The 72,089-nt window shown below is 38.4% G+C and overlaps 2 protein-coding genes and 4 long non-coding RNA genes across 10 annotated transcripts; 3 read left to right on the top strand and 3 right to left on the bottom strand.

Moving 5' to 3' along the window:
• The first annotated feature begins 35,652 nt into the window (after positions 1 to 35,652).
• Positions 35,653 to 40,307, top strand: LOC118491243. The gene is made up of 7 exons (XR_004890934.1): positions 35,653 to 35,994; positions 37,371 to 37,553; positions 37,944 to 38,143; positions 38,371 to 38,442; positions 38,550 to 38,622; positions 39,210 to 39,467; positions 40,052 to 40,307. It is a non-coding gene; the product is annotated as an uncharacterized LOC118491243 (long non-coding RNA).
• Positions 40,308 to 43,173: 2,866 nt separating this feature from the next.
• Positions 43,174 to 45,775, bottom strand: LOC110938182. Of its 4 annotated transcripts, XR_002591243.2 has the most exons (6): positions 45,105 to 45,747; positions 44,557 to 44,746; positions 43,801 to 44,415; positions 43,649 to 43,721; positions 43,492 to 43,552; positions 43,174 to 43,396 (listed from the first exon to the last, which is right to left on the bottom strand). XR_002591243.2 is itself a non-coding variant. In XM_035988829.1 (5 exons), the coding sequence occupies exons 2-5, from the start codon at positions 43,962 to 43,964 to the stop codon at positions 43,332 to 43,334; spliced, it is 372 nt and encodes a 123-aa protein (XP_035844722.1). In that variant the 5' UTR covers positions 43,965 to 44,415; positions 44,557 to 45,771; the 3' UTR covers positions 43,174 to 43,331. The 4 variants fall into 4 exon arrangements, 3 of the variants coding, with proteins under 3 accessions (XP_035844722.1, XP_022036340.1, XP_035844723.1); XM_035988829.1 differs by having other exon boundaries at positions 43,649 to 43,730; positions 44,557 to 45,771; XM_022180648.2 differs by having other exon boundaries at positions 43,649 to 43,730; positions 43,801 to 44,746; positions 45,105 to 45,764.
• Positions 45,776 to 46,068: 293 nt separating this feature from the next.
• Positions 46,069 to 47,126, bottom strand: LOC110934230. Its single transcript, XM_022177411.1, has 2 exons — positions 46,865 to 47,126; positions 46,069 to 46,748 (listed from the first exon to the last, which is right to left on the bottom strand). The coding sequence occupies exons 1-2, from the start codon at positions 47,124 to 47,126 to the stop codon at positions 46,069 to 46,071; spliced, it is 942 nt and encodes a 313-aa protein (XP_022033103.1).
• Positions 47,127 to 47,392: 266 nt separating this feature from the next.
• On the bottom strand, positions 47,393 to 50,779 carry LOC118491242. 2 transcript variants are annotated; one of them, XR_004890933.1, is made up of 5 exons: positions 50,486 to 50,779; positions 49,424 to 49,459; positions 48,724 to 48,792; positions 47,836 to 47,988; positions 47,393 to 47,721 (listed from the first exon to the last, which is right to left on the bottom strand). It is a non-coding gene; the product is annotated as an uncharacterized LOC118491242 (long non-coding RNA). The 2 variants fall into 2 exon arrangements; XR_004890932.1 differs by having other exon boundaries at positions 47,836 to 48,792.
• A 3,602-nt stretch (positions 50,780 to 54,381) lies between these two features.
• On the top strand, positions 54,382 to 56,711 carry LOC110935350. Its single transcript, XR_002589061.2, has 2 exons — positions 54,382 to 54,480; positions 56,528 to 56,711. It is a non-coding gene; the product is annotated as an uncharacterized LOC110935350 (long non-coding RNA).
• A 4,150-nt stretch (positions 56,712 to 60,861) lies between these two features.
• On the top strand, positions 60,862 to 63,490 carry LOC110935349. Its single transcript, XR_002589060.2, has 3 exons — positions 60,862 to 60,995; positions 62,140 to 62,215; positions 63,279 to 63,490. It is a non-coding gene; the product is annotated as an uncharacterized LOC110935349 (long non-coding RNA).
• Positions 63,491 to 72,089: the final 8,599 nt, after the last annotated feature.

The following is a 72,089-nucleotide window of genomic DNA, read 5'->3' as shown; positions in this document are numbered from 1 at the left end:
GACATCATTGGCGCCGGCGGCGGTGGCTGATACTGCTGTGGCTGTGGAGGCTGCGGCTGCTGGTATCCCTGTGGTGGGAATCCAAAAGCTGGTGGTCCCGTAGCCCAGGGACCTCCAAAAGTACTCTCCTGATTGAGAGGGTTGTAGCCTGAAGCTAGCCAGTAGGGATCTCCCGTATAATCATAACCGGGAGGAAAAGTCGGCTCAAACGGGTTGAACTGCGCTGCGCTAGCATACGCAGGAATGGGCTCTCCAAAGTTCTGCGGCGGTAGTGGCGCAATAGTCGCAGAAGTAACCTCTGAGACGGGATGCTGAGACTCTCCCGTCTCTGACTCCTCGTGGAGCGGCGAGTAGCGGCCGCTACCAGAAATCGAGGGGTGGCAATGCGAATCCCTCCTCGCGTAGACATACGCGCGTTCCTCCTTGGCCTCTGAGGCGGAGGAGGCAAAACCGGTGGTGGTGGTGGCGACGGAGTAATCACGTCGCGCCAAAAGGCCTCAGATGGGTCCTGCTGCAAAGGCGGCTGCTGAAGCTGCAACTGCTGAGAGTGGTGCTGCGAGTGCACGGGAGAACCGTGATAAGACTGGTGCATGGGAGAGTTGTGCTGGCTGGGGGTGTAATACCAATCATGTTGCCTGAACCTCTCCTCATAGCTATCAACACCATTAAATGGTGATCCCCTGTATGGTGACCCATCCGATATCTCAATGGGATGGTTAGGCGTGCCGGACGGTGGCAGGGAAGGGTCAGTGTCTTCGTCGACCTCCATCTCGTTACCACCCGAGAAGTGGTCTTCAGGTCCTAGTGGGTTATGACCCACTGGTTCATCCAAGTAAGCATCAGGGTTGTATAGGCCCTGATAAGCTGGTGCTGGGTAGTGGTGAGGTGACTGGTGTAATGGAATGAAAGATCCATGGGAGTCATGGGGCCCATTTTCAGAGTGGGGCCCAAATGAGTGGGGATGGGATGGCGAAGTGCTCAAAGATACCGAGTGCCTGGCTGGCTCGGCGAATGATCTCCAAAGATCATGGGCTGCAGTGTTGTGCGAAGCTGATGGGGCTCGCCTGTGTGAGGGTCCTGCCTCGTGGTCATGTGATGTGGCGAATCCTCCTCGTCCTCGCATACGTGGCGGCATGATGAACCTGTCAAAAATTAAACAAGTTGCACAACAAAATATATAAGACAAAGCTAATAATAAAAATAAAGATAAAATAAACGAAATGTCGAACATTTCCTAAGTTCTTTGTCTAGACTCGAAAATCGAGGATTGTGCAATTGTGTAACTGAGATTAAACACAAAGGACTAGTGTTTAATTCACTCAGCGTTGGCTCTGATACCAACCTGTCACACCCCGATTTCCACGTGTCACCGGTGGGCCCGGTGTGGGGTACAGTGACGTAGTTGGCATCGTCATAGACAAACAACACAATATAATAATGCACAGCGGAAGCAGAATAGATACATTTCAACTTTAATTAAAATGACATAATAAACATCATAAGTAGTTGAAACGGATCCACAGGCGGATCAAATAAAAATGAGAATAAATTGTTCAACAGTTATTTGTCGTTCGAGCTTGCGAGACTATAGTGGACGCTCTTAGGAAACAGCCAGCCTATTTCGTATAGTACCTGCACTTAACCTTTTGGGAAAAATACGTCAGTTTACACTGGTAAATACAAATCGACTGACTCATTTTGAAAATGATTGAAAATTGATTTAAATGCACAAGGCATAAATATTTTTATTAACTTGGGATATTTATGCAATATAAACTTGTGAACGATTTACATGTACCCGTACTTATGGTGGCCCGGGATCTGCTGTCCGGGCTAAAGATTAAATGACACACCACATTAAAGAGTTATACACGCCGGGTGTACGCCTACACCCCGTGCTCTGGTCGTGGCCATCTCGTAAGATAATGCCAAGGATATCCGGGACACGGTCAATAACCCCCAAAGCCTAAAGTAAGACAAGACTGTTTAAACGAGTCGCACAAGCTATTCAAGACTGTACACCCATAAGGTGCAGGACTTGTGCGCCCGATCAAGCGGTATTTTAAATACCGTACCCCAAGCCCGTATAGGGAAAATAAGTCAAAATGTATTTACCTGAGCAAGTATAAGTCACAAACGGTAAGTGTAGGTAGCTTTTACTGGGCCTCCTAATCTGGAACAAAGGTTTATAATTAACCTATTAGATTTCTAACGGGTCTTTTATTTAAGCCTAAGCTTTGACCGGTTAGTTTTAAGGACGATACGGTACAAGCGCACGGTTAAGCGAAAGACCGGATAGAATGTGATTTAGACCCGACAAGTTTGAATACTTGTATAATATGGGTATGCTAAATACATTCTGGATTTTGAGTTAAAAATGATAACGTTTGACCCGTTTCGGTCAATCTACGCACACTAGTTACGCAAACCGAACCGAACGCTAAAAGGGCGTTACGTGTAGCCAAAAGAGTCAAATGCAAGTTTCCTGATATAATATGCTTTAAATATGATATAATATCAGTAAGTTATGTTCTATATTGCCCGGAATAATTTTAAACTCAATTTATGCCTTATAAGGGCATTTTGGTCATTTAAAAGATTATAAAAGAGTTAAATTAGAAATCTGAGTTTCGGGTCTGGTTTATACAGTAAATATACTTCATTTAACATATTATAACAGTAGGGTATGACCCTTATACCAAACTCACCATTTAAAATCAAACTATGCACCGTAGGGGTATTTTAGTAATTTCACAAGGGCTAAAACTGCCAAAACTGGAAACCTGAGTTCATATACTTATACTTACTGTTATTATATGAAAATATACCAATTACATCAGTAGGTATAAGTTTTATATGTTTAAAATGAGTATAACGCTTACTATGCGTTAAAAACGCTTAAAATACGATTTAACGCCGTTTCCGGGTTTTCAAAATAAATCTGGGATTTTTATATTTCCAGAATACTTAAAATAATTTATCTAACATATAAAATCAGTAGGAAAAGGTTTCGGGTCAAAAGAATGCATAAAACTCATTTTATGGCTTAAACGGTCAAAACCGACATAAACCGAAATAACTAAGCGATCTAAGATACGATCAGCCAAAAATTAAATAAAAATCATCAAAAATCCCAAAATATTATATAACATCAGTGGGTAAAAAGTTTTGTATCAAAACGTGGCCTGAAATGGGTTATATGCGAAATGTGCCGTTTATGTAACTTAAGAACATATTTTTACGCTAATGGCCATAACTCAAAATCTGGACCACCAACTGATCCGAAATTTTCGGTGCAAGTTTATATATTAGAAATAAAGATTTCTACTCTTTCACTTTTCCAAAATTCACGTTTTATATCAAAAAGGGCAAAATAGTCAACTTTTAAGCATAATCGGAAACATGCAAATGAATTGGCTAAGTATAGACTCAAGCAACAAAATTTTCCAGAGAGTTTTACCAAAATAAAAATAGTCAAAAATACTCTCCAATACAGATCTCAAACATGCATGTACGAATCCGAATCGATAGCCTACGAAATAGTCGTTTTACAAGACTTTCGGCTCCGATTCGTATTTATACTAAAGATTGTCGATTTTATTATGATAGAACATATTCTTACATGTATTACAAGTTATTTATGATGATCAAACAGATTGCATGTCCTTTACATTACCATTCAAGCTTATTTTTGCAAAAACAACTTCTGTTGACTTTTTAGAAACAAGTTTGACTCGACAATTAGCATGCATATAGTGGGAATCAGAGATTACCCTTTTGAGGGTTTGTTTCCCACATAAATACCAACATATATGTGGTTTCAATTTGAGAAATGACTGAGTAAAACTCGTTTAATCAGAAAGTCAAAGTATAAGAACAACAGTTTGACTTTTAGCAATTAATCAAAGCAAGAACGAATTTGAGGATGATATGAAAGATTACCAAGGTCCTAATGAAGCCTAGCAACCACTTGGAGTCGGCCTTGATGTCCAGAAATGCTCCAGAAAGTCTTGAGAGCTTTTGCAAATTTGGGAGTTCTTGTTTACAACACAAGTGTTTAGTAAAATGAGCTTTTGATCTGATTTAAGGAGAAATTCAGAGGTTGTGGGTAGCTCACTGTAGTCATAGGCATGCATGGATGTTTATTGGAGCTCAAGAGAGGTGAAAACAGCTGGAATGCACACAAATTCGGACCCAAATCGCTGCTGTTCGCGAAAACCGGAGCTGGGCGCTGGGTCGCGACCCGCGTAAGGCCTCAGGCGGGCGCCTGGGGTCTGCAGTTCCAAACTTCGCCCATTTGTTGCAGTTTTGGTCCCTGTACTTCGGTTACGACGATTTGGTTATTTATCTTGACTCGTAAACTCTCGAATCTGGTTTTTAAGAACCTTGGGACATTTACCAACATGGTAATGTCCTCGGATAACTTTGCGCTCAACCGAAAAGCCATGAAATTCGACGTTGACGCTTTTAGTCCCTCAAGTACGGTTTTGGCCATAACTTTCTCATACGTTATCGAAACTTCACGAAATTTTTACCACACGTTCTAGTGAGTATATTTTAGCATTATAAAGCTTCGGGTCTGCCAAAAGTTCACTCAGAGGTATAATTTCAACATGTTGACACTTTTGGCCCCTATAGTTTGTAATTCCTCACTTTTGGGCATTTTCCGCTTCGTATGATCCATGAACCACCCGTTTAAGGTTATAAACATTATGTAGGGTTATCATAGAGTCTATTTATCCATTGTTGACACTTTGGACCCTTATGTTCCATAGTTTTCACCGTTTGTCACTTTTAGTCCCTCTAAAGTTTGTTTTCACATACCGGAACCTTATGACACGTGTCAAGACATTATTGGACGAAATTTTTCGAGGTGTTACAATTAATTATCCCAAGTTATAAAAGTTTGTGCCTCGTGCATTCAAATCAATTTTATTAAACTTTTTAAAAGTGTCGGTTGAATGTATTTACCAGTGTAAACTGACGTATTTTCCTCAAAAAGATTAAATGCAGGTTCTACACGAAATAGGCTGGCCACTCCTTAGCATCGTTAGAGTCTCGCAAGCCTGGATGCCACTATCTGTTGAACATTATTTCCTAATTTATTTTTGATCCCCTGTGGATTATTTCGACTACTTGTGATACTTGGATATTACATTTGATGGTTGAAATATATCTATCTTTATGCTTCCGCTGTGCATTTAAATATTATGTGGTTTGACTATATTGTTGCCAACTACGTCACGGTAATCCCCCACCGGGCCCACCGGTGAAACTGTGGAAATCGGGGTGTGACAGGTTGGTATCAGAGCCAACGTTGAGTGAATTAAACACTATCCTTATGTGTTTAATCTTAATGACACAATTGCACATACTCGAGTCTAGACAAGAACATAGGACGAATTCTAATTGTTGTTCTAGTTGTCCTTTATTGTTTATTGTTGATTTAAAGTTGTTTAAGCAGGAAATATGCCACCAACAATTAGAAGAGGAGGAAGAGGCAAAGGGCCGATCACTACTCACAATGATCACGAGGCCGAACCTTCACACATGCGAGCTCCTTCCAGCACAAGGAGTGAAGAACCTCAGAGGCGTAGGAGGAATCTCTTTGAGCCCGCTAGACGGTCTACCTCGCACAGTTCGACACCTTCGTACCGTCACTCTTTCGGACCGAATTCGAAGAACGAGCCCAGTAACCCTCAACCTTCGTTCATACTTCTCCAGCGTTTTGTTTCACACCGTTCCTATGACGACCCCACTCCTTTCTTCCAAGGCCAGTTTAACCCGGCAGACTATGTTCAAGAACCAGTGGGTTTTAACCCTCTAGGACCAGAGGACCATTTCTCCGAGGACAATGCGATGGATATGGACGAGGACACGGATCCCATCGAACCTGCAAGAGGTACCCCCAACCATCCAATCGAGATCTCTGATGGGTCATCCTTCCACGGAACACCTTATCAGGGTCCCGACAGTTATCAGGCAAGGATCAACCAGTGCGAGTGGTACTTTACACCCTCTCACCATTCATCACCTCACCAGCAGCAGGATCCTTTCGAGGATTCGCGTTTCGTGGCAGTTACGCCACCGCCTCCACCGTCACCAGTTCAACAAGCAACTCCGGATCCGCCAAGGCGTAGGAGATCAGGCGCGCGGATATCCGCACGAAGAGGGGATTTTCATTTCAGCACCCCTCGACACTCCACTAGCAGTCATTTTCCGCCACTGCCAGAAGACCCATAGATGGGTGGACCTTCGATTCACCCAGCAGAGGTGAATTCTGCACCAGTTGCACCACCTCCGCCACCATTTTGGTTATGATAACCCGATACCTGCGTACGCCGGTTCCACAGCGTACAACCCGTTTGAGCAACCAGCTCACACTCACTACAACTATATGGGTGGTGACCCATACATAGAAGCGGCGGCAAATTACCACGCCCTTCATCCTGAAGCACCTTATGAAACACCTTGGGGAATGGGATACTTAACTCATGGGTATCCAATGCCCGTTAGAACTCCGGCTTAGCACTTATCGCAGCAGCCGCGTTTTTCCCCACCAGAACAGGAAGAAATCCTCCACCGTTTGAACAGAGTGGAACGAGACTTTGAGCAAGAGCGTAAGAACAATCGTGGATTCTTTAAGGGCCTAGCAAACCTGTTAAAAGGGAAGAAGAAGCGAGATCATTAGTCTCTATATGTACTACTGTATTTCCTATTTTAATCAAGTCCCTGTATGGACATTTATTTGTCTTAGTCCCTGCGTGGACATTTATTGTGTGTTTAGTCCCTGCGTGGACTTGCCTTTCAGTCCCTGTGCGGACATCTATCCTAGTATTTGGTCCCTGCGAGGACTTGTTTTCTGTATAACCTCTGCGTAGGTATTTCGTCTTTAAAAGTCCCGTTTAGGGCAGTGTGTAACTTTTTATATATGTTGGAATGTTAAGTTTACAAATTTCAACTCCGTCATTATATGCATAGTTATATGAAATAAATAAATCAAAAATCATTCCTTTTAAATTAATCTGCCTACCAGTTATTAAATAAAGAATCTTAATGGTGAAACCTAGCCTGGTGTCATTATAAGACCCGGCCAAGATGGTAAGACCTGATTAAAAGATTCAGATTCTGGTTAACCTCTGTAAACATGTTAACCCTCCTGGCAGACGTGATTCGTTAGAATCACACGTGTCATTCTACACAAGGATCCTTCTAAGGATTCCAAAACCTAAAGTAATGATTTATAAATCATGGGTTTAAATCATCAAGTAAGATGATCAATTATCAAGCATCCATTAGCGATGTAGTGCCTACGGGCTATACTCATTGTCATATAAGACAAAAGACAGTTGTAGTCTATGACTCCCTGTCAGAAAGGTAAGGATCTATGTCCAAACCTGCATGCCTTGATTCTCTGAAATCCTGGCTTATAATATAAAAATGTCCCTGTGACTAGGCTTCTGTGCCACTAACAATATTATTTGTAATTAGGATAAGTATATTAAAATCATAAATAAATGTGAGTAGCAAATTAACCAGATATGGTCTATGTTTACCATGGTTGATGAATTACCCAATAAGGGTAATTCCATAATAAACTCCCGAATAAGACTTCTGTTATTATCTTTTGTAGCAGATCAAGATTTCAATGGCTGACTCGGACGAAAATAACAGTCATCCAAACGCGAATGAGAATGATAACGCCCAAGTTAATATAACGGGTGCTGAATTAAAAGCATTAGTAGACAACGCTGTTAAAGAGGCCTTAGAGCGGCAGTATAAAGAATATAGCGAGTCTCGAAGTAGGACCCGATCTGCACCACACTCTAAACCAAGAACCCATTCTGAATCTCATAGCAAACCGCCCTCTAAGCCTAAGAAAGATGATGATCAACACTCATCAAATGAGAATAGTGCCCGTCCTAAGAAAATAGTGTTCGATGATGCACCTCGCGCCAAGGGTTGCACATATAAGTATTTTGTTTCCTGCAAGCCCCGAGATTTTACTGGGGAAAAAGGCGCTGTGGATTGCATGACCTGGCTGGACGAAATGGACATTGTTGTGGACATTAGTGGTTGTGCTGAGAGGGATGTGGTGAAGTTTGTATCCCAGTCATTTAAGGGTGAAGCCCTAGCGTGGTGGAGGTCATTTGTTCAAGCCTCAGGAAAGGTTGCTTTGTACAGCATGTCATGGGAGCAATTTGTTGCTCTCATCAAAGAAAACTACTGCCCTCAACACGAGGTCGAGAAGATAGAATCTGATTTCCTATCTCTGGTCATGAAGAACTTGGATTGCCAGGCATATCTTAGAAGTTTCAACACCCTATCCAGATTGGTTCCGTACCTTGTGACCCCGGAACCCAAACGGATTGCGCGTTTCATTGGGGGTCTGGCCCTAGAAATCAAAGCTAGTGTGAAGGCCTCACGGCCCGCTACATTTAGATCAGTAGCAGATATATCTCTATCTCTCACACTGGATGCAGTGAGACAGAGATCATTGAGAAATGTTGACACTGAGAAAAGGAAACGTGAAGATGATAATTCACGTCGGTCGAGCAAGAAGCACAGGGGGAACCGCGACCACAAGAAGGGGTCTGAGACCAAGAAGAATGACCAATAGTCGGGCGATAAGCCCAAGTGCAAGGTTTGCAATAAGCACCACTTCGGGAGGTGCAGGCATGAACAGAAATCCCAGCCGAAGGCGTGTGGGATTTGCAAGTCCTCTGAGCATAGGACCCTTGAGTGCAAGAAACAAAAGGATGCAACTTGTTATAGTTGCAATGAAAAAGGGCACATCAAGACTAACTGCCCAAAGCTGGTGAAGAAGGCTGAAGAAGGGAAAAAGACCAATGCCAGGGTCTTTCAGATGAATGTTCAAGAGGCTATCCAGAACGACAACGTCATAACCGGTACGTTTCTCATTAATGATGTCTTCGCAAGAGTATTATTTGATTCTGGAGCAGATAAATCCTTTGTGGATAGTAAGTTTTGTGAGTTGTTAAAATTGCCTGTGAAAGCCTTGAGTGTGAATTATGAGGTAGAGTTAGCATATGGGACTATGGAAACAGTCTCAGCTGTGTTAGATGGATGTGTCATATCCATTAGGAACCACTCATTTCCTTTATCCCTGTTACCCTTTAAACTAGCTGGTTTCGACATAGTGTTGGGTATGGATTGGTTATCGCATAACCAAGCTCAGATTGTGTGCAACAAGAAACAAGTGGTAATCAAGACTCCGTCTGGAGAACCACTTACCATTCAGGGAGATACTCGGCATGGATTGCATGCGCAAGTGTCTATGCCAAAAGGCATCCAGATGTTTGAAGAAGGGATGTGTCATCTATATGGCACAGGTGACCATTGGTGAGGAGAAACCCAAGATTGAAGACATCCCAGTCATCTCTGACTACCCTGAAGTTTTCCCGGAAGAACTGCCTGGATTGCCACCAGATAGGCAAGTGGAATTCAGTATCGACATCATTCCAGGAGCAGCGCCTATTGCAAGAGCGCCTTATAGATTGGCACCGACAGAAATGAAAGAATTGAGAACGCAGCTAGATGATCTGCTAGCCAAAGGTTTCGTTAGACCCAGTTCATCTCCATGGGGAGCACCAATCTTGTTCGTCAAGAAGAAAGATGGTTCGATGCGTCTATGAATCGACTACCGTGAGCTTAATAAGGTTACTATCAAGAATAAGTACCCTTTGCCCAGGATCGACGATCTGTTCGATCAGTTGCAAGGAGCAAGCTACTTTTCCAAGATTGATCTAAGGTCAGGCTACCATCAATTGAAAGTCAAGAACGAAGATGTGCACAAGACTGCATTTAGGACTCGTTATGGTCATTTCGAGTTCCTAGTGATGCCTTTTGGGCTCACTAATGCACCTGCCGCATTCATGGATCTCATGAATCGCGTTTGTAAGCCTTATTTGGATAAATTTGTCATTGTCTTCATCGATGACATTCTCATCTACTCAAAAAGTTAAGCTGACCACGAGAAGCATCTTCGATGTATTCTTAAACTGCTTCATCAAGAAAAGCTTTATGCCAAATTCTCTAAATGTGAGTTTTGGCTACGAGAAGTTCAATTCCTTGGACATGTAGTCAGTGAGCGTGGTATCCAGGTGGATCCCGCCAAGGTTGAAGCCGTCATGAATTGGCAGGAGCCAAAGACGCCTACGGAGATTCGCAGTTTCCTAGGTCTAGCAGGATACTACAGACGCTTCATCGAAAACTTCTCAAGAATTGCAACACCCCTAACTTCTTTAACTAGAAAGAATATAAAGTTCAATTGGGGCCCTAAGCAGCAAGAAGCTTTTGATATTCTTAAACAAAAGCTAAGCAATGCTCCTGTGTTGACATTGCCGGACGGAATGGAAGAATTTGTAGTATACTGTGATGCATCACACACCGGGATGGGATGTGTGCTTATGCAGAAAGGCAAGGTCATTGCCTATGCTTCACGACAGTTAAAAGTGCATGAAAAGAATTACACCACCCATGACTTGGAGTTGGGTGCCGTTGTATTTGCACTAAAGCTATGGAGGCACTATTTGTATGGCATTAAATTCGTGATCTATTCCGATCACAAGAGCCTCCAGCACCTGTTCAATCAGAAAGATTTGAATATGAGGCAGCGACGTTGGATGGAAACTCTGAACGATTATGACTGTGAAATTAGATACCATCCAGGCAAGGCCAACGTAGTCGCAGATGCCTTGAGCAGAAAAGAAAAAGTGAAACCAATAAGAATCAATGCCAAGAGCATTGAAATCAAGAACAGTCTGAATGAACGATTGTTAGTTGCACAGAAGGAAGCTGTGTCAGAAGCTAACTATCCTAACGAAAAGCTAGGAGTAACTGAAGAACAATTATCCTATGGCAAAGACGGAATTCTGAGATTAAATGGAAGGATATGGGTTCCTGTTTATGGAGGTCTTCGGGACGTTATCCTTCAGGAAGCCCACAGTTCCCGATATTCCGTTCATCCTGGAGCAGACAAGATGTACCAGGATTTAAAGGCAAACTTTTGGTGGATAGGCTTGAAGAAGTCTATAGCCACCTATGTAGCAAAGTGTTTGACTTGTGCGCAAGTCAAAGCTGAGCATCAAAAGCCGCCAGGCTTGCTGCAACAGCCTGAACTTCCCGAGTGGAAGTGGGAAATGGTGACAATGGATTTCATCACGAAGTTGCCAAAGACAAGGAAGGGAAACGATACGATATGGGTAATAGTTGATATACTGACTAAGTCAGCACATTTCCTACCCATTAAAGAGACTTATAGCTCTGACATGTTGGCACAATTGTACGTCGACAAGATTGTATCTCTGCACGGAGTACCCGTGGCTATTATTTCGGATAGGGATACCAGGTACACGTCACACTTTTGGAAAAGTTTCCAACAGTCTTTGGGCACGCACTTAAAATTCAGTACGGCTTACCACCCTCAGACAGACGGATAGAGTGAGCGTACAATCCAAACGTTGGAAGACATGCTTCGTGCATGTGTGATCGATTTAGGTGGTAATTGGGATAACCACCTACCATTAGTCGAGTTTTCATGTAACAATAGCTACCATACGAGCATTAAGGCTGCTCTTTTCGAAGCCTTGTATGGTAGAAAGTGTAGAACGCCCGTTTGTTGGGCGGAAGTTGGAGATGTCCAGATGACAGGACCTGAAATAATATTTGAAACGACCGACAAGATTGTCCAGATTCGTGACCGTTTGAAAGCTGCCCGAGATAGGCAGAAAAGTTACGCAGATTTGAAGCGTAAACCTTTTAACTTCGAAGTAGGTGACAAGGTGTTGTTGAAAGTATCACCCTGGAAGGGAGTGATGCGATTCGGTAAGAAAGGAAAGTTGAGCCCGAGATACATTGGACCGTTCGAAGTAATCGAACGTGTCGGATCGGTTGCCTATAAGTTAAAATTACCGGAAGAGCTCAGTGGTATCCACAATGTGTTCCACATCTGCAATCTAAAGAAGTGTTTCGCTGATGAATCGCTAGTTATACCGCATACAGATGTACACATCGATGAGAGCTTAAAGTTTGTTCAAAAACCGGTGTCGATCGAGGATCGACAGGTTAAGAAGCTTCGAAGGAAGTATATACCGATTGTAAAGGTAAAATGGGATGCCCGTAGAGGTCCCGAGTACACGTGGGAGGTAGAGTCCGCGATGAAAGAAAAGTACTCTCATTTGTTTCAATAAATCTCGAGGTCGAGATTTCTTTTAAGGGGTGAGGATGAAACACCTCGAAATTTTGCGCCCTATAAAGTAATGACACGTGTCATATGTTTGCACGTGGCAATAATTACTATAGGGGGACTAAAGTTGACAAACATAGAAAGTATGTGAATTTAAGGGTTCAGAATGTCAACAAGGGATAAATATACTTTATAGTAACCCTACATGATGCTAATACCTTCGAACGAATGAATCATGGAACGTACGGAACGAAATGTGGAAGAAAGTGAGGAATTACAAACTACAGGGGTCAAATGTGTCAACATGTTTAAGTTATACCTCTGAGTGACCCTTTGGCATACCCGAGGCTTTGTAATGGTAAATTATACTCACTACAATGCGCGATATAAATTTCATCACGTTCCGTTACAATATGAGGAGGTTATGATCAAATTCGTTTAAGAAGGGTTAAAAGCGTCAAACACTGGAAATTACGACTTTTCGGGTAATTATAAAATAACCGAGGATTAATAGGTTGGGTAAAAGTCCTGAGGCCCTTATTCGTAAATAAGATAGGCCCAAAACGCAAAGTTACCCCTTCGAAACGCCAAGAGCCGACTGTAATAATTGAAAAAGATATGAAAATCTTACAGCAGGTCTCAGGCGGGCCGCGTAAAGGTTGCAAAGGGCTTTACGCGGGCCGCGCTGACAGTGAAAGATATGGGTTCTGACAAAAGGATTCAGACGGGCCGCGTAAACCTATTTTATCACTCATATAACTTGATAATAAGTATTATAACTGGTCTAAGCTTGTTTGATCCGACCGTTTTCTGTTTTGACCCGGTTCGGAACCGAAAGTCGCAAAACTTTGGCTTTTGCTTTGACTTCAGTTCTGACCCGATTTGGTATGTTTTAGATATGCCTTAGGACTCTCTTAGGACCAGGTTACATGATGGTATAACCCTCTGTGGCTGGTCCGTTGTTTGTCCGAGTCGTTGACACATTTCCGTTATATGCTTAAAGTTGACCATAATGCCCTTTTGATCTTAAAACGAGAATTTTGGATATGTGAAAGGATAATAACCTTAGTTACTGAATTCTAAACATGTCCCTAAAATTTCATATCAATCCGAGGTCTAGAATAGGAGTTATGCTAAATAGCACAATTAAGAAAACCTTAATGATTTAACGGCGCAATTAGCATAAAGCCTATCTAAACCCAAATTTCGACACCAAACCTTCTACACCCTAATGTAAAAAAATATTTTGGGATTTTTTTAAATATTTTTAATTATTTTTAACCTGCTCATAACCTGCGGTTATGGCATTGATTCGGTAAATACCGAATCTACCCTTTTCGAACATAAAATGAGTTCTACATGGTATTTTGACACGAATTCAGTTACTACTGATTTTAAATAATAAATAAAGTATTTTGAACTTTATAACCTGTTCAGAAAACTCAGATTTCCTGTAGAACCCGGAAATCTCTTTTATAATCTATAAATTGACCAAATTACCCCTACGGGGCGTATATTGGGATTAAACTCGTTATGGGCATAATGGAAGGTATCCTACTGATACCACAACCTCTTCGGAGCATATTAACTTAGGAAATCTGTGTAGGACTCATACGGTTACCCGTTACGCCATTTACGCGTTCGGTACGGTTTATGTAACTAGTTTACATAAATTAGCCGAAACGGGTCAAACCTTGTCGTTTTTACCTCAAAATCCAGAATGTGGTTGGTTTACCCATAATATGCAAGTCTCCGAGCTTGTTGGGTCCAAACCACATTCCATTCACGGTTTTCGCCTTTCATGCGATTAAACCGTATTTATCCCTTGAAACTAACCGGTCTAAGCCTAGGCTAAATTAAAGACCCGTTAGGATTCTAATAGGTTATTATAAACCTTCGTTCCAGAATAGGAGACCAGTAAAAGATACTTGCATTTGCTTGTTGTGGTTATTACTTGCTCAGGTAAATACTTTTAACTTATTTTCCCTTATACGGGCTTGGGGTACGATATATAAAATACCGCTTGGTCGGGCAATTGACCCTAACTCATTAGTAGTTGGGTATTATCAACGTGACCCGCCTGAAAATCTGTTTTGTTTGTTTTACGCCTTTGGGAGCTTAATGACCATGTCCCGGATATCCTTGGCATCATTTTACGAAATGGCCACGACCTTGACACGCGGGTGTAGGCGTACACCCAACAATGTGTCCATATTTATAAAGGTATGACCGTTGGTTTTCCCGCCGCGGTTTTATACTATGTGGTGTGTCAATTAACCTTAAACCCGGCACGAACCGGGCGTCTGAACGCATAACGAACATGTAATTCTTTTACAAGATTAAATTTGATTAATTATCCCAAGTTATAAAAGTTTGTGCCTCGTGCATTCAAATCAATTTTATTAAACTTTTTAAAAGTGTCGGTTGAATGTATTTACCAGTGTAAACTGACGTATTTTCCTGAAAAAGATTAAATGCAGGTTCTACACGAAATAGGCTGGCCACTCCTTAGCATCGTTAGAGTCTCACAAGCCTGGATGCCACTATCTGTTGAACATTCTTTCCTAATTTATTTTTGATCCCCTGTGGATTATTTCGACTACTTGTGATACTTGGATATTACATTTGATGGTTGAAATATATCTATCTTTATGCTTCCGTTGTGCATTTAAATATTGTGTGGTTTGACTATATTGTTGCCAACTACGTCACGGTAATCCCCCACCGGGCCCACCGGTGAAACGTGTGGAAATCGGGGTGTGACAGTGGGAATATGGCTATGAAGAATAGTATGGATAAACAATCACCGGTACGGATTTTGGTGTTTTGGTAGGTTGAAAGAGGTGAATGGTCCTTGTTTTTCCATGTATCAACAATCACTTCGTTTGTAACCGTAAGGATAATGCAAATTTGTACGTAAAGATCTCTACACAAACTGTGTATGTACTTGTGCTGTAGAAACCGGTGATGAATTTGTGTATCTAAATCAGGTTCTCTGCCTTAGATCGGTCATTCCTTGTGATACATGAACGTTGTATTCTTGTCTTTCAGAAGAGTTAGTATTGAACCAAGAATACTTCAAACATTCTAAACCCTACTTGGAAACAAACCAACAAAATCCTTATACTCTTCTAGCAGAACCCGACACGTCTTCTATGATGATTCGAAACATTCACGAACCACAATGGACTCAGACTCATACTACTCACCCTCCCCTGAGGAAAAGTTTTCCCGACGACTCAAGACAAAGCAGTTGGTTTGGGTTCATATCAGCGTTGTTTATCACCCTGTGTAAGCATTGGAAGCCCGACCACTAGCAGAATCATTGCATTACATCCCCGTTGAAAACAAGTGATTAAAACGCTTCTCCTTACAACTCTCATCAAATGCCTCACCCTTCCTTTTTATTACAGTCATACGACACGTTTTTTTGTTTTTCAATCTTTGTTACTTGTTAAAGTTTTACCTAACGACTGTAAAATGTCTCGTGTGATTGACACCTTAAATCCATTAAATACTTTGGGTAAAATCTAATTTTCTTTTCATACGGGCCGTATACAGTTATACGGCCCGTATACGTTATTCGTATCCATTGTATATGACCAGGAAAATTCTTTACACATGGTGTATACGGGCCGTATACATTTATACGGCCCGTATGGAATGAAAAAAAAACTGACAAAGTCTGAAGGCACAGACTTTGTTAGTTTTATTTTATTATATACGGGCTGTATAACTGTATACGGCCCGTATACACCATGTGTAAATAAGTTTTTGCCATGTATTAATATTAGGACCCATTTAAAACTCCAAAATAACCCTAATTTGTTGACTGGTTGCCCTGTTTCACCCGGTTTCATATGATTTTTCTTTGTGTTTGAATTGGTCCGTGTTTGTATCAAGCATCAACCTGTAAATATTCACATGATTTTTCTTTGTGTTTGAAAACGTTTAGATTAAAAAAAATAGAATTCAACATTCAACATTCTATCTATGAAACGAACAAACAGATACCTTGTTGGCTTAGGGTGTCTTCGTTTAGGGTGCTTGCGAGCCTGAAGCTCATCAGGGGTCCAATCGGAGCATTCAACGAGTCCTAGCGTGAAGGAGCAATCACCGGTGATGTTGTGCTTTTTTACCTCCTCGAAAGTTTGTTTAAAAAACCAAAACCTCAGCTCCTTCTCTTCAACGGTTTTGTAGACTTTGTCACAGCGAATAGCCCATTCCTCAAAAAGAGCCTTCAGGTCATCCTTTGATATGGAGTAATCTGTGATCGAATTAGAACTAGGTTTACACTTAATAGAATCATCGAATACGTCAAGATAAGAAGGTGGTTAAGACATCGATACCTACCTCTTGTCTGACTAATCCACGATAATCCTCGCAGCAGCAGGGGAACTGGAACTGACTTCTTCCATAGCAGAAGGGCCATGATCATCGACCAAATATAGGGAGGGAGTGAGAGAGAATAGAATGGCTGGCGCTAACCCTAAAAATGGTGAAACAGGGCAACCAGTCAACAAATTAGGGTTATTTTGGAGTTTTAAATTGGGGAAAGAGATGGGTAGGTTAAAAGACATTAATGCCTTCACGTGGGCCTCACGTGACTACAATTAACTGAGAAAGTTAACTGGGTTTAGGGTAAAGGATATAACATGTTAGAATTTGTAAACATTAGGTATGATTAATGTAATTATTGAAGACAAAGGATATAATTTGCAATAATATACATACATAAAGGACGAGTTTTGTAATGAGTAAAAAGTTTCATTCTTAGTAAGTTGATAAAAAGATAGTGTAACCTTTTATTTCTATATATTTCTATGTGACGGTTTTTTTGTTTATTTTAGTTATTTATTAATGTCTAAAATAATGTATAAGATCATCCGTAGTGGGGAAAAATTTGAGCGTTTTATGTCAAAACCACCCCTTTCGGCGTTTTTTCCAAAAAAAAAAAAAACAAGAAGCGTCTTTTTTTCCACGCCCCTACTCTTTTCTTTGGCCAATAACAGCTTTTCTTCTTTTTGATTGTCCAATACCCTTTTTTTATGTTTTATTTATTTAATTTTTTACACACCTTTTAACATAATGTCCCATAATGCCCACTACACCCATTTTAAAAAAATACCCTATGATTGCTGACTGTATTGCCACATGACGTAAAACACCCAAGTATAAGGTGTCTTCCACTATGCATGGTCTAAAGTCAGTATACTTGAAAAGTTTATTATAAAAAATGATGAGCGGGCAACAACTTGATTTTGATATCCGTGTATAAAGAGGTCAAGATTACGATAAAAAAACACGCAAAATAACACTTGCAAATAAACATGCTAAAAATAGAGAGGATAAAAGGAATAAAGGTTTCCATATTTAGAAATTATTGCTATATTTAGAATAAAAAAAAGGGTAAAATAAGAGGATAAGCATATAAAACGAAATGAGCTTCCTTTTCGTAAAATACTTTATTTTTAAGTTTTTATCATATATGAAAACATGACATGTACAAAACATGATAATCATTCTATCAATTTTACTTATCATGTATGAAAACATGATATGTACAAATTACAAAACATGATAGTCATTCTATCTATTTTACTTAAGACATTTAAATTTTGGAAGTCGTTTTTACTCTTTCGGCAAGTTAACCCCATATCGTTATTCCAAGATATATTGTTAATTTCAAGTTGAAGTTGTTAAATGGGCCGTGTTTGAGGGTTTACAGATCGTGTCGTACGCTCAAGTTGACATGTTTGACATTATAATTTTGGGTATGTGTCAAATTTTGGATTCGTATAGAGTGAGGGTGTTTTTTTATTTATTTTTTATTTTTTTTAAGATACACGACCATTTTTTGTATATGAATATTATAAAATTACAAATTTACATATTTATATACGATATGTATAAACTTCATTTTAATATCATTAACTTATGACTTATGAAATTAGCATTGAAAACTAAATTCTTCAACTTGTTAAACTATAACGAAATTTGTATTGTGTTTATAACTAACTCGTTACAGGCACATTCATATTTAACTGTATAAAAGATTAAATTATCCAACTATGAACCTTAAAACATAATTTTACCACTCGAAATGCAACTTTTTTAATAATCCCACTAAACATATAAGAGAGCTTACTATCCACTCTCACCTACTCATACCAAACTAATCATCTAGCTAGCTAAACCCATGAAATGTTGTTCCATCACAACTTGGTTCATGTTGTCGTTTGAAACGCGAGCCTGGTTCTCGTTAGGGAAGTCTAGCCAGCTCTAGAAATCATCGTCCATCACAATCATCTCATCAAATACATCGCTTCTCGAGTTTACACAGATCTCTAAATAAACCAATACAAAAGAAGTTAGCAGCGTAACATATTGATCATGGGTCATGACTCACGAGTACAAACTATAAGCGTCCCCCTAACATTTAAAAAAAAACATAAGAGTTTTGGTGAAGGGTCAACAGACCCCCGAGCCCAGGTTTGAACAAGAAAAAACTCTTTGATTAAAACTGAAATTACATAAACCCTAAACAATAAGAAAACCAAATAAAATAAGCCTGGTATAAATCCTAAATCTTCCTAGTGAATGTATTAAACATAAATGTATAACATAACTCACCAATAGATGAATGATCGGGACTGGACTCCTCGAAAGCTGTCTTGTTGGTCTCTTGTGTTTCGAAATTCGATTCGAAAGTTACATTCTCGGGTTCTTCTTCGATTAGAAGATGGTCATCTACGATTTTCGCTTCACCCTTATCGGTTTTCGATGATTTGCATTGGTTCGAATGTACTTGAGAGCTTATTAAAGCTCGTGATTCACCTAAAACATCCTCTAACAAACCACTATTTTCGTGATGACATATATACGGCAAAATTGCTTTATCACCATCATTCAGTCGCGTAATCATTTGATCATTTGAAGAACATGCTGGATTGATCGGTTGAGAAGAAGATTGGATTGAAGGGAGCTCAGTTTCTACATTGCCAAACGGTTCGAGTTTTGGTATTTGAATCATGGCTAGATTGGATTGAAGGGAGCTCAGAAAAGCTCGATTAGGGAATCGGGTGTTCGAGTGAAGAATATCGAGATTTGATTGTGAGTTTTGAAGATAGAATGGTGTGTTCATCACATTATAATTTAGTTGATCAAACAACAATGAAGATGATGATAATGTAATTGTTTGATTTGGTATAGATTGGTCATGTTGTCTCCGATGGAAATCGACCGGATAGATCGGTAAACCCGCTTGTAATCGTCTTTTCAATCGCGTATGCCAGTAATTTTTTATCTCTTTATCTGTTCTTCCGGGAAGCTGAAGAACAAAACATGATATAAATCAATAAAACATAAATAAAAAATATAAATCTATGTCAGGCCACTTAGGCCTGATATACCTACATTTCTGTAGGAAAATAGAGAAATGCAGGATGTTGGTACCCTTGTACCATGTGCATCCTTAAACAAGAACTATACATACATGAAGTGTCATACGAGCCCATTTGTTGCCGAACTTGGAATGAAGCTCGATGATCCGTCGTTCTTCTTCGGGCGTAAATGCTCCTTTTTTCAAATTAGGTCGTAAATGATTCGCCCATCGTAGCCTACAACTCTTTCCGCGTCTCAACAACCCCGAATTCCGTTGAACCGCATTCCAACTCCCTTCGCCGTGTGTGTTCACATACTCCATTAACACCGCGTCCTCTTCCGACGTCCACGGCCCCTTTTTTGTCAAAATAACTGGTATCAAGAACAGAGATGCAAGATTTTATTAATTCTAAAACCCAGAACGAATCTGAAATACAATGATTTACAAAGAACTAACTCTCACAACACTTCTCACAAACAGATTATCAATATGATAATCTGTATAGACAATATACAGGAATCAACAACTGAAACGAGAATCGGTGTAATTCTCTTACAAACCCTAATCGTCTAAACAAGAGAGAGAGAAAGCACAGAGATGAAAACTGAGATGTAAAAGTGAAGTCGGTTCACAACCCCCGAGATCCTTTAATACTTATCCAGATGCAACTACATCCGGGTTATCCGGAGTCTTCGAAACAGCTCCAAGCTTCAGTTCAATATAAAAGCCCAGCTCCATTCAGTCCAATATGCAAGCCCATTTGTAGTCCAGTAGATAAGCCCAACTCACATGAAACAAAGAGAAAACAAATATTAAATAGAATTGCAATAGAAAAAAATGTATTATTTTTTACACCCCCCCCCACAATTCTATTAGTTAAACAGATCAAAAAGTTTCAATTTCTTACAAAGAACTTGATGTATTTTGACCAACACTCCTTTAGTAAATATGTCCGCAACTTGATTTGCGGACTCAATACCAACACATTTCAAAACACCTTTCGAAATCATATCTCTTAAGAAAAATAAATCCAATTCAAAATGTTTGGTCCTATCGTGAAAAACTGGATTTGCTGCTATAGACATAGCAGCATTATTATCACAATACAAGTTGATAGGTATATCAATTTTAATTTGTAACTCTCCCAACAAATTTTTCAACCAAATTAACTCACATGCAGCAGCACACATCGACCTGTATTCAGCCTCAACTGAAGACCTTGACACTGTACTTTGTTTCTTACTTTTCCACGATACTAAACAATTACCCAAGAAAATACAAAAACCTGTAACTGACTTTCGAGTAACTAGACACTTAGCCCAGTCAGAATTAGCATAACCAGACAGATTAAACGAACTACTCTTACTAAACAAAAGACCTTTTCCTGGCGCAGATTTAAGATATCTCAATAAGTGAAAAGCAAGTTTCAAATGTCCTTCAGTAGGACTATGCATAAACTGACTAAGAACATGTGCTGCATATGAGATATCAGGTCGAGTATGGGTCAAATAAATTAATTTACCTACCAACAGTTGATAACCAGTAATATTTTTTAAAGGACCAGAATTAATGTTAAGCAAATTATTAACCACATGACTTTGATCAATTGGTATATTAACAAGCTTACAACCTAACATACCGTATTCCGACAAAAGATCAGTACAATATTTCCTTTGTGATATACATATACCATCATCACAAGACAACACTTCTATGCCTAAAAAATATTGCAACACACCAAGATCTTTGATCAAAAATTTCGTTTTTAAACTTTGCTTAATATTTTCTATCTCAGTCAATGAATTACCTGTAACAACAATATCATCTACATATACAAGTAAAATAACAAAGATACCATTTTTACTTTTAATAAACAAAGAAGTATCACACTTGCTTTGTATAAAGTCAATGCTAAGTAAAACACTAACCAATTTTTCATTCCACATTCTAGGAGCTTGCTTAAGCCCATACAAAGACTTATTAAGTTTACACACTTTGGACAAATCATTAGACTGATAACCTTCAGGTAATGACATATAAACTTCTTCATTTAGATCACCATATAAAAATGCATTATTAACGTCTAATTGATACAAGTTCCAATTGTTTTGAACAGCCAATGCGATAATACATCTAACAGTTACCAGTTTAACCACAGGAGAGAAAGTTTCTTCATAATCAATTCCCTCTTTTTGGCTAAACCCTTTAGCAACAAGCCTTGCCTTAAATCTTTCTACTTCACCATTAGATTTATACTTAATTTTATAAATCCATTTACACCCTACAATACTTCTATTTTTAGGTCTGTCAACAACATCCCAAGTGTGATTTCTATGCAAAGCTTGAATTTCATCATTCATTGCAGAAACCCAGTTGGGATCTTGAACAACCTCGTTAAAGTTCTTGGGTTCAACAGCTTTAGAAAGAACAGAGGCAAAACATTTATTATCACACGTAAGTTTAGAAAAATTAACAACTCGTTCAATCCCATATTTAACCTTCCCTTCTAAAACAAAATCATTTAAATTCTTTGGTAAATTAGAAGTCCTAGAGGACCTCCTAGGAACAAGAGATGTCTCAGAACCCATTGTGTCACCCTCATAAGGAACTCGGACTTCATCTGTGATACTCACCGGTTCTGCCCTATTAGAAGACTCTCGAACCTCATCAGACTGCTGAGTACTAGTCTCAACATTAGAGGTATCAAGACTCGCTGATTGCTGAACTCCTGGTGTTCTCACATCAGTCTCACCTTGACCCCTTCTCTCATCATAGGGATCCTCCATAGTTTGAAAAGGTTTGGGCTCTGAGTTTTCATAAACGTCAAAAAAATTGAGAGCATTAATGTCTTTAGTAGGATTTGAATCATAATTGTTAAAAACAGATTGTTCCTTAAAAGGAAAGATTGTTTCATAAAACTTCACATCCCTTGAAAAAATAATAGACTTTGAATCAAAACTAAAAAGTTTATGCCCCTTTTTTTCAAGTGAATATCCTATAAAGACACATTTTTCTGCTCTACTATTCAATTTATCAGATTCATTTAAAACAGTATGAAAACACAAGCACCCAAACACTTTAAGATGATTCAAGAAGGGTTTAAACTTATAAACTAATTCATACGGTGTCTTTCCAGCAAGTACGGAGGATGGAGTCCTATTAATAAGATAGGCAACAGTTAGAACACATTCATGCCAAAACCTAACAGGTAAATTACTTTGGAATAGCTAGTAACATTCAGCAAATGCCTATGCTTTCTTTCAACAATTCCATTTTGTTGAGGAGTATAGGCACACGAAGTTTGATGAACTATTCCCAACTGACTACAAAACTGACTCATTTGATTGTTTACAAATTCCGAACCATTATCGCTTCTAAAACATTTCACTGTTTGTTTAAATTGAGTTTTGAGAATGTTAACAAAATGTCTTATATTAACAAAAACTTCAGTTTTATCTTTCATAAGACAAACCCAGACAGCTCGGGAATAGTCATCAACAATAGTCAAGAAATACTTGTGACCTTCCCTACTAGCAACCCTATAAGGACCCCATACATCTAAGTGAACCAGCTCTCCCAACTGATAACTCTTATGTTCACTCAAAGGAAAGGGTTCCCTATGCTGCTTAGCCCTATGACATACATCACAAGGGCCATGATCAACCTCAGTTGAAATGTTTAAAGTATCTTTAAACATTTTAATAGCTTGATCAGCAGGGTGTCCTAATCTAGAGTGCCACAGCTTATACACAGAAGCATTAAAGATAGACAGATTAGACACAACAGCATTACCACACATATATAAACCTTGAAGTTGGTTACCAATCACCAGGATTTTCCCTGTTAACAAGTCCTGTACATAACACTTATGTTCATCAAATCCAACAAACAACTTATTATCCCTGGCTAACTTATGTACAGAAATTAGGTTAACACTATATTCAGTGTCACACCCCCAAAATCCCACACGCGGAGTACCACCGCTTGGGAGCGTGACATGACCAGGATCAAGCCATCAATCATATCAAACATAGCATTTAGTAATAATAAAAGTAATTAAGGTAGTTCATCATGATATGACTGATGTTTCAAAACCAAACATTGTTTAAGTAGCGGAAGCATAGTAATGTAAGCTCAAAATAGTTATAAGTTCCGATATTGTTCATGATCCAAATCCCACAACGACCTGCTCCTCCCTGTGCAAGCTCCATAATGTACCTAAGGTCCTGCAAGGCATGCAGCAAATAATCAACAAACTAGTTGAGCGAGTTCACAGAAAGTAAGTTCATAACATAGTGCATAAGTATAGCTAGTGGGGGCTTCCCATACTAGTGCGTACTAAAGGTGGGGGCTTCCCAAACCTTGTGTTCTTATTACTGGTGGGGGCTTCCCACGTTTATCCTTACTAATGAGGGCTTCTCATTAGTGGTACTTACTAGACTAACTTCCGACCATGTGTTCTTCTTTACCGAGAACAGGAATACGTACTGGGTCACGTAGGCTTTACGTGACGTGCCCTTCCCCGAGGACATGGTACGCGTGGGGGCTACGTAGGCTTTACGCAGCGTGGCCTTCCGACCCGGAAGCCAGTGGATGGTATTGGGTTACGTAGGCTTTACGTAACGTGTCCTCCCGACCCGGGAGACAAATGGCAAATACTGGGTTACGTAGGCTTTACGTAACGTGTCCTGACTAACCTGAGGACGGTGGTCTATAGTCTAGAGATTGCGTAAGTACGAGTAACTCTTTTCAATATCAACATATCCAACCCAATTCCCAACCCGGGAATCCCATGCCTTGGCTGTGTGAACTCACCTTGGTTTGCTCGGCAGATACACAAAGAGTACAGGTAGCAAGTAAATGGTCAACCACGTCCTATCATGGTTATTATGCAAGTCAGGTTCGTATATAGCATGTTTGTATCACGTATGGTATCGAGTATGATCATGGCAAATCACATAAACGTATCAGCAGTTCAAATCATGTAACGAGTCCAAGTAGTCGGCCCAAACAGCTAAGCAGTCCAATTAGCAGTCAAGAGCATGCTTGTGCGTGTTAACCCTGGCCCAACATAACCCGGCCCAAATAGTAAACGCATACTAGTCCAATAACAAACAGTTCACAAATTCAATTATTTGGCCCAAACGGTTGGGCCCGTGACAGTGTAGGCCCAAACAGATGTGCGTGCAAAGGTGGTCTCGAGTCGCAACCGGCGATCTCGAGTCGCAACCGGGAGTTACGAGTCACAGCAGGAGATTACGAGTCGCAACAGGAGATTGCGAGTCGCAACAGCTGGTTACGAGTCGCAAGGGACGGTCTCGGCTCGTCATGGTCTGGTTACGAGTCGCAACGGGACTCGCAACCATGGTTCCGGCTGATGTTGTTGTGTGGTCTCGAGTGGGGTACCGACTCGCAATCCGAGTCGTAACCGAATGTGTAACTGATTTCCTGATTTCCTTAATTATTAACAACATCAACTCCGTGATTTCAGCAAACATATTTCAACAGTTTCAGAAACAGATCAAACACCGAAAATAATAGTTTCATAACCATCTTCAAACATGTTCATAAGTCTAAACATAACAGCCTTGATAACAACCAATCAGATCATCAAAACAACCTAAGCCGAATCATAATCATATCCTCATACTAGCATGCAACCTAGTCGGTTATCAAACAACATCCGGACCAATCCAATTCAATAATCATGCGGCCGGTTCACAATCATTAATAACTATTATCATAAACAACATGTTAACAAGAATCCTTCGGGTATCAAGCAATTATCAACATACAAACAATAACACACAATCAAACACATAATCACTAACCGGATTAAAGAGGGAAAGGAGGGTGATCCGAGTAGGGGATGTTCTTGCCGTCGGGTTCCAAGCAACCGAGAGAGAGGAAGAGTCTAGGGTTGTGTGTGTGATATGGGTTTTGTAAAAAGTGGGGAATGGTTACAACATTCCCATATGTCAATCGGCTAAGGTAGAGGTGGGCCGAACCCTCTCTTGGGCTGCCCAAGGTTCCGTGTATAAAGCATGAGGCCCCGAATGGGCTTGTGCGATTGGTTTGGACTCGTGTAACATTCACATAACATACAACCATATATCACACATAATGCACATAACATAACATTCATTTAAAATCATATAATTCCGTTCTCATAAGCACGTAACGTTACATCAAAGCAAGTCTAAAGTTCGAGTTGTCACATTATCCCCAACTAATTGGGCACTCACTGAGGAAGCTAGGTAGACTGTATTGTTCACTGATTTTCCTGGGGTGTCACATCCTCCCCCCGTTGATCTGGAATTTCGTCCCGAAATTCTGAAGTAGTAGCTTCAGCCTCAGTAGTGGTAGCATTGGTTTCGAATAACTGGGGGTACTTTTCTGTCATCCTGTCTTCGCGTTCCCAGGTGTACTCTGGGCCACGTTTGGAGTTCCAACGAACTCGAACAAGAGGGATTCTCTTGTGTTTGAGGACCTTCACATCCCGGTCCGTGATTTCAACTGGTTCCTCGACGAACTGCAACCGCTTGTCGATAGTGAGTTCCTTAAAAGGAATGATGAGGGTTTCATCTGATAGGCACTTCTTCAGGTTCGACACATGAAAGACATTGTGAACTGCCCCGAGTTCAGCTGGTAGGTTCAACTTGTAGGCTACCTTGCCAATCTTTTCTATGATTTCGAATGGTCCGACGTACCGCGGATTCAGTTTGCCCCTTTTGCCAAAACGTACCACACCCTTACAGGGTGAGACTTTCAATAATACCCGGTCCCCGACCTGAAATTCCAAAGGCTTTCTACGCTTGTCCGCGTAGGCTTTCTGACGGTCGCGTGCTGCCGCCATGCGTTGTCGTATCTGTGCGATCTTTTCTGTGGCGTCCACTACAATCTCTGGACCCGTGATCTGACTATCCCCCTCCTCTGCCCAGCAGAGGGGTGACCGGCATTTACGCCCGTACAATGCCTCGAATGGGGCGGCTTGAATGCTGGTGTGATAACTGTTATTATACGAGAACTCCACCAAAGGGAGGTGCTTTTCCCAGCCGTTGCCGAAATCAATAACGCATGCCCGAAGCATGTCTTCAAGAGTTTGGATCGTTCGCTCAGACTGCCCATCCGTCTGAGGGTGATAAGCTGTGCTCATGTCTAATCGTGAGCCAAAAGATTTATGCATCGCTTGCCAAAGTTCTGACGTAAATCGTGCGTCGCGATCCGAAATGATAGACGTGGGCACCCCGTGCCTCGAAACAACTTCTTTAAGATAGACGTCTGCGAGAGTGGAGAATTTATCCGTTTCCTTTATAGGTAGAAAGTGTGCAGACTTGGTGAGTCGGTCCACGATCACCCATATGGTATCATTCCCACGCTGGGATCTAGGTAGGCCTGTAACGAAATCCATGGAAATTTCTTCCCATTTCCACTGAGGTATCTTAGGCTGCTGAAGTAGGCCAGCTGGTTTCTGATATTCAACCTTGACTCTCGCACATGTCAAGCATTTTCCAACGTACGTAGCGATGTGGGCCTTCATACTAGGCCACCAATAAGTAGTGCTGATGTCGTGGTACATTTTGTCCGACCCTGGATGTACCGAGTAGCGAGACTTGTGTGCTTCATCCATTACAAGTTCGCGTAGACCGCCATAAAGTGGGACCCAAATACGCCCCGATACATAGTAGGCGCCGTCTGCCTTCTGTTCCATCTGTTGTCGTGAGCCGCGTAAGGCTTCAGCCTTGACATTTTCGGGCTTCAGTGCTTCTGTCTGAGCAGCTCGTATCTGAGCAGGAAGGCTAGACTGAATCGTAAGCTGGAGCGCTCGCACGCGCCGTGGTAGAGTGTCTTTCCGACTGAGGGCATCAGCCACAACATTGGCCTTGCCTGGATGATACTTGATAGCGCATTCGTAATCGTTAAGTAACTCGACCCATCGCCGTTGACGCATGTTCAAATCCTTCTGCTTAAGGATATGCTCGAGACTCCTGTGATCGGTGTAAACCGTGCACCTGGTACCGTACAGGTAGTGTCGCCATATCTTAAGTGCGAAAACAACAGCTCCCAGCTCTAATCGTGCGTCGTGTAGTTCCGTTCGTGAACCTTGAGTTGACGAGAGGCATAAGCGATAACCTTGTCGCGCTGCATTAACACACATCCAAGTCCCCGAATGGATGCATCACAATAAACCACGAAGTCATCTGTGCCCTCTGGCAATGAGAGGATAGGTGCACTGCAAAGTCTATCCTTTAGGTGCTGAAAAGCAGTCTCCTGGGGTTCTCCCCAGCGATAAGTAACACCCTTCTGTGTCAGTAACGTAAGTGGCTGAGCAATCTTCGAAAAGTCTCTAATAAACCGTCTGTAGTAACCCGCCAAACCCAAGAATTGGCGTATTTCTGTCGGGGTACGCGGTGCAGGCCAGTTTCTGATCGAATCTACCTTGGATGGATCGACATGGATCCCATCCCTGTTCACCACATGGCCTAAGAAGTGGACTTCACGAAGCCAGAAGTCGCATTTAGAAAGCTTGGCGTACAGCTGTTCCTTCCGAAGGAGTTCCAAAATAAGGCGAAGATGCTGCTCGTGTTCCTCCTGACTCTTGGAGTAAATCAGGATGTCGTCGATGAATACTATGACGAACTTGTCAAGATAGGGTTTGCACACCCTGTTCATAAGATCCATAAATACAGCAGGCGCGTTCGTTAACCCGAATGGCATGACGAGAAACTCGTAGTGACCGTAACGAGTTCTGAAGGCTGTCTTGGAGACGTCCTCATCCCGAACTCTCAGCTGATGATAACCAGACCTCAAGTCTATCTTCGAATAGTAGCACGACCCTTGCAACTGGTCGAATAAGTCGTCTATGCGTGGAAGAGGATAACGGTTCTTCACCGTCACCTTGTTGAGTTCACGGTAGTCTATACACATCCTGAACGTACCGTCTTTCTTCTTCACGAAAAGCACTGGAGCTCCCCAAGGCGAAGAGCTTGGACGAATGAAGCCCTTTTCCGAGAGCTCTTGTAGCTGCTTTGACAATTCTTCCAACTCTGATGGAGCTAAACGATATGGTGCACGAGCTATGGGTGCTGCTCCTGGAGCGAGCTCGATTTGAAATTCGACCTGACGATGAGGCGGTAAGCCAGGTAAGTCTTCAGGAAACACCTGAGGGTAATCACGTACAATTGGAATATCCTCCAATTTCTTTTCCTTTGCTGATGCGTCTGTAACGAGTGCCAGAATGGCAGTGTGCCCCTTTCGTAAGCATTTCTGAGCCTTCAAGAAAGAGATAATGCCAACCACAGCACCACTCTTGTCACCTTGAACTTCTAGAGGTTCCTGACCAGAACGAGGAATGCGAATAATCTTCTCGCTGCATAAAATTTTTGCCTGGTGTTGGGATAACCAATCCATCCCGATCACGACGTCGAAACTACCCAAAACTATGGGAATGAGATCGATAGAGAAGGCTTGGCCAGCTAGGATAAGATTACAACCCTGAACTACGTGCGTGGCTTCTAGACTTTTACCGTTAGCTAACTCTACTACATGTTTGGTGGGTAAAAGTGTTGGTGCACGTTTTAGCAGTTGACACATTTTCACAGACATATAGCTTGTATCCGCACCCGAATCAAACAAAACAGTAACGTAAATATTGTCGAGGAGAAACTTACCCATAACAACGTTGGGATCGTTCACTGCTTCGCCTCGACCTAGCACAAAAGCGCGTCCCCTAGCTTCGTTGCCATTATTGTTGTTGTTCCCGCCGTTGTTATTATTCCCGTTGCCCTGGTTGTTGTTGTTGTTGCGGTTCTGATTCAACTGAGGGCAGTCGCGTTTGAAGTGACCTTCAGCCCCACACTGGAAACATCCCCGGTTTCCATGCTGTGGCTGCTGCTGCTGCTGCTGGTTCTGTGGAGCGGGTTGCTGAGGCTGCTGATTCTGATTCGCAGGCCGTGGACTTCTACAGTCTTTGGCCTCGTGACCCATCTTAAGACACCTTTGACAACGACCCTTGTTACACGGGCCATTGTGATGTCTGTGGCAATTGTAGCACTTAGGTTGACTTCCCTGATATCTCCTCTGTCTGTGACCACCAGAGGATTGCTGGCTGGGGCTCTGATAGTGGTCAATCTTCTGCTGCTGAGCTTGTGGCTGAGCGGTCGCGGAACCCTTGCTGGAATCTCCATCCCATTTTCTTTTGCTTTCACTAGTAGTAGCAGGAGTAGCTGAAGGAGTGACTGTAGCAGTAGCGTTGACACGCTTAGGCAGTTTATTCTGATCCACTGCCTGGCCTGTGATACGGTGAGCGAGACGCTGGATTTCCTGGATGTTGTCGAGGTTAGCCGAGGTAACGTGGCTCTGGATCTCTGGTGCCAACCCCTTGAGATACATCTCAATGCGCTTGTATGGAGGGTCCACCATAGTTGGGCACAATACGGCCAGCTCATTCGACCATTTAGTATATGCTTCGATCTCTGACCCAACCATTTTCAGATTATACAGCTCGTCTTCCAGCTTGTGGATATCCTCACGCGTACAATACTCACGCTTGATGAGTTCCTTAAAATCATTCCATGAGGTGGCGTTAGCGGCTGCCAACCCTAAGATCTGAACTTGGGCGTTCCACCAAGTCAGTGCTATCCCTTCCAAAGTGCCGGTGGCAAACTTGACCTTGCGAGCCTCAGGGCACTCGCACATTTCGAATACTGATTCTAACTTTTCAAACCAATGGAGGAGTCCCACTGCCCCCTCTGTGCCACTGAAAGAATTTGGACGACAGTCCATGAAGTTCTTGAATGTGCAGACAGGCTGCTGCGCGTGTTGACCTATTGTGTACGAATAGGACGAAGTTAAATACGAGAGTTAGGGTAGGATCTAATGATCCTAGTGTGTGCCTATATTGCAGGCTATACTACCTGCTTGAGCTGCTGCAACTGCCGCAGCAACTTGAGCTTGAACGAGAGCCTCTAGCTGGGCTTGTGTCATGTTAATTCTTCCAGAAATGATCTTCATAGTAACAAGTAGCATAGGTAAGAATGGTTCGCGAATAGGGCGATGACAGAAAAGCGTAAGCACGTAGGGATTCTCATGCTATAGTATCATGTGTATCTAAACGTAATGCGAGCAAAGTTCTAAGCAGTTCTAGCAAACAGGCAATAAACATAAACCTTATTACCTAGGATGTCGAGTCTTGCACGTGGAGCGAAGCGTCGTTGTGGATCGTTGAGAGCACTGTTCTGGTTATAGTCCGGTTTTAATAAAATGTTTTCCCATATTAAAACCAAGTTCTCTATAACCAATGGCTCTGATACCAATCTGTCACACCCCCAAAATCCCACACGCGGAGTACCACCGCTTGGGAGCGTGACATGACCAGGATCAAGCCATCAATCATATCAAACATAGCATTTAGTAATAATAAAAGTAATTAAGGTAGTTCATCATGATATGACTGATGTTTCAAAACCAAACATTGTTTAAGTAGCGGAAGCATAGTAATGTAAGCTCAAAATAGTTATAAGTTCCGATATTGTTCATGATCCAAATCCCACAACGACCTGCTCCTCCCTGTGCAAGCTCCATAATGTACCTAAGGTCCTGCAAGGCATGCAGCAAATAATCAACAAACTAGTTGAGCGAGTTCACAGAAAGTAAGTTCATAACATAGTGCATAAGTATAGCTAGTGGGGGCTTCCCATACTAGTGCGTACTAAAGGTGGGGGCTTCCCAAACCTTGTGTTCTTATTACTGGTGGGGGCTTCCCACGTTTATCCTTACTAATGAGGGCTTCTCATTAGTGGTACTTACTAGACTAACTTCCGACCATGTGTTCTTCTTTACCGAGAACAGGAATACGTACTGGGTCACGTAGGCTTTACGTGACGTGCCCTTCCCCGAGGACATGGTACGCGTGGGGGCTACGTAGGCTTTACGCAGCGTGGCCTTCCGACCCGGAAGCCAGTGGATGGTATTGGGTTACGTAGGCTTTACGTAACGTGTCCTCCCGACCCGGGAGACAAATGGCAAATACTGGGTTACGTAGGCTTTACGTAACGTGTCCTGACTAACCTGAGGACGGTGGTCTATAGTCTAGAGATTGCGTAAGTACGAGTAACTCTTTTCAATATCAACATATCCAACCCAATTCCCAACCCGGGAATCCCATGCCTTGGCTGTGTGAACTCACCTTGGTTTGCTCGGCAGATACACAAAGAGTACAGGTAGCAAGTAAATGGTCAACCACGTCCTATCATGGTTATTATGCAAGTCAGGTTCGTATATAGCATGTTTGTATCACGTATGGTATCGAGTATGATCATGGCAAATCACATAAACGTATCAGCAGTTCAAATCATGTAACGAGTCCAAGTAGTCGGCCCAAACAGCTAAGCAGTCCAATTAGCAGTCAAGAGCATACTTGTGCGTGTTAACCCTGGCCCAACATAACCCGGCCCAAATAGTAAACGCATACTAGTCCAATAACAAACAGTTCACAAATTCAATTATTTGGCCCAAACGGTTGGGCCCGTGACAGTGTAGGCCCAAACAGATGTGCGTGCAAAGGTGGTCTCGAGTCGCAACCGGCGATCTCGAGTCGCAACCGGGAGTTACGAGTCACAGCAGGAGATTACGAGTCGCAACAGGAGATTGCGAGTCGCAACAGCTGGTTACGAGTCGCAAGGGACGGTCTCGGCTCGTCATGGTCTGGTTACGAGTCGCAACGGGACTCGCAACCATGGTTCCGGCTGATGTTGTTGTGTGGTCTCGAGTGGGGTACCGACTCGCAATCCGAGTCGCAACCGAATGTGTAACTGATTTCCTGATTTCCTTAATTATTAACAACATCAACTCCGTGATTTCAGCAAACATATTTCAACAGTTTCAGAAACAGATCAAACACCGAAAATAATAGTTTCATAACCATCTTCAAACATGTTCATAAGTCTAAACATAACAGCCTTGATAACAACCAATCAGATCATCAAAACAACCTAAGCCGAATCATAATCATATCCTCATACTAGCATGCAACCTAGTCGGTTATCAAACAACATCCGGACCAATCCAATTCAATAATCATGCGGCCGGTTCACAATCATTAATAACTATTATCATAAACAACATGTTAACAAGAATCCTTCGGGTATCAAGCAATTATCAACATACAAACAATAACACACAATCAAACACATAATCACTAACCGGATTAAAGAGGGAAAGGAGGGTGATCCGAGTAGGGGATGTTCTTGCCGTCGGGTTCCAAGCAACCGAGAGAGAGGAAGAGTCTAGGGTTGTGTGTGTGATATGGGTTTTGTAAAAAGTGGGGAATGGTTACAACATTCCCATATGTCAATCGGCTAAGGTAGAGGTGGGCCGAACCCTCTCTTGGGCTGCCCAAGGTTCCGTGTATAAAGCATGAGGCCCCGAATGGGCTTGTGCGATTGGTTTGGACTCGTGTAACATTCACATAACATACAACCATATATCACACATAATGCACATAACATAACATTCATTTAAAATCATATAATTCCGTTCTCATAAGCACGTAACGTTACATCAAAGCAAGTCTAAAGTTCGAGTTGTCACATTCAGGGACGACAAAAACATCATGTAAAATCACACCATCAGCCAATTTAAAAGTTCCAATTTTAGTTACATAAGCATTTGTACCATTAGGATGCTTTACTTGAATTTTAAGATTAGAAACATCAATGTAATTAGTTAAATTTGTTTCAGAATTTACCATGTGATTATTAGCCCCTGAATCAATTATCCAACCCAAACCTTTACTCACATCACAGCTAAAAGAAAAAACAGGACTGCTAAACACAGTTGAGCAAAACAACCCACCTGAAACATTACAGCTCTGTGATGATCCAGGTATTCTGTCATTAATCAAACTCAGCAATTTAGTCAACTGATCAGAAGTCAAAGCAGTAATAGGAACACTTGACTCTTCAATTTTAGAACTATTAGTAGAACTATTCTTCTTTCCCTGATTCCCTCTTGGTGGTTTCAACCAAGAAGGATACCCAATTATCTCAAAACACTTCTCTATTGTATGCCCAACCTTATTACAGTGAGTACATTTTAGATTTTGATTTAAAGCTCTATTAGTTTTCTTAAACTCAACAGGTGGACTAACTTTAGAAACAAAAGACATGTTTGGATTTTTCTTATTACCACAACTATAGTTTCTATGAGATTCCTCTCTAGAAACTATAGCAAAAGCCTCTTTAACAGTTGGTAACGTTTCTTTCATCAAAAGATTAGTTCTAACTCCTTGATACACATTATCCAACCCCATTAAAAACTGCATTAATTTTATCATATGATTAAAACCATTGTAACACTCAATCAACTAACAACAAGAACAACAACCAGAGAGTTGCAACAATAACACTAAAGAATCACAACAATCACAAATCCTAAAAGGGCGAAACCTTGATAGGGACCAGATCAGAGGGTCATCACTCAAGGTGCCTCTGCAAGCCTTATCAAGGGAGCCGACTAGACACACTCAAAAGATCAGCAGCAACAAGTAAAAAACAAATAGCAACCAAAAACAGGAAACAAATAATAAACAAAGCAAGAATCAAGCCACAAACAGATAACAAATAAAATGCAACAGGATGTACCCTTCCTGTGTCCCAATCAACACCGGCCCGACTAGTCCGGCAAACGAAATGCCTAATGCAAGAACAGAAATATTAAAGGAACTAAATCAAGGAACGAACTCACCAGGGGGTGCGTATAAATCCTGCAAATCAGACTTGCAGCCTTCACTTAGGGCTACAAGAACTGATTAGAAGACCAACAGCTACATAGATTCGGTCAGTTTGCTTTATAACCTTCTAGGGTTACAAAGACCAACACGAGTCACTGCAACAGAACCGGTGATAACAGTTTTCACAAGGATACAAGAACTGGTAGACAATACGAACCACCAACCTCCTTAGATCTTCTTGAAACTCCTCAGATCTAGACAGATTTGACACAAACCAAACCATTAGCAAGAGATCTTCAAGAATACTGCTCAAACCTTACAGATCTGAAAATGGTAACAGATATACAACACCAAACTTGAACCGATCCCCAAGAAGAAACCCTCAAACACAACGGATCTGATGAGATCAGACTGACTCGCAGCGGAACAGAGATCGAAAACAAAAACACAGACTAAACCCCAAGAGCTATTAAAGCTCTGATACCATGTCAAAATAACTGGTATCAAGAACAGAGATGCAAGATTTTATTAATTCTAAAACCCAGAACGAATCTGAAATACAATGATTTACAAAGAACTAACTCTCACAACACTTCTCACAAACAGATTATCAATATGATAATCTGTATATACAATATACAGGAATCAACAACTGAAACGAGAATCGGTGTAATTCTCTTACAAACCCTAATCGTCTAAACAAGAGAGAGAGAAAGCATAGAGATGAAAACTAAGATGTAAAAGTGAAGTTGGTTCACAACCCCCGAGATCCTTTAATACTTATCCAGATGCAACTACATCCGGGTTATCCGGAGTCTTCGAAACAGCTCCAAGCTTCAGTTCAATATAAAAGCCCAGCTCCATTCAGTCCAATATGCAAGCCCATTTGTAGTCCAGTAGATAAGCCCAACTCACATGAAACAAAGAGAAAACAAATATTAAATAGAATTGCAATAGAAAAAATGTATTATTTTTTACATTTTTCAAAGCCGGTCCGCTGCTACCTGCTGCCGTGTTTCTAGTTGCAGAGGTGGTGCCATCTTCTGGGGGCATTTTTTTTTGTGATGATTTTCAATGGATTCAGAAATGTGATTTGTGAAGAAATTCATGGGAAATAAGTGATGATTGAAGAATGGGGGCTGTAAGTGGAAAGAGTGGGAGTCTTTATAGGCTTTGAGATTGTTTTTGTGATATACATTCATGCATCTTTTCCTTATTTTTAGTCTTTCTGCCATATTTTATTTGCTTTTGAAAAATCTATTATGTATATTAAAACAATACATTTTGGTGCCACTTGGCATAATTTTAATCCACTAATTGCCACCTGGCATTCTAATACTTCCTGATGAAAAAGAATGAGCGCTAAAACCACATATGTTATTCCTTTCTTCACAAGCTTCTCATTCATTCAAGCGTTATTTTTCCTCTCTCACTTCTATCAAATCGGGGTTTCCTTTTCTTCCCTCTTCATCACCGTAATATCATTATCATTGGAGTTTCTTTTCTTCCTCCTTCGTCATCCTATGTAAACCCTAAAGGAATTCACACCAGTTCTTCAAGGATTACTGATTGATTCTAATGGAATGGCGGATCTTTCAAATGCCGTTTTTCTATGAGCAACAGAGTCCCAATCATGGTGAATGCAAAGATGCTGAAGATAGCCTCAGTCAGGTATAAAATTTACCGATTGTGTTTCAATCCGGTTGATTTGCGATTGTTGTTGTTGTTTCCACATGATTCTTATCTATCTCTGATCCATTCACAAACCCTAGATTTCAATCTAAAGCAACTGAGCAAAACATATGTTCTTTTCTCAATCTTTAATTTAGTTATCATTCGTATATCTTCGTATTTTAGGGTTTTTAAACAACTGTTATTTGGTCGAAAATCTGAATCTTGAATTGTGTTTGATGTTTTTTATATATGCTCATCTTTTTATTGTTTGAAATCTTGACCCTGCGTCTGAAATCTTGAATCATGTTTGATTTGATGTTACTGATGGCATGTATTTGCTTCTTTCTTTAAACTTTATGGGATGTTACACACACTTTGGATCCCAGAATATGCATATCAGTTTGTGATGCTTAGAATTGAAAATAAATAAATCTAGAAAATTAAAATTGAAAGCTTTATTTAGTCATTATTACATTTAATCGAGTGTTGTTTTATCAAATTGGGGTTTCTTTTATCTTTCATTGTTTTCTTTAAACCCTAGAATTGATTGTTTTTTTGTGGAGGCTTGATCTAGGGCTCGATAGATGATTCTTTTTTCTTCATTTGATAAATACAAGGAGATTTTCGGTAAGTTTACACATCCTCTTTGATTAATTTTGCTTTCAGTCTCCAGTTTAACCTTTTTTGTTGTGAATCAACGATCTATACTCAAGTAAGATGCTTCGTTTAACCTTTTCATCTGTTTTTATTCTATTTTGGTTAATATAATTAGGATATGTAGTCGATTATTACTGTATATTCTTACAATTTTCTTTTAATTGTTGAATTCATGATAAAATAATTAAGTAATGTTTGGTAGTTTCAATTGATGGAATAAAAAAACATGCTAGTTGTGTTAGGCTAAAATCCAACTGATAAGAAACTCTGACGTGATCAGATGAGTAACTGCTTTGATATTTTTATCATTATTATGTTATTAATTGTCATTTTTGTTTGTCATTGTTTGGTTTTGCTTCTGGGTTATGTACAAGTCTCTTATAATATTTTAAAGCCAGGTGTATGTTTGTCTAATCAAATGGTCAAAATGTGAATAAAAAGTGGTTTGACCTGAGCCCGTGTTGTTTCAGAAAGTTTGAGGCAGCCAGTACTTGCAATACCCATTCTTGCTTTAGTTTACGCAATTAGCTATTGACTATCTTCAGTATAAGTCAATGTAGAATCTATAATCTTTTACCTAAATTCAGTTAAATAGTGTCATATAGTTTATGTATCTATAATCTTTACCTAAATTCAGTTACATTTTTGTATTTGTTTGTGACTTGACTCAAAAAGTAAAAGATTAAATAATTATGGTTTTTGAATGTTTCTTTAAGTTATGAGCATGAATTCTCGGACCCTTTGTGATCCTGAAGATCCATCCAATTCCTGTGATAAATGGATGTTGGGTATATATAGAGATGCAAAATTTAAAGAGAGAAAGGGTTCGACAAATCAGGTTAGAAAGATACCAATGAGTTTCCGACGGACCACCAGCGGCCTATCCGATGAAATGGCAGGTAAGGTCGCACCTCCTATTGTCTCATATTTCTCTTGAAATTGATAAACCATATGCTAATATTGGTTATATAAACCCTCCATGTGTTATGATATTTCACATGTTTTTCATTTAATTATATCAATTTGCATCTCCATTACTTATAATTTTACTCTTGGCTATATGTTGAGTGGCAATACACCTTGATCTTAGTGTACGGTATTGCAATATGTATTTTATATGGTTTGATATTTTTGAGTTTTTAGAGGGGGTGTGAAAATTTGACAACTTCAAAACTATCTTTATGTGATTTTAGTTGACTGAATGTGTGCATCAACGCAAGCTTTTCCCTAGATCCATAATTGAAGGTACTGTGGGAGAACGATGGTGATGATGATGTTTGACCATGCAGGGCATCGGATTTAGTCTCTTTCTTTATCGCTTTCGCCGGAACAAATCATGACTATTCCAGCGATGGTCCTGTAGTGTGGATCGGAGCTGCTGTATGATGGCAATGTGGCTAAGTCCTAGCAGTGGCAGCGTTTTCAAACAGAATGTTATGCCATCAGAGGTGTGTACCTGGCCGCTGTTCTCGAATAGGTTGCCGCTGAGGTAAGTTTGGTCGTCGTTTTTTCTGAAGATGGGTTTGCTGTTTTGCATTAGGGTTTTCTGAAATTATGTACATGTCTATGATTCATTTACATGTACTTTTCGATCAAACGAAAAGAAAATAAATGGTTCATTAACTGTTGATCATTTATACGCGCTTTTATTTTTATTCGTGTTTTTTTCTTTTCGCAAATCCAAGCGACTAACATTCATTTGCTTATCAAAAGTAGGAACTGAGTAGCATCGCAGGTTCATCTCCAATGATTAGTCGATTTATGATGAGCAATATGTAGAAAACTTTGGTAAGAGAGTTTGACACTAATTTGGATGATTTGGTATTCTGTGGTTTGTATTTAATTTAATTGATTTGTATTTTGTATTTTTTTTCGTGGATTTTTGTTTCTGGAAGATGCAGGGACAATTGTCAGAGGAAGACCGACGGAAGACTGAGGCACAGACGTTGGTTGTCAGCGATAATGAAGGTTGTTAAACTCATAATGCTTATGGTTATCTGATTATTCTGGGTTAAAGATATGAGTCTATATAACAAAGGGTAAAACAAAATTACTTATATGCCCTTATATATCAAAGGTGCATATAACATTTCATTTTAAAACAAAACTTACAAAAAATAGCTCGAAAATATTTGAAGTTCATTTGTACTTAATTTCTTCTGTAACAAACTTGCTGCTAGAGTGCTAGCAATTGGGTTGGTAAATCTGGTCGTAATACTTTATATGTTGTTTCAAGAGTTAAAATGCATTAATAAATGGTTTGTAGTTCATCAAAAAATTGCAACTTTCGACTATTGATTTATGTTGGACCTAATAAAAACAACAAGAATGTCCTTAGTTCTATTTATCAACTGAATTTCTAGGCGAAGAATTAATTATTTAATGAGCAAAACACTCAGAACCGCACTCGATTCAGTTGGTTAATTGGTGTCGATTCGTTTGATTCAGTTGACTGTAGAAGGCTATTGAACTTGGTTGTAGATTTGTAAAACTCTTCTCATCTTGAATTATATCTTCATTGTTTGCATATTGAAAGGTCTTTATTTTCTTAACAGGTAACTACAACCGCAACGGATGGTGAACGACGAGCCCAACTCTACAATAGCAGATGTGGCACACGTTGGGTCAGGTGGATAGAACGAACAGCGGAACGAGACCCGATTTGGGTTGAAGCCTTCCGAATCGTGTGACGCAGCGACATAGGAATTCTATGGTTTTGTGACGACAGAAGCAAAAGGTGCATGCAGATACTTTGGGTTGTCCACCGTTTTTATTTAGGATCAAAAGTCACTTAGTTTATCCGGAAATAAGAGGTATGTCTCTCTTTTATATTGCAAAGTTCATTGGCAAATGCATGATTACTTTATTTTATGGCTGTAGACAGTAGTTCGCTAATCAATTTTGTAATAAGCTCTTTTATACCTTAATAGTTGAGCTCTTATTCGAAAAAGGGCCCTAAACTTTGATTTCGCTTTAGGCCTTTAAAAACGTTGAGCGGACCCTGGTTACACCATTTCAAAACCAAGAACTAAAACTGCAAAATTACAAGTCATCTTAGCCAATGTAATGGATTTGGTAATTACCATAAAACTAAAAATTAAAGAAATTAAAAGTATAAGTTATGTTATATGTTACTGTTAACCTTTTATGGAATTAATTACTGTTTAAACTATATGTTAATATTAGCTAGAAATTAATATTTAGTAAATATTTATGCACTTAATAAATTATAGGATCATATCACTTATGTGTGTTTGCTTATTAGAAAAATGTATTTTATTAAAGTTATAATATTAACTTCATTTGTTAGATTATTTTCCTTTTTTTAACGTATCACAAATACCGTTTCACCCTATTCCTTATAATCTTGATATATACTTCATTTTATTATGTGCAGTGATATTCGGGGAAACCCATGAAACATCTTATTTGTGGGTGAAATGCATATCCAAACTACAAGGCATGGGGCGGGATCGCTGAAAAAAAAAACAGTTTATAATCTGTGTTGGGTCTGGGTGTGGTTATTATGTTTAGAACAGTGAGTGGTTATTTTTTGTAATGCTGGGATCACACTAACTTGCTGGGCCTGTGTATAATTTTTGGTGTTGAAACAAAACTTGCCTTTGAAAAAAACATGTGCAGTGATATGATGATGATTAATGATGGAGAAAACAAAATAAATTTTTCTTTAGTTTGATTTTTGATTTAATTGACATTTCATGGGAGCACGCAACACGAAAGACCTGCTTCAAGAATTACACGCGTTTTGAGTTGTTTTAGAATTATGTTTGTAGTAATAATGAAAGTGGGTTCAATGTTTTAGATAACTGGTTCAAACTGGCCGGCTGTACCGATTGAATAGTCCAGTACTCTGGTAGAACCGGTTAAACCGTCCAGTACAGCCGGCTGAACCATCCGATACACCCGGTTAGGCCGATTTTGAGCCAAATTCGAGACAGTACAAAAAGCTTTTAAAACATTGGGTGGGTTACTAGAATAATGTTTCCTGACTATCATACTTCCTGGTCATCTAGAGGCATGTTTGCTTTGTTTTGCTTAACCTTTTCTTTGCCTTGAATATGAATTCTAGGGATCAAATAAATATACTCGAGACAGACGGGTATACGTGAAGCATCCCGTGTATGCCGTACGAGATTAGAAAAAAGTTTTCGCGGATAAGAGACTGGTATGAGACTGGATGATACTCGGCTCGATTACCCAATTACTCGAAACTATATACATGTTTTGTGCTTACTCAAACCCTATACCTGAAACTTAAACCCAAAAACTTCAAACTTTTTTTTTGTCTTCCTTTAACTATTGTTAACTGATATGTCAATATAATAGCTTCATTACTTGAAAATTAATTTTTTTGGAACAATATGTTTTCACTAATAGTCGGTTGTATGTGTCGCTTTATCAAGAGTAAAAACCAGAAATGGAGTCAAAAAACTACTGATATTAGATAAGGATGACAAACCGACAGATGAAACAACAAATGTCGCGTATAAAGAAGTCTTTAAAAGTTGTGATTTTTTTTCATTTTTTTCATTTATTAAGTGTAAATTATATTTACGTTAGTACCGAAACTATTCTAATTTATTTCTTAAAAAGACATGTTTGGGTTTACACATATGCAAGCAAAGTTTTATATGAACTAATATGAATTTAAATAAGAATTTAGATATTGAAGTTTATATAAACTTGATGTCAATCAAAAGATTAAAACCATGACCTTTCGTTGATCTATTAAAGGTTCCCTGGTATGTAACAGGTTTTTGGAGAGGGAAGTGATCACTCTGTTCGGTTATGGGTTTGTACCGGTTAGGGTCGTGTATTGTCTGTTTGGGACCTGTTTCAACCCTTAGACGTGAAGCCTAAGTTTGAAAGGCCAAAAAAAAGTGATGACCTACATGAGCTTCAATACCAATAGATATTATATATTTGTGTTTAGCCACCCGCGAAACTCGTGGGATCTTAGGCTAGTTATAAATAAATTAAAAGGTTTTTTTTGTTTATCTTGAGATAGCAAAGCATCTGTATTACCGATTATTTTTAGTTCTAACTTAGAATATTTTGTTGTTAAATTACTTAAAAATTTAAATGAATTTCAATCTTCACATTAGAAAAAAAACCAAGATCAAAATTACTTACATATAGAGATGGGCATAATCGGGTTTTATTAATACCCGGAATCGGTTCCTACCCGTACCCGGGTACTGATACTAGTTAGGGGAACCGGGTTCTCTGAAGAACCGGTTCCGGGTTAAACCCGGGTAGTCGTCAATAAAACTAGAACCGATGTAACCGGTTACGGGTACTCTGGACCCGGTTCTGGGTACTGTTTGGAACCGGTTCTGTCGGGTTTTTTCAAACCAAAAAGCTGCCACTTACAATACCGTTGGAAACCGATTATATAATATAAAAATTGGTTTTTTATATAATTTAAAAATCGGTTCCAACGGATAGTAACCGGTTCCAAAGGTCACATTTGGCATTTAATGCTTTTTGCAACCTCCAAGAATCAATTCTAACGGCTAGTAACCGGTTCTAACCGTAACTTATTACCGGGTACAGTGGAACCGGGTACTAGAAGAACCGGGTACGGGTACTAACCAGGTACGGGTAGGAACCGGGTACGACCCGTTTATTATCAAGAAATATGGAACCGGGTAAGAACTGCTGGGTATTTTGAACCCGGAACCGGTTCTTCTATACATCGGGTTGGAACTGGAACCGAGTACGGGTCGGTTCTACCGGTTCGGGTTTGGAACCGATCTCTACTTACATACAGTAGAAACATCTATAAAATAATACACTTGGGATCACCAAAATTTATTAATTAAAAGAGTTAATAATTAATCGATAAATTAATAATTATTAATTTATATATTAATTAATATTTTATTAACTATAGTAGAATACTTAGTTTACAAACACCTTTCAACTTCCACTTAATTATTGTATACAATGCATGTATATCAAATGAACAGCCCAATTTGAAAGAAACCTTCAATCTCCCACCTTATTATGCTTCTTGTGTTCAATGTATCACTTTATGGACATTAAAAATATTTTCTATATAAATACAAGATCAAAATAGGTTAACACAAACAAATCATACACACAACATGGCTTCCCATCTTAAAGGTGTGAAAAAAACAACAATGACAGACGACATTCGAAGAGCATTATGCAAGCACAACAAGGATAATCCAAGTCTCACTCAAAATCAATTTCTTGTTGAGCTATCAGAAAACAACACCAGAAGTTATTACCATGCTAAGGAAAATTAGAGACGAGATTCAAGGGGAAATTGATTTCAACAAAAAACAAAAGACAATTAAGTCATTTTTTAAGAAACCTTCATAAATTATTCATGTAATATGCTATATATAAGGAATTATTAATTTATATTTTATATGGGGTCTAAAGAAATTATCAAAAATGTATTATCTTATAATTTTAGCGAATTATTAATTTAGCACCCTATCCCCGAGTCAGGACCGGCAAAAAATATTATCTTAAAGAGTTTATTAAATAATCGAGTATTAATTTATCGAGTTTCTACTGTATGTGGTAACTTGTATAGATTACTTTAGTACATTACTAGTAAAAAGACCCGCGCGCGTTGCGGCGCGGGTACTTCGCAAATATCGAACGGATTAGTCCAAGCGTTATATGATGTGTTTAGGTTTATCCTTTGCCTTCACTATGTTAGCTTGCAGTTTATCATAAGCTCCTGCAAAATTAAAACACAAAACAGATATGTTACTGTTTTACAGAAACAATGTCTAGAGGAACTTATTTCGAATATGTTATTATAAAGATAATAACCTATTCCTTCAAGAAGGACTTTTTGTAGTGCTTCGAAGTCAATCACTCTGTCTTCCATATCCTACAATGATCATTGGTACTCACATTATGATGAACAATTAATTAATCCGAGATCGATAAATTTGATTTAAGCTTGTAGTAGAATAAGAAAGCACACCTCAGTTTTTTGAACAGCAAACTGAAGCTCTCCTAGCTCAAACTTTAAGTGAGTAAAAAAATCATCGCTTAACCTGAAAATACTATTGTTAAGATGGTTGTGAGGGTGACATTAGATAGTTATAGTATTCCAACCATGAGTTTCGTGCTCACATTGCCATTGTCACAGTGTTTAACGCCCCTATCATCCAAAACACAACGCATGCTATTACTTCAAAGGGCCGCACCTGCACGCCATTTCCACACCCCGTCGGCGTCGTCGGCGTCCTCTTGCGGACGTTCAAGCCGGTCCTCCCCCCTCTCACACACATATACATCTATGTTGTTAAAAGCGCAAAAAGCGCGCGCCTAGGCGGCCGGGCACAGCGAGGCTCAATCTAGACGGACCTGAAACGTTTTATTAAGCCAAAATAATATTTGACAACTTGTTGACTCTTACCACACTACTGCCATCATCACCGACCCACCCTCATCGAACCGTCATCGTCGTCATCGCACCACACAACTGTCATCACCTCTGATCACCGCCAATCACCACCGCAAGTCAGATCAAGCCGCCCAACCACCTAGCCGCCAACCACCGCCTAATCACCACCACCACCTAACCGTTGTCGTCTTTGTGTGTCTTCTTGTCCACAAAACCCAGATCTCCTTTAGATCTACCGTGGCTATGGCGGATCTCGTTCAGATCCGTCGTGGTTGTGGCGGATGTCCACATGTTTTCTTTTTTCTAACCAAATGAGCCAATGTATTAAATAACACTTATACCTACACCAAGATGTATTAATTTACAACTTAGTAAAAAATTGGGTTTTAGTTGGGGGAAACTAAAAAACAAATTGTTGACGGTTGATGCAAATGTCGTAGATTGAGATAACTTGCGAAATAGAAGTTAAATCGAAAGCTTACCCGGTAAAAGGTAACTGCAATTCGTGATTGTCAACGGTAAAAGGCATAGCATGACTGAATACATTTGCATCATAAATAATATTGACATTGTTGAACCGAAAAGGCATAGCATAACTGAATACTCAGCTCCTTACATTTAGCAACAAATGTCGTGCCGTCTGTTTTAATGTGTATATTGTGCCATAACCACCTGTGTATTCATTAGTGAGCCATAAAACTAATGTAAATTTTGTTATATAACTGCCAAATAATAGAAGCATTTTCACAAACACCTGGCGTGCATACACTTTCTAAGTACCAAAATCCCAAAAATACATTCTAAAATGCCGAATAACAATTAGAGCAAGTCCGAAATCGTTGCTTTATTTTTTTACATAAAAATAAAAGCAAAAACAAACAAAAAAATTACCACCAACCAATACACAATAGATCTAAAATCGATTTGTTGAACAAAAACCCTTAAAACAATCATTGGATCAAGAATCAATACAGACCATATAGATATTCAAAAGAAAACAAAATTGACAAATGATTGCAAAAATTCAGACCTGGCATATATTCGGGCCAGTGTTTGTTAATCGGAAGCGCATTTGAGTTACCGGAAATTGGCCTGAACCCTAGCTTCCTACCAGAACCGGGCAGGAGCCGTCAACCCTTAGAATCTTCGGAAAACACCATCGCCGCCATTGAATGTTGGTATTGGGGACGCACAGTAGGTAATCGGGGAGATATGATGCCCTTGCTTGTACCCTGATTCACTCCAGATCAGAGCAGCATATTGCAGCATCATCCTGCCATGAATATCTTGCAATAGAAATGACAAAAAAGAAAAAAATTTGACATTGTCCCTTTGCCTTGGTGGTTGGATCCCAGCCTTCCATGGTGGTACTCCTCCGAAGACAGAGAAAACAACCCCTTTTGAGAAGACTGAAAGGATATTAAACAGAAATAATTAATCGAGGGCAATTTCGTAATAATGTCGGTGCACGGTTGCACCGACTTTCTCTTTTAAGATTGTGTTGCACAGGAAGGAAGAAAGAAAGAAAGAAAGAAAGAAAGAAAGAAAGAGAGAGAGAGAGAGAGAGAGAGAGATGAGAGATTTGTTTGCGTAGAAGAAAGAGATTGAAGGACTTGCAAGTGTGTGGAAGATGATGGCATAACAAAAGAGATTTCTTAGGGGCAGTTTTGTAATTTGGTTGGTTAGGTAAGGGCAGATATAGTAAATTGGTATAGCCACCGACCTTTGTGTTTAAGATATATATAATATAATATTAAAATTTTGAAATTTGAGTGGTTACTGTATTTGTAAAAAAGAATTTTCTGGGTTTTTTTTAACTATCTTTCTTTAATATTACCAACTAGTCTAAGTACCCGTGTGTTACACGGGTGGACCAACAATAAATTAATATTAGTCAACACCATCTAAGTAAACATTTTAATTAAATAAACGTTGAACTACGAACATCTTTATCAACATTACACGTAATTGAAAACAAACAAAGAAGAGAAAGTTCACAATTTGTTAAACACTTCCTTATAAACGACATTTGATGTTTTATCGGTAGGTTTGCCGTCCTTGTCTAATATAAGCAATTTGACTCCGTCTCTGGATTTTACCCTTGATAAAGCCACAGACAACTGACCATGCGTAAAAACAGGTTGTCTCAAGTACAGACCAACCCTTGATAGCAACTGCCCTTGACTTTTGTTGATTGTCATCGCAAAACACACAGCTATCGGAAATTGCCTCCTTTGAAACGCAAAAGGAATCTTTTTGTCTGAAGGTATCAAATTAAGTCTCGGTATGTAGGTGCGAGTGCCGATATTTCCTCCAGATATGATTTCTGCTTCTATGACACGGTTGTATAATCTTTTTATCTGTAACCTCGTATCGTTGCATAAACCATTTTGTTGGTCAATGTTACGTAATAGCATTATTGGCACACCAACTTTGAGTACTAACCTGTGATTAGGCAAACCTGATACTTTAAGACCATTCAACACATCTGGTGAGTATAGTTTTAGCTGTGTTGAATTAGGATTCTCAGTCTGACAAAGACTATCAGAGCTTAAATACTCTCTTTCTTCGCCTGGGAATAACGCTAACAACCTGTCATTTATCTCATGCACAACCTCGTTCTTAGGCGCAAGTATAGCCCTCTTGCTAAAGTAGTTATGGTTGTTGTAGTTATCTAAAATTGAAGGGTACACGAAATCAATTAAAGATGAAATGGGATCAGAGGTGTCCTTAATTAGAAGATCCGGTGGTATTTCAATTGATGCTTCCCCGTCATTAGGACAACCACACTTCCCTCACCCAAATCCAAAAGCCACTTGGCAAAATTATTGATATCTTCAATATCAGATGTAGAGCGTCCAATGGTTAATCTCATGTTTTTTTTTAGCCTTAGCAACTTGCATTTACTCCACAAATATGACGAACATAGCGAGGCATTCACTATCTCTTGTCTTCCACCATTGGGGACAACAGGAAGAATTTGTCTAAAAGCACCACCAAAAACAATAACCTTACCTCCAAATGATATTTCATAACCTATGGAAGTGTCCATATTCAAAAAAACAGGTCCCAAACAGACAATACACGACCCTAACCGGTACAAACCCAAAACCGAACTGGTACGCGTTAAAACAGTTCAACTCCAAACAGTTCTGTTTCTAAATGGTTCGCGTTAAAACGCTTCGAGTCGAAATGGTACGGGTTGAAACCGTTTGGGTTGAAATGGTGCGGATCGAAACGGTCGAAGATTCCATAAGATCAACATGGACTTGATAAAACCTTATAGATATTCGTATACATTGCCTAAAAACACAATAATTTTCATAGCAAAACACATTTATCTTAAACATGATTAGTTCAGAAGCTAAACATCCTCAAAAAATCATTTTTTTCCTAAACAGCCCATAAGATCAATATCACAAACCTAAGCATTTGAAATTAGTAACATACTTTTTCATCCTTATATCCTTAACCACTTGTTAATCCAATTTCTTTCATGAACTTCTCCCATCCTCTCAGAGCATACCTCTTCTTAGTTCTTACCTTCAGATCGTTCCACTCGCATTTGTATTTTCGCAATTGATGCATCGAAAATCTTCACTTGAGTTGCTCGACTTTATCCAATCAAGCCAAAGTAATAAACTTCTCTGGAAAATGATATAACAAAATTTAACAAAATATTTTAAAATTAATTAATGTATTTAAATATGTATTCAATATTTGAATTATAAATTAAAAATGAAGTTTAAAAGTAACATTACAAAGCTGTAGGACAAAAGTATGACTTCCAATTTCAACTACATGGTGCCCGGATTGATCTTTATCATCTTCAATATTTAAAGAAGAATCACTTTTTAATTTCAATAACCTCAACTTTGGAAATGATCTTCTATCATCTTCATTAACTGGCTTTTCTGGCTCACAAAGTTGTAGACCATCAGGATGTAGAAGTGATATGGTAAAAAGTAAAAAGATAGTCATCAACCTTTCCAAACAAAAGAAAATGTCCAAAGGTTAGACAAAGATCTTTTCCTTTGGTCCATTCGTCCGTTAAGTAGTACAAATTCCCAAACTTCATAATCACCACAGACCACCAGGTCCATTCCAGAAACGTATGATTAGGGATAAACATTTGGTACTTGGTACCGATACCGAATTTTTTCAGTATTGAAAATATTTTTTGGTACCTACTTTTTCCGTACCGGTACTTTCGGTTCGGTACAGTATTAATAAAATACCGATTTAATTATAAATGTATGCAAGTAAAATAATAAATGTATGCAAGTAAAAAAATAAGTCATGAGAATAGAGGTCTTTGCGCGACTTAATTATAAATGTATGCAAGTAAAATAATAAACAGAAAAATAACTGAATCAAGCAGCTTGTTTTTTAAATGTGTGATGCGCTTGGATGCGTTTTGATCCCAAAAGCCAATGCGCAATGCGTGACATGACCACCAGTTATTTTTAAAAGAACGCCCCTTTGTGGTGTCATATGCGTGTAAAGGTCACCACTAAGTGCATCCAACAGGTTTTAAAAAGCTTTCAAAACATGTCACCCAACACGACTACCAACTATTTCGCCACCTCTACTGAACATACTACTTCGCCACCTCTACTAAACACTGGACATATATTCTAGAAACATACCTCGACTTCAAGGCAAGACCAACAACTGCAATAATCAGTAATCACTTCACTCATGGTTTAAGCGGGTACCTGAATTATTAGATAAAAAGTAAGTATCACACTTGTTTCATTAAGAACCGAATAGAACCACCTTTTAACTGCTGCTTAGCATCATGAAAAGCTTTTGCAAGTGATAAAATAATGATAATTAATTAACTAAATCATTTTATTCAAAAAACGTAAATTTTTTGAAATAATAGAATTTTGTCTGTAGCACATTTGACACATTAAATATATATAAAATTTCTGCAGAAAAAGAATTTGAAGCCAAACCGACCCGTCTAACTCTTAACAAAAAAGATATCATCACCTAGCCTAACTAACCCACCCGTTTACCACCTCTAGTCAAGGTCAACTTGTTTAAAAAATCCCTTCAATCTAGAAAACAAATAAAAATCTCAAATGCAGCTCTTAAACCATCAAATACACAACTTACAGAGTTTTATTCAATGAGAGCATGATCATCTATAGGGATTTCCTCTATAAAGAAAGATCAGTTATGAGTGAGTCTATTTATTTAATAACTTTCTTTCTGAAACTGGTCAAACTAAAAACACGCAAAGAGTCACAAGTATCCTAATATTACAATTTCTCTAATCATATATAACACTTTATTTGTACATAACTAAATATATAAAATGGATAAAGTGTTTATCATTACAATTTGAAGTCCGTCTTGCCATCACATGAACGGTACCTGAACCAAGAAGTCCAACATTAGAGAGCTTTCAAAATAAATATTAAATAAACATAAATATTGGTCCTAAAATGACCAAAGCATAACAACTTTAGGCTCAAATATATATTACACCAGATATTGTAATAGAATGAGTTTTGTAAGCATTGTAAGAAGCACATTACATATTAAAAAATATATAGCAAGTCTTTTGAGCAGACCTAACCCAACTTAGAGCAAAATCACTTGCTTTGACTTGTTACACCTAATATTAGTTCCAAACATCTTCAAAACCAAACTTTCATTAAACTAAATAAGTCATAAATTCCCTCGTAATTATGTAAATAGTTTTGACGACAAACCTCGGAAAGCTGAACAATAGATACCATGAAAAAAACGACACTTTGTTAGAACTTATATGACGAATGTTTATTAAAAGTAAATTAACTAAAATACTTTCCTTGTCCTCGAACTTAGTCTCGCATTGACCAACAAAGTAATTTCTTCCCTAATTTCTTGGTCTTGTGCGTTCAACAAACACAGCAGCAAAGCTGCCGCTTCTGTGTCCCAACCGTTGAAACCTACCAAAAATTCTACTAAAAGCCATCAAGTAAAACCCTTTCTAATCGATTACAAATCCATGTGGGCCCTTGTTTTTCCTTCGATCGATTGACCCAAATAAACAACCCACAAATTAAATGTTGGCCTCCAATTCTCATCTAGCAGAATGTAAGAGCCCTAAAAATTCAGTGGAAAATCAATACAAAATTCAGTGATTCATATGTTTACTTATGTTATTCAGTGGAAATCGATACAAAAACAGAGATTGATACAAAAACATATTAAAAAAAAAGCCCTAAAAATTTATACAACATCAGAATAAGTCAATATAAGAAAACCCTAATATAAGAGCCCTAAAAATTGATACAAATCAGTGGAAATCGATACAAAATCAGAGATTGATACAAAAACATATTCAAAAAAATCCCTAAAATTTGATACAGATTAAAGACCAGAGAAATATGCATACATATTAAAGAATCGTACCTTAAATAATGCTTGACAAATCGATTGACAGCCAAATCGATGTGAAGAAACAGAGGATGATTGATAAATCGATTAACAACCGAATCGATGTGAAGAAACGGCAGAATACGTATGGATTTATAGATCTAGGGTTTATGGAACCAATCATCATTAAACATGGAAACTCATTCATATATTTTGGAAGATGATTATAGAGAAAGATGGAATTCGGATCTCTGGTAGAATTATTTGAGATAATATAAGAGAAGGATGGAAACTTTCATTATTTGAGATAAAATGAAAGTGAAAAGCGAGTTGCCAAAACACGTACAATACATTGCCGCTCAAATGAATATTCATACATACAATCAGATGACACATGGCAATAAAGTTTTTAAGAATAGGACAAATGACATAAGTTTGTTTTGTTTTATTCTAAGGTATAGATTATTTTTAGTGTTTCTACTCATGGTTGCAAAAGTCGTTAGGCGCTCCCTAGTCGGTCAACCGGGGAGTTGAGAGTACTCGGCCTAGACGGAGAGTACACGGGAAGTACTCGGACATGCTAAATTATAAAGAAATTAGTTTTCGAAAATTAAATATATGTCAAATAGCATAAATTTACTAATAATTATAACAAAATAGGTGAAATTAATATTCATTCTTTAATATGATAGGCATAGAAATTATGTTTTATGTTATTCAATTCCGAGTAATTAGTCGGAGTTGAAGAAAGTCGCCTCGGCAGCCTTCCTTGTAGCGACTACTCGGGGAGTACTCGGCCTTGGAGACATTGTTTTACAACCATGCTTCTACTTATGGTAAAAGATAAAATCGTAATAATATTTCACGTGATTTACATGTAATCGACAATCAATAAAAAGCACCAATGCAAAACACTCATTATTTGTTACATATGATTCTGTTAACAAATGTTTACAAATAAATAAATACAAGAAACTAGTGATGAAACATAGATTTAAGCCTTTAAGGTGTCACTTTTAATGATAAGAAATCTACCAATTACAAGAAAATAAATTACAAGAACAAGCGGTACCTCACATGACATCCCTAAAAGGATTTGAAATAGATAAATACATTATCTCTATGGGCTTTACAAGTACATTTCAATGCTTCTCACATGACATCCCTAAAAGGATTTGAAATAGATAAATATATTATGTCTATGGGCTTTACAAGTACATTTCAATGCTTTTCAACAGCCCAACTACACTGGCGGAGCCACACTTTGAACAACGGTATCGCCCGACACCATTGAATTTTGTGTAGCAAATACGACGTATAATACGAAAAATTCGAGCGACACCATTGTTTTTTTACGAGCGACATCATTGTCTTTTTACAAACAATACCATTGTTTTTTATGAGCGACACCACTTACTTGCACTTGTTTGTTATAATGAAAAAGAGGGTTTTCTTTTTTTTTTTTTTTTTTTTTTTTTTTTTGCAAGTTTCCATTCTACACTATAACAATTCAAAACATGAATAGTAATAAATCTATGTTTGATCATTTAATAGTTTAATTGATAATTATAAGGCTATAATATTACTGTCTTTTTTATAATTAATTGACGTTTCTAACCCTGAACATTAATAAAGTTATCACACAACCTCTAAACTATATAATTTTTTGATAAACGATTTACATATACCCTTGAACTTTAATAGATTTACCATAGGTAAGTTTAATAATAATTAAATTTTTTTATAAGCGATTTATGTTTCGATCACCAAACTTCAATAGAGTTATCATACGGTCCTTAAAGTTTAAAAAAAGTTAATAAACTTATTTTTTTTTTCTTTTTTTAACAAATATCTGTTCTTTTATCCTTTTTATAGGTTTAGTTCTTTTTTACTTATTATAATTAAAGCTAACTTTTAATTCTAGACATGGTTATTTAATCATGTTGCTTTTTAACCCTTCAATATAAAATATACAAGATAACAAATATTCATTTTTTTATTTACCTTATTATAGTTAAATGGAACTTTTAACTCTAAATTGTTCCCTTAACTGTGTTGAATGCTTAATTTTACCATCATGAAATATATTCATCCTCGCCATCAACCTCTACGACCTCGCCGCGAAGCGTGGGCTCCAATCTTCAACCTCCTACGACCCGTCGCGAAGTGCATGTTTGAATACTAGTTGAAAACATTATCAATCGTTTTCAAAACATGAAAATGAGTACAGAGCAACTATTAAATGAAAATTTTTATATATTTCAAATGATTTTGTAATTTTATTATGTGTTTTTATTCATTGACATTGTACTTTTACTGTGATATTTGGTTTTATTATGTGATTCGACCCGACTAGATCCGAACCGATCCAAAAAGTTCGACTCTGGGTTAGTATAAACCGGGGTATCCATAAAAAATGACACCATAAGAAAAAGTTTCTGGCTCCGCCACTGTCCAACTATATGTAGCTCAATAAAGAACTTAAGGAGTTAAGTTTTAGCTTTAACTAGTAAATTGCTATGCGGGTTGTCGCGGCGTTTCGAAAAAAATCTACGTCAAAATGTAGGCAAACCGAAAACGTATATAAGAATAAGCATAAGAACATATTATATTTGACCCGACCGATTTCCGGGGAAATTTATATTTTATACGTAAATCAACTAGAATTTATACCCACTTGTGCATAAAAATAAACATGTAAAACTTGATCACAGAGTCTTTAGCTCCTCATAACCCCCTCCTCCCCCCCCCCCCCCAATCTCCCCATTTACACTTTTTTGTCATTCATCGTATAACCCCACCAAAGAGGGTTATGTGATTTACCACTACACATGGCCTAAGGGTATACGGTGTGGTGATCGGTAAAGAGTGGCAAACCCCTTTACCGATCGGTAAACACCACCGCCAACATGTGTTTAATCATCAAACTTTGCCAAATCGGTGGTGGCATGCCGAATCGGTAAGGGAGGAAGGAAAGAGATATGGGGTGTGTGGGTGGGGTCCATTCCATCTCTCAACCAATCACACTTTTTCTTTTTTTTTTTAAAAAAAAAGTTTACCACTTTATCAAATGTCTAAACCATTGCCAACACTTTTCACCAAAGTTTAAACACTTTTCACTGATTGACATGGCGCGCTCTGATTGGCCGGTTTTTTAGTTTACCACTCCAAAGTGTTTAACCACTGCCTTACACCCTAAGGACTCATCATCCTTGATGTGGTTTGCTTAGTCATCATGAACGACATGGTTATGACTTCCATGCTATCTAAACCTATATCAACCAATATTGTCCCATGTTCCTATCACTAGCTTGCGACTTTAATTTGTATTTGATTACTTTGGTTGATTTCCCAAGTAGCAACCAACCCTAGAATCACCTCACATGACCACCTTTACTTGAAGAATTCTTCTCTCATTCACAATCAACACGGCCAAAAAACATTGATAATATTTAGGGAGCCCAACTTCTCACTTGTCTACGCAAAATGTGAGATTTGTCTATGTTGTTAGATGAGCAATGGAGGTCATAGTCATAAAAAAGAAAGAACTGAGGGTGTAGTTGCGCTTTTTCTACGTGGGCTCACCTGGGATGCCGAGTTCACTTATTTTGATGACTTTTTCATTTTTACTCGAGCGAGTTCAGGTTGACTAGAAAATTATATTAGTTGGCTTGACTCGAGTTTGGCTGACATATGTGGTACATTTGTCCATATTCAGAAAAGAAACTAAATGGAATTATTTTATATAATTATATTTTAGCAATTAACCTTTGTAAGGCCACAATGCACAATGACATGTAAGTTTTGACTCTACCTTAGTGATGAAGCTAACGAGTAGTGGCCAGGTTCAATGAACCCTTTTATTCCCAAAACTAACACTAAACACCATCCATACCCCTATTTAATCACTTTCAACATGTTTCAATTTTCATTATATAATTATATTATATTATATATTTCTTAACATTTATCGTTTAGTCATTCTAATATGGCAGGGATATATGCAACCTTTTCTCTCATGCTTCCATCGGGTATGTATTTCTTATTTTTCTAATAATATTTTTTATACAACATGATTACTAGTTATTCAAGTGAATCTCAAAACAATGTACTAAAAGGAATTAAGGACGATATATTTACCGTTTTTACATGTATCATGTATAGATAAAACTGAGGTGATATATTTACGTGTTATCTGATCATAAAAAAGTAATTTAGTTTTAGTTTTATCAGTTACTTAAAAGCATCAAAGAATTAAAAAACTAATGTTGAATATTATTCCATCAATATAAAGAGTTAACTTGATTACATTGTGGTGATGATGTGGCTAGGCCCGTTAACAAACTAAACGTCTAGAAAATTGTTTGACAAGAAGTTCGTTTATTTGATATGGAGCGAACACGAATATGAATTCATGTTCTGTAAACAAACAATTAGACATAAACACATGTCTTGTTCGTTCATTTACGTATGTGTTTATATATGTCCAGTTACTAATTAATTTAACTTTATTAATTAGTTATTAAAATACTAATTGACTAACTGGCCAATCACCCATTAGCTCATCAGCCCATTCAGCCTAATTTTTTTTATTGTTATTAGTCAGCCTAATTTTTCTGATTTGATATGCTCGGTTAACCACTAACAAAGCCATGGGTTATATATATCAAATGAGTTAAGGTTTAGATTAGTGATCATATTTTTACTTTCACTTAAGGTTGTTACTTACTTTTAGTTTGTGGTTGTATGTGTTTGCTTATGCTAAATCGTGTTTGTTTATATTTGCTTGTGTTCGTTTGCACTCGTTTATGTTCATGTAGAATATTCATGAACGAATATAAACACTTTCATTTTGTTAATGAACGAACGCAAACAAGAAATTATGTTCGTTTAAGTACTTGTGTCTGTTTGCTTGTTTTATTAAAGTTAAACTATCAAATAGAAGCCACCACCCTCCATTTTCGTTCGGTTCTATGGGGCTAGATATCATGAACGGGCAGGGTTATATGTTTTTTTAGTAACATCATTATTAAAATACAATGTCAAATTAAATGCTTGATGATTTCTAAATCATGAAAAAGTGCATATGTGATTTCACAGACACTTAGGGGCTGTTTGGCAACTTCTGAATGGTTAAGTGTTGAACTAATAAGAGGTCCGAACCATTAAGTGCTGAACCAGTAAGATATCTGAACCATTAAGAGCTAGTATAACGCTTAACCATTCAGAGGCAAATGTCTGATCAATTCAGATTAGAGGTATTAACCATTCAAACACAGTATCATGCTTAACCATTCAGAGGCAAATGTCTGAACCACTCAGAAATCAACTCGCGAAACAAACAGTCTGAACCGTTAAATGCTGAACCAGTAAGAGGTCTGAACCATTAAGAGCCTTATTAAAAGGTAAACAAACAGACTAAACAGGTTAAAAGAGAGCTTTTAAGCGGTAAATGAAATCAACATAAGAATACCATCAAAACCTTAAAGTTGATGGAAACTAAAGATTATAACATTTTTAAATATGACACTTTTTATTTGATTTATACTTGTGGTCTTTTTCACTATATATAGTATATATATATATATATATTTTTTTTTTCTAAAAACGTCATCCCTATTGATTTGGGCCCAATGTCTCTTTTACTCTTTTATATAATAGAGTTGTTGGGCTTAAGCCAAGAATTTATATCTAGGTGGATTGAAATCTAAATATCAAACTCAAAATGAACATTGATTTTAGTTTTTCTTTATTATGTTTAGTATACTTTTCAAAAGCGTTTTTAGTTTTTACTTTTTTTTTTTGTTTTGAGTGTTAAGTACATCGAGACACAGCCAATTGATTTAGCCCAATATCTCTTACACATAAGAGACTAGCTTGTTGGACTTAAACCAATGAATTATATATGGGTAAACTCAGACATAAATATCAAACTCAAAATGAACATTGTAAAACACCTTGAGAGGGGAAGGTCTTGGGTTCAAGTCTCACAGACGACAGAAATAAAAAGAAATTTGCCGTTAAAAAAAAAAGTAAAAGATGTGATGCATAAAACTAAAGATTGATTGCTATTTTCAGATGAACAGGTGATGAGGTACGATCTCGATATGCACCAAAAGCCTAGCATAAACCGGGGATAGGAGCTGATGAAGATCGGAATAAGATTGTTATCATGAACGATACAAATTTATGAGTTCCCCTCAAAACTTCAAGATTGTTATGTACGAATTTTTGAGTTCCCCTCAAAACTTAAAGATTGTTATGTACTTTTTATAATTCCTAAAACCTAAACCCTATACAAAATAAAAATATTATTATAAATATTATGGAATTATTTAGACCCATTGGGATAAAATAAAAATATTATTATAAATATTGTGAAATTATTTTGACCCATTAATCGCTAGTAAGTACCTTATCGACCGACTAACGCTTAACGATTCTTACAACCGTGGTCGTAACATAGCTCCTCGTGAACAAACGATTATCTAAAATAGATAAAGACCATGATCGGGTACGACATACTTGTAAATAAACGTAATGTTGAGTTATTGCGAAGTAAATAATTGGAAAATGCAATGTATACAAATAATTGATGAAACAAAAAGAAAACATAAGACAAATTGTCTTAAAAATTATTTGAACTAAAAACAAAATGTTAAGATATAATAATAATAATAAAATTAATTCAATATAAATTTAGCATACTTTTTTTAACAGATAATAAAATAATATACCTAGAACATTATGTATTTTTCGTTGTTTGTAAAGAACGTCGACTGACAAGCATTTCCATTTATGTTCCCATACAATATCAAATCTAGACAGGGTATTCAATAGGGCCAAACTATCTACACACCAAGTGTGTAGATAGTCACCCTTAAAAGGTGTTTTTTGTCCTTATATGCACACCTACAGTATCGAACTGTGGCCAAAATGAGGCGTTTTGGTCCGGTTAACCAGACGGGTGTCTGACGGGTCTGTTGACCGGACCAAAACGCCGAGCTTTGGCCACGTTTTGGTCCTGTCAACCAGACCGGGTGTCAGTCTTTTGTCTGGTTGATAGGACCAAAACGCGGCCAAAGCTCGGCGTTTTGGTCCGGTCAACAGACCCGTCAGACACCCGTCAGTCTTTGTCTGGCTAACCGGACTAAAACGCCGCGTTTTGGTCACAGTTCGACACTGCAGGGTGTGGATATAAGGACAAAAAACACCTTTTTTGGTGTGTAAACTAAATAGACAAAATGGTGTGTAGATAGGTACACCCATTCAATAATAATAGCATGGCACCTTGCTTCCTCCATTGCGTTGGTGTACTCCATGTCATTATCCAAATGCATAACATGCATCTCTAAATGTAGGAAATATTTGCCAATTGGCTATTTTAATATCGTTAAATGATTTTGGTCGTTTTAGTTTGTTTAGAAGAATTCTTAAAAAATACGTTTGCTGAGAAACCGAGTGAATTATACAAATGATGAGGTATGTTCTTGATATGCACTTAAAGCCTAGCATGGCCGGGGTTGGAAGTTGATGAAGGATAACGATATGATTTTTATGAGGTCCCCTCAAAAATTCAAAATTATTATGTACCTTTTACAATCTCTAAAACCTAAACTCCATATGGCATAAAAAAATATTATTATAAAATTTTGAAATTGGTTAGATCCATTGGGGATTATTGTAGATAAAGGGTTTTCATCACATCACATGTAGTTGGTCATCGTTTCCTTTGAATATATAATTTACCAATGTGTTAATCTTATTTTATGGGGGTTTGAATATATATAATTTATCAATTTGTTAATCTTATTTTTTGGGGAAACAACATTGAAATAGTATTGTAAGGAGATGTCTAATTGGGCGTGATGGAGGAGGTTTTGTGAGGGATGGCGTCCCATAGCGCCAGCCACATCACAAAAGGCGGCGTTATAGGAATATTTTATGTTAGCAGCGTGATGTCCATAGCGGTGATAAAGTAAAAAACAATTAATTCAATTAGTTTCACCATTTCTCATATAAATACCCCCATCTCCCATTTTTTTTTATAAAATCCCATAGAATCAATATACTTTCAAACACTCTTTCTCTCTACTTTTTTTTAAATCTAGAATTTTTATACAATGCAACCCTTCAACCGCGGTTTTATTCCTCCCTGTTCGAGTGCGGACCCGAACCAAAGTAGCAATCCTACCCGTCCCGTGTCTCTGGTTCCCACTCTACCCACCCCATACGGATCCAGTTTTGTTGATTTTAATCAACATAATACTAGGTTCATAAACCTTTTTAATCAACCACTCTCATGGGACCCGAATCTATACGGTTGGAACCCGAATCAAAACACGGACGGAATGGGGTCGTCTCAAGCATTCGAATCGGCTTAAGCATTCGGCTCCCCACTACACGAGACCGAGGTTGTTCCGGAAACACAACCGGAAGTAGAGAAGACGCAAAAAGGAAAAACAAAACGCCCACATAAAAAGAAAACGGAAACCACCCGAGTGAAAAAAAATGTGCAAACGTGGGATGCCGAAGAGGAGTACGCGTTAACCCGAGCTTGGATCGACGTGTCGGAGGACCCCATAATAGGTAATTTTATTTGTTTTTTCTATTTTCTGTTTTTTATTTTCCTTTTTTTTTATTTTCTGTTTTTTATTTTCCGTTTTTTACTTTTCTGTTTTTATTTTCTGTTTTTTATTTTTAGTTTTTTAATTATTTGTTTTTTTTTTCAGTTTTGTTGAATTAATTATTTGTTTTTTTAGCAAACAATCAAAGTAAAACCATTTTTTGGAACCGAATTCAAGAACTTTTTTCGGGTTCATGGGTAGAGGAGACGAATACCGGCTGGCAGAATCGATATCGGGCAAGTGGACCGATATCAACAAGAAGTGCACGAATTTCCAATCCGTTTACCAACGCACTTTTAACGGATGGAAAAGTGACCACAAGGACGAGGGCATTACACAAGCGGTCTTAGTCGAGTATACACAAAGTCAAGGCAATTTCCCGTACTTAAAGTGTTGGCAAATTTTTCGGAATAGCCCCACATGGGCCAACGTCCCTACGAATACCGGTCGGTCGGCAAATAAAAGGCCGTCAAAGAGATCAAAAACCAATGAGTCGGGTGAACCCAAAACGCTAACCTCCGACGCTCGAAGCAACGACGTGAACGATGATATTCCGGAGGAAGAGCCGGCGGAAGAGCTACCACGACCCGCCGGAAGAAGAAGCGGTGCAAGATCGAAAAGGCCCGAGTCATCTTCGATGGGATCCGAAATGACTAATGCATTTTTGGAGATAAATAAACGACTTCAAGACATACACGAACTAGGGACTAAACGTATGGAAGAAAACCGCGAAGTGACCGAGATTATGCGTGATAAACAATGGGCTCATAACTTTGAATTCTACTCGAAACCGCACGATCACCTAACCAGAAAAGCGTTAAAGATGGCGTTGGCATAAAAGGAGCGAATCGAAAAAAAAATATAACCTTTGAGTTTTTAATTTTTTTTAGTATAATGTTTTTTTTTAATTTTATTTATTTTATTGTAATGTTTTTTCTTTTAGTTTAATGAAATGGTTTTTAATTTTATAAAGTTAGACATTAATTAAAAAAATTGAAAATTACTTAATTGAGTAATGATAATGTAGGGGCTTATGACTACGGGCTCTAGTGATATAACGCCCCATAATGTACGATCTCTTTTCTACACCGTGATTGACTAAAACTTCCTTGGGAAAACCGAGATCATTCATATGATTTACTTGATAGTGGCAAAAATGGGATTTTAAAACATGATATCGATCTCTTTTCACATTGTTTTTTAAAAACTGAATCGGATGGGATACTTCGATTGGTTAAAACGACAATCGCCCTTGTCATCAACTTGGTTACGAGCTAATGTTCAAACACGAATGAACTAGTGGATTTTGAGTTAACCATATAAAACCAATAACAACGTATTGAAGTCCGCTTTAACTTTTAGTATCCATTAAATAACCAACCGATTTTAAGATCAGACCAACCAACTATAGAAGGTGAACCGACAACACGGCCGATTTAACAACTTAACATTTGTAAAATGACATTAGACTTAACGATCGGGAGGTATTGGTAGGTATACGAGATCACTCTCCTTTTGTACTTCTATTAATGTCTAAATCACAAGCTTCAAGCTTCAACTTGTAAAATATAATAAATTTGTAACACCCCAAAAGTGATAAATTATGCATAATTGTTAGAAATTTATTTTTAAATTTATTTAGTTAAAGAATGTGTTATGATATATGCCTAAGAATGGAAAATGGCTAGAAATAAATAAGCACCTAATCTAGAGGGACTAAACTTGACAAGATGGAAGGAAATTGTGTTTAAAATAAACAAAACTCAAAACACCCACTGTGTGTGTTTGAGATCGACCAGGCCAAAGAAAAAGGGGTAAACCCTAAATTTCAAGAAAATCTCCAAATCAAAAAGGGAATTGAAGGTTTTTAGGATGCATGTATCAAGATTATCGATCTCCTAAGTGTTCTTCACTGTCAAGTAAGTTAAATTTTATGATTTGGTGATGTCGGGTGAATTGGGTATTGATGAACTCGTGAATCTAAGTGAAGTTAGGATGGATATGTGATAGAAACGCCTTATGAAACTTGAATTATGCTTAGATTTCTGATTGTTAGGTATATTTACGAAAAAACCCATTTGTAGTGGTTCTTATGTAGGATGATGATGATGTATTTTATGTTAATTTGATGATGCTTGAGGTGTATGACAATGGATGTTATAGATTATTGATTTTGAATCTGAATTAAAATGAAAGTTATGTGAAGAATTAGTAAGAATCATGCTTTAAAAGCTTGTACATAATACTTCATAAATGCGAAACCCGTCAAGTGTTCGATGAAATGCCTAAGAGAACAAATATGTGAAATTGTATGCAAGTTGCGGGTAATTATGTATGAAAAGTGATAATGACATAATTGTTAGCGAACTAAGATGAAAAGTGTGATTTAAGTAGAGATCATATGGGATTTTGATTTGTTAGTATGATGTGTTAGAAGCGTGCATTAGTAGCTTGTATTCTATGCATAAGGTTATGGCACACCAAATACACTTAGTTGATTTTATAGTTGGGTGATGTGGTTGTATGATATGTGGATTTTTCTAGTAAGCTAAAGTTGGGTTCAAGGGTAACGTTAAAATTGGTCAATCCTAAATGATGTTGATAGTTGTGGGATTATGAGATGAAAAATATGGAAGGATTTGATTATGTTGAATGTGCATATATGATCTTGTGGTGGTATATGTTTTACTAAGTAAGTTGGGAATGTATGTAATGCCCGTAACATAATCGACTATAATAACGTGGACGTATGAAGTTAGATTGATAAATCACAAGATGGACAGTTGACTTTCTGAAAGTCAACTGTGCATAATTAGTGTATTAAGCTTTTGTCACAAGTGTTATATTAGAGAAATCATTAAATACATGCTATATCAATATGTGCTAAATGTAACAACATGAAGAATTATGCGAAATGAAAAGATGCGACTTCAAGCTTATATTTTGTGTTGATTGGAATTTGACAAATAAAGTATAATGTTGGATATGAATGTAAAATGAATGCAATATTAGAATGTGTGTTTATACTAATGAAATGGTAACCATGATGACATGAAAGTATAGGATCATGTCAAGATTGGGGAAACATGGAAAGCTACGTAAAGGATATGAGGAAGCATACACGAGACAGGCACTCGAGGTAAGTGAATCTCGATTCACTTTTTAGTAGGTTTAATAAATTTTTAATACTTATGCTTATGAAACATCATGAAAGAACAGGTACTAATTAGAAGTAATAAGCTAATAATGCCTCAGTATTGACGAAGGTTGTTATTTAAGCCGAAAGTAAATTGGTGGGTACAAACGGGTCGAATATTAGGTGCATGGGATGTGTAACGTAATGTAATTCGTTATGGTTATGACCCCAGGTAAGAATTTTTAGTCATTTATGAAAGGGAAATGTTTTACGATTAATTAGAAACAAGTTTTAACTATTTCGGATGTGAATTGGGCAAGATAAGATAGTTTTGGTGATTAAAATGGACCAAGGCTTACGCGGCCCGCGAGGGACCGTGCTGCAGGCAATTTGTTGGATTTTTGTTGTTTTATACATTAGACTTGTTTAAATGGTGTTCCAAGGTCTCATAACCTATGTTAAGGATTGGTTTTGAATATAAGAGATGTTAAGGGTCGTCGGTTAGTGAGAGAATGGATTTGTTTTCGTGTTAGTGTAACAAATTGTATAAGTAAATATGTTTAGGAATCTAGCAGGCACGTAGGTCGTTTTGTATATCGCCTATATTATGTTAAGTTGTGAATATGTCATTTCGGCATAAGCGTATGCGTATGAAGTGGTAAGCATGAGCTAGTGTATATAAATTCGTAAATGATTGTTTGTGTGTAGGTAGTGACGTAGACATGTATGAAGGTACGTTTGCATATAGGTGTATGTGATAATAGGCGCATAAGTGTGAATGCATGTGTGTATGAATATACGATGCTAAAGATATACGTATGACAGTTATCAAGGCGTCGGAGTACTTACGATTACTAATGATGTGCTTGGAGTTTGGAATGTAATGCAGGCATGAGATTATCGGATTCACGAAGGAATGAAATCTGGTTTGGATAAAGAGTATTTAAGAAAGCGCTTGGACAATTCCATGTTTACTTCATAGAATGCTCTACGAATTTCTATTATATGGTTTAATGTTGTATGGCGTTTTAATGACTAATGGTTGGGTTGTACGTGGTGTCCACAGGTATCGCTTGGGTTTCCTCTACCACTAGCGAAGTGAAGCAGACATAGATCGAGTTGAGAGCAAGGATTGTACGGGAAAGAAAGGTCACATAGTTTGCTTTAAATTGGTCATGAAGCCTTGATATAATGTAACATTGTGAATCCTCTCTAATGAACGTATTACAATTTGTAATTGAGTCTTCATGTAATTAATATGACTTTTTAAGAACGAAATTTTTGGGCTCATATTTTCCGCTGTGTCGTATTTAGTTCTTACAAGTTGGTCTTACAGGGATTTGTTCATAATACGAACGGGTCATGCCCAAATTTTGTTAAATAATAGTATGATACTATTACTTTTTCGGATTAGGAAATTTGGGCGTTACAAAAAGTTAAAAGAGTGTTAAAAGTAAAATCACAAGTGAATAATTGCCGTTCAAAAAAAAGTGAATAATTGTTGGTGTAAAAGTGGTTAGTGGATACCAGTGATATTGAAGTGACCGCTAGGTCACAAGAATTATAGTGATAAAACGACTTAGCTAACTTTAAATTATAATTAACTTCATAAGAGGACAAATATATAAGGTTTTTTTAGTCGTCAATTTTAATTAACTCAATAAGAGGACAAATATATAAGATTTTTTTAATCGTCAAATATATACGAAATGAACGCCTACAATAGGAGAGCCTATGAAATAGAATTAACTATAATGTATATGGAATAAGAAATGAAGTAAGAGTTTGATCATACTTCTTCGAATGTGTTTTTTTTATCTAAACTGCATTGTCTTGGTATATAAACGAGGCTATTCGTTTGTGAACTACTTAAATCTTAGAAGCTTGAATGGATTTTAGAACTAAAGTATAGTTGAATATTATAATAATATATTATAGACATGAGTATTATGTAAGGTTGTATAATGAACCCGTTGTATAATAGAAAAATAAAAGTACAATAACATACAAAAATTGCAATAACTAATATTTATAATAGAAATATAAATTATATAATATACGATGTTGATGACTGTAACACCTCGGAACTTCCTGTCCAATAAAATAAAGACACGTGTCATGTGAGACAAACGTGTCAGGAACCCGGATCAAATATAAAGATGTATGGTAGGATTTTTAAGAGGGCGTCATGTTATTAAAAATACCTCTGAACGACCCAAGGGCGACATGTTATTAAAACACCTCTGAGCGACCCAAATTTATAAATCCCAAGATCCTTAAATCGTTTGATAAACATCCTACATATTAACCGGTTGTTTCTAAATAAATGAAATTCCATCTTTTATAATGGAAATTTGATTATTAAGAATATTACTACAAGAAGAATCCTGAATTTAAATTCTTGTAAAAGGAGTTGGAAATAATCTAATTAAGCAAGATCATAAATTGTGAGAGTCCAAGACTTGTTCTTGGTAATTCTGTCAATTCCATCTTCCCTCATGAATCCAAGATATAGTGAAAACATGTAAGGGATATACAAGCATGCAATGGCTGAGCAAGAAGGTCCCACAACTGAAAAAGATGGCATGGATTCGGACTTGTATGATTGCATGGTCAAGGCTTGAAAGTTTGCAAATTTTTGTCCTTTGACCATCGGTTACGGACCGTAAGGGTCATGGCTTACGGTCCGTAAGGTGCATACCTGGGCGATTTCAGCAAGGGTCGGTTACGGACCGTAACTGTTTCAGCATACGGTCCGCAAGAGGAGCATACGGACCGCAAGAGCTTAGGCTTACGGTCCGTAAGGCTGTCGCTGGCAGCAGGTTTTGGACAGCTGCCTGTTCAGCCTGTTACACCGACTTATGAGCATGGTTTTGGAAACAAGGGACTTTCTAGGCAGTATTTAGCCACATAGGGACACCTAGGGTGATCTTGTAACCATCCTAGGCTATTTTGGCATGATCTTGGACTTCAAGGTTCACTATATAAGGAGAGCAAGGTTGTGAACTTTCACTTGTTCATTCTACACTCTTGAAGCGTTGCTCTGGAGCTTTGCTGGACTTCCACAAATTTCCCTAATCATCCCTAATCCTATTTAGGACCATTGTAAGTGATCCTAATCATCCTTAATCCATTTTAGCTTAGTTAATTAGCTAAAAGTCAAATCGTCGTAATTAAGGTTTGACTTCGAGATTAGTCCATAATTACTCAGTCAAATCTCGAATTAAAAATACCTATACTTAGGTAACTATGTGGGTAACAAACTCTTAAAAGGGTATTTTCAGATTCCCACTCTAGCCATGTTAATTGTCGAGTCAAAGTATACTTTAAAAAGTCAACATAATGCTTAAATCCAAATTAACTCATAATTAGCAATGTAGGATACATGCAACCTGTTTGATCATTAATATAACTTGGTAACTAATGTAAGAACATGTCCCAACATGTTCAACTCGACAATTTTCTGTTTAGACCCGGTTTGGAACCGAAAGTCGCATAGTTTGACTTTCGCTTTGACTTTCAGTTCTGACCCGTTTTAGTCAAGTTTAAGATTGACTTAGAGCTTCTTTTAGACCTAGTAACATGTTAGTATAACCCTCTGTGATTATACGGCTTAGTTCACTAGTTGTCTAATTATTACGCAAATTTCCGTTAAATGCCCATATGTTGACCATTATGCCCAAATGTCCATAAAATATGATTTTTGAAAATGTAAAAGGGTAGACATCTTAGTTACTGAATTATAGACTTGTAACCAAAATTTGACATCAGTTTGAGGTCTAGATTAAGAGTTATGCTCATTAGCGTAATTAGAAGCCTTCTTAGTAATTAATTAGCATGTAGCCTATCTAAACCCGATTTTTATATCAAAACTTTATACCCACTGATATATAATAATATTTTGGGAATTTTAAAGATTTTTATTTATTTTTAGGCTGAGCATAACTTAGTGTTCTAAGCTTAATTCGGCTAATGCCGGTTTTGCCCTTTTGGGCTATAAAATGAGTTTCATAAATCCTTTTGACCTCGAACCATTTTCTACTGATTTATTATGATAAATATATTATTTTGAGCCTTCTGGAATTATAAAAATATCAGCTTTTCTTTGAAAACCCGGAAATGGCTTCAAAGCGCCTTTTTAGGCATTTTTACGACATAGTATGTATCAAAACTAGTTTATATATATATATATATATATATATATAAGTTGATACCTACTGAAATATTTAGTAAAATTTTATATTATAACAGTAAACTAAGGTTTCAAACTCAGATTTCCAGTTTTGACCTTTTAGGCTTATGTGAAATTACCAAAATGCCCTTTCGATGCATCGGATGGTTATAATTAATAAAAATTCACATACATATGATATCCTACTGTTATAACATAGTAAACTAAGCATATTTACTGATTCATTCAGATATATAACTCAGATTGCTAGTTTAACTCTTTTACACCCTTTTAAATGACCAAAATGCCCTTATGAGGCATAAATTGAGTTTAAAATTATTTTGGGCATAATAGGACATATCTTACTGATATTACAACATGTTTGGTGCATATAATCTCAGGAAACTTGTATATGATTTATATGGTTACCCGTTACGCATTTTCGCGTTCGGATCAACTTATGTAACTAGTTTACGCATATTAGGCGAAACGGGTCAAACCATATCATCTTTGTTTCAAAATCCAGAATGTGTTTAAGTTTACCCATATTATACGAGTCTCCAAACTTGTTGGGTCTAAATCACATTCCTTCCCGGTTTTCGCCTTCCAAGCGATTAAACCATATTTATTCCTTGAAACTAACCGGTCTAAGCTTAGGCTATATTAAAGACCCGTTAGGATTCTAATAGGTTATTATAAACCTTCGTTCCAGAATAGGAGACCAGTAAAAGACACTTGCATTTGCTTATTGTGGTTTATTACTTACTCAGGTAAATACTTTTAACTTATTTTCCCTTATACGGGCTTGGGGTACGGTATATAAAATACCGCTTGGTCGGGCAATTGACCCTAACTCATTAGCAGTTGGGTATTATCAATATGACCCGTTTAAAATTTAGTCTTGTTTGTTTTACGCCTTTCGGAGTTTAATGACCATGTCCCGGATATCCTTCGCATCATTCACGAAATGGCCACGACCTTGACACGCGGGTGTAGGCGTACACTCGACAATGTGTCCATATTATTCAGGTATAACCGTTGGTTTCCCGCCGCGGATTTATACTATGTGGTGTGTCTATTAACCTTAAACCCGGCACGAACCGGGCGACTGAACGCATAACAAACATGTAATTCTTTTACAAGTTTAGATTTAATTAATTATCCCAAGTTATAAAAAGTTTTGTGCCATGTGCATTTAAATCAATTTTTACAACATTTTCAAAATGAGTCAGTTAAATTGTATTTACCAATGTAAACTGACGTATTTTCCCCAAAAAGATTAAGTGCAGGTTCTACACGTAATAGGCTGGCCACTCCTTAGCATCGTTAGAGTCTCGCAAGCTTGGATGCCATCATCTGTTGAACAATTTTTCCTTTTTATGTTGATCCGCCTGTGGATCTATTTTAGCTACTATGTGATACTTTGGATATTACATTTTGTTTGGTTGAAATAAATCTATTTTATCACTTCCGCTGTGCATTATAATTTGTGTTGTTTGACTATGATGATATCAACTACGTCACGATACTCCTCCACCGGGCCCACCGGTGACACGTGGAAATTAGGGGTGTGACAGGTTGGTATCAGAGCCAACACTGAGTGAATTAAACACTAGCCTTTTGTGTTTAATCTCAGTGCACGAATTACATATTCCTTGAGTTCCGAGTCTAGACATCGAACATAGGGCAAACTCTGTTTTGTTTTTGTTTTATTCGGTCTTTTAATTTTATATATATTGGTCATTATCTTAACCATGTTGTAGGTCGAAAATGCCGCCAAGATTTTTGAGAGGTCGAGGCAAGGGCCCAGTTACGGGCCATGATCATGAAGCCGGGCCCTCACACCGGCGAATGCCTTCCATCACCATGAGTACTAGCCCCCAGGAGCCATGGAGGCTCTACGTCGAACCCGGGAGGCGGTCGGTCTCCCTCAGTTCCTCACCTTCGTATTTGTAATCTTTTGGGCCCCACTCGGAGAACGAGCCGAACAACCAACCACCTTCTTTTATACCTTTACAAAGATCGAACTCACACCATTCCTTTGACAACCCTTCACCTGTCTTCCAGAGCCGGTTCAACCCGGCTAATATCTTTCAAGAACCCGTGGGTTTTAACCCACTAGGACCTGAGGATCACTTCTCAGGGGATCACGCTGACGACATGGACGAAGACACGGATCCCGTGGAGCCTGCGTCTAGAACACCGAACCACCCCATCGAAATATCTGATGGGTCATCTTTCCATGGATCACCTTATCGTGGTCCTAACAGCTACGAGGCGAGGTTCAGGCAGATTGACTGGTATTTCACGCCCTCTGAACACTCGTCCCCAAACCAGCAGCAGCAGCAGCAGGATCCTTCCGAGGATCACTGATTTGTGGCAGTCACTCCGCCACCACCACCACCAGTGGAACAGCAACTGCCTCCGGAGCCACCGAGGCGGAGAAGGTCAAACGCATGGATGTCCGTGCAAGGAGGAGTCCGCATCAGCACTCCTGGGCCCTCGAGTGGCAGTCATTATCCGCCACTCCAGGAAGAAGAAGAACCGCAGATGGGAGGTCCATCAAACCCCATCCCAGAGATCAACTCTACGCCTATGGCGCCACCAGTGGGTTTTGACAACCCAATCCCTGCCTACACCGGTTCAGCAGCGTATAACCCCTTTGAACAGCCGGCGCATACCCATTACAACTATGCTGATGTAGACCCATACCAGGAGGCATGGGACTACAATACTAGTCACCCAAAGGGACCCTATGGTGGTCTTTGGACCACTAGTTACCCAACTTATGGGTACCAGCATCCGCCACCTCCTCAACCTCTATACCAGCCGCCGCAGCCGCAATTAATCCCGCCTGAGCGCAAGCAAGAGGTCCTTGAGAGATTGGACCGATGTGAACGGGAAATCCGAATAGAGCGCAGTAACACACGAGGCTTCTTCAAGGGATTATCAGACTTGATCAAAGGGAAGTCCAAAAGAAGGGGTCATTGAAGACCTTTTGTTTTATTTATTTTAGTTGTAATCAAGTCCCTGCGTGGACTTTTTGCTTCAGTACTCAGCCCCTGCGTGGGCTTGTCATTTTGTATTCTGCCCCTGCGTGGGCATGTCTTTTATTTGACCCCTGCGTGGGTTTGTTTTGGTTTTTCCGCCCCTGCGTGGGCATTTATTTTCGTAGAAGTCCCGTTTAGGGCAAATGATGTACTTGTTTAAACAATTTATGAGATGTTTAGTTTAAATTTTCATTTTTACTCATTGTTATTAATTATGTGCATAAAACATGAAAATAAATGAAAATAATTAAAAGATCTGCCATCATATTAAAATGGTAAAATCTAAAAAGGACAAAGACCTAGCCAAATGTTATCATAAAACAAGGCCAAGATGGTAGTTCCATAATTAGATTAAGATCCATACTAACATCTCAATTTAGGACTATTCTGCGTTAATTATTAAAGGAATCTTAGAGGTAAAACCTAGCCTATATGTTGTTGCAGACATGGTCAAGATGGTAGAACCCACATAATAGATTCCAATTATTGTTAACATCTGCCAGTATGTTAACGATCTTGGCAAACTGTGAATCAGTAAAGTCACACAGGCCATCCTTTAAAAAAGGGTTAATTTAAATTCCCTTAATTATATAACCGCTCCTTAAGGGCGAAGTGCCTGTGGGCAATAATTAAAGGTCCTCTGTGACTAGAAACAGTAGTAGCTTATGACTCCCTGTTAATAACAGGTGACGAACTGTGGTTCAAACCTGAATACCGGGACTCTGTAAAATTCCTGGTTTATAATTAAATTAAATTGTCTTTGTGACTAGGCCTTATGTGCTATTATTAATTTATGATTTAGGATATTAATAAAGATCCTAAAATTCTAACAAATTAACCTAAAATGGCAATTTAAAACCATGATTAATAAAATATAAAATAAAATAAATATAACCTTGCCCATTAATTATATATGTAGCAATTGAAGCTACATGGCTGGGTCGGATGAAGCGAATAGTCATCCAGTGGAAAATCATGATAACGCCAGAATATAGTTGACTGGTGCGGAGCTGCAAGCACTAGTGGACAACGCCGTTGCAAAGGCTTTGGGTAGACAGTACAGTGAGTCCTCTGGGACCCAAAGTAGAACCCTGTCTACACCTCATTCCAAACCAAAAACCCATTCTGAGGCTCATAGCAAGCTACCCTCTGTCCAGCCTAAGTCCAAGAAGGATGTGTCTAAGAAAGATGATGATCGACACTCATCAAATGAGAACAGTGTTCACCCTAAAAAGATAGTGTTCGATGATGCACCCCGCGCCAAGGGTTGCACATATAAGTATTTTGTTTCATGCAAGCCCCGAGATTTTACTGGGGAGAAGGGCGCTGTAGATTGCATGACCTGGCTGGATGAAATGGACACTGTTGTGGACATTAGTGGTTGTGCTGAAAGGGACATGGTAAAGTTTGCATCCCAGTCATTTAAGGGGGAAGCCCTAGCATGGTGTAGGTTATTGATCCAAGCCTCTGGAAAAGTTGCTTTGTACAACATGTCATGGGAGCAATTTGTTGCTCTTATTAAAGAAAACTACTGCCCTCAGCATGAGGTTGAAAAGATAGAGTCTGATTTCCTATCACTGGTCATGAAGAACCTAGACTGCCAGCCGTATCTCACAAGTTTTAACACCTTGTCCAGGTTGGTTCCATACCTGGTGACCCCGGAACCCAAGAGGATCGCACGTTTCATTGGGGGTTTGGCCCTAGAAATCAAAGCTAGCGTGAAAGCCTCTCGGCCTGCTACTTTCAGATCCGTAGCGGATATATCTCTGTCCCTCACACTGGATGCAGTGAGGCAGAGATCATTGAGAAATGCTGACTTAGAGAAAAGGAAATGTGAAGATGATAATTCACGTCGGTCAAGCAAGAAGCATAGGGGGAACCGTGACCACAAGAAAGGCTCTGAGACCAAGAAGGGTGATCAGCAGTCGGGCGATAGGCCCAAGTGCAAGATTTGCAAGAAGCACCATTTCGGGAGGTGCAAGTATGAACAGAAATCCCAGCCGAAGGCATGTGGGATTTGTAAGTCCTCTGAGCATAGGACCCTCGAATGTAAGAAGCTGAAGGATGCAACTTGTTTTAGTTGCAATGAAAAAGGGCATATCAAGACCAACTGCCCAAAACTGGCAAAAAAGACTGAAGAAGGGAAGAAGACCAACGCCAGGGTCTTTCAGATGAATGTTCAGGAGGCCATCCAGAACGACAACGTTATAACCGGTACGTTTCTCATTAATGATGTTTTCGCAAGAGTATTGTTTGATTCTGGAGTAGATAAATCCTTTGTAGATAATAAGTTTTGTGAGTTGTTAAGAATGCCTGTTAAAGCCTTAAGTGCGAATTATGAGGTAGAATTAGCTGATGGAACCATGGAAACAGTTTCGACTGTGTTAGATGGATGTGTCATATCCATTAGGAACCACTCTTTTCCTTTATCCCTGTTACCCTTTAAGTTAGCCGGTTTCGATATAGTGTTGGGTATGGATTGGTTATCGCATAACCAAGCCCAGATCGTGTGCAACAAGAAACAAGTGGTGATCAAAACTCCGTCTGGTGAGCCACTTATCATTCAGGGAGATACTCAGCATGGATTGCCTAAACAAATGGCTATACAAAAGGCATCCAGATGTTTGAAGAAAGGGTGTGTCATTTATATGGCACA

The sequence above is a fragment of the Helianthus annuus genome, chromosome 4 (genome assembly GCF_002127325.2).
Source record: "Helianthus annuus cultivar XRQ/B chromosome 4, HanXRQr2.0-SUNRISE, whole genome shotgun sequence".
Classification (NCBI taxonomy): Eukaryota; Viridiplantae; Streptophyta; class Magnoliopsida; order Asterales; family Asteraceae; genus Helianthus; species Helianthus annuus.
The sequence above is the reverse complement of the archived record's forward strand: the minus strand, read 5'-3'. Positions and strand labels throughout refer to the sequence as shown.

Excerpts from the sequence above, each read along its gene's own strand:
- LOC110938182 (XM_035988829.1), bottom strand. The coding sequence starts at position 43,964 with ATGTATATGTGTGTGAGAGGGGGGAGGACCGGCTTGAACGTCCGCAAG. Across the intron at positions 43,731-43,800 it reads AACACTGTGACAATGGCAAT|TATTTTCAGGTTAAGCGATG; the intron begins GTGAGCACGAAA and ends TCTTAACAATAG. Across the intron at positions 43,553-43,648 it reads TTGCTGTTCAAAAAACTGAG|GATATGGAAGACAGAGTGAT; the intron begins GTGTGCTTTCTT and ends TGATCATTGTAG.
- LOC110934230 (XM_022177411.1), bottom strand. The coding sequence starts at position 47,126 with ATGGACACTTCCATAGGTTATGAAATATCATTTGGAGGTAAGGTTATT. Across the intron at positions 46,749-46,864 it reads TTTGGATTTGGGTGAGGGAA|ATAACTACAACAACCATAAC; the intron begins GTGTGGTTGTCC and ends CTTCAATTTTAG.